The 72,089-nt window shown below is 32.1% G+C and overlaps 5 protein-coding genes across 9 annotated transcripts; 2 read left to right on the top strand and 3 right to left on the bottom strand.

The window, feature by feature from the left end:
* Positions 1-11,472: 11,472 nt before the first annotated feature.
* LOC118062768 (glutathione S-transferase F6) lies at positions 11,473-12,634 on the top strand. The gene is made up of 3 exons (XM_035076614.2): positions 11,473-11,702; positions 11,822-11,870; positions 11,964-12,634. The coding sequence occupies exons 1-3, from the start codon at positions 11,553-11,555 to the stop codon at positions 12,404-12,406; spliced, it is 642 nt and encodes a 213-aa protein (XP_034932505.1). The 5' UTR covers positions 11,473-11,552; the 3' UTR covers positions 12,407-12,634.
* Positions 12,635-17,219: 4,585 nt separating this feature from the next.
* On the top strand, positions 17,220-18,401 carry LOC118062769 (glutathione S-transferase). The gene is made up of 3 exons (XM_035076615.2): positions 17,220-17,501; positions 17,597-17,645; positions 17,747-18,401. The coding sequence occupies exons 1-3, from the start codon at positions 17,349-17,351 to the stop codon at positions 18,184-18,186; spliced, it is 642 nt and encodes a 213-aa protein (XP_034932506.1). The 5' UTR covers positions 17,220-17,348; the 3' UTR covers positions 18,187-18,401.
* Positions 18,402-45,727: 27,326 nt separating this feature from the next.
* Positions 45,728-49,301, bottom strand: LOC118062770 (auxin-binding protein T85). 2 transcript variants are annotated; one of them, XR_012169088.1, is made up of 6 exons: positions 49,100-49,301; positions 48,798-48,904; positions 48,356-48,559; positions 47,060-47,127; positions 46,507-46,763; positions 45,728-46,056 (listed from the first exon to the last, which is right to left on the bottom strand). XR_012169088.1 is itself a non-coding variant. In XM_035076617.2 (5 exons), exons 1-5 carry the CDS (start codon positions 49,197-49,199, stop codon positions 45,951-45,953), a joined length of 585 nt encoding a protein of 194 aa, XP_034932508.1. In that variant the 5' UTR covers positions 49,200-49,301; the 3' UTR covers positions 45,728-45,950. The 2 variants fall into 2 exon arrangements, 1 of the variants encoding a protein (XP_034932508.1); XM_035076617.2 differs by lacking the exon at positions 46,507-46,763.
* A 3,611-nt stretch (positions 49,302-52,912) lies between these two features.
* LOC118062771 (methyl-CpG-binding domain-containing protein 4) lies at positions 52,913-55,091 on the bottom strand. The gene is made up of 2 exons (XM_035076618.2): positions 54,931-55,091; positions 52,913-54,068 (listed from the first exon to the last, which is right to left on the bottom strand). Exons 1-2 carry the CDS (start codon positions 54,976-54,978, stop codon positions 53,568-53,570), a joined length of 549 nt encoding a protein of 182 aa, XP_034932509.1. The 5' UTR covers positions 54,979-55,091; the 3' UTR covers positions 52,913-53,567.
* Positions 55,092-63,258: 8,167 nt separating this feature from the next.
* Positions 63,259-68,233, bottom strand: LOC118062758 (protein TRIGALACTOSYLDIACYLGLYCEROL 3, chloroplastic). Of its 4 annotated transcripts, none has more exons than XM_035076603.2 (10): positions 67,716-68,225; positions 67,313-67,367; positions 66,801-66,896; positions 66,587-66,664; positions 66,429-66,490; positions 66,227-66,302; positions 65,570-65,677; positions 64,381-64,556; positions 64,205-64,289; positions 63,259-63,643 (listed from the first exon to the last, which is right to left on the bottom strand). In XM_035076603.2, exons 1-10 carry the CDS (start codon positions 67,739-67,741, stop codon positions 63,605-63,607), a joined length of 801 nt encoding a protein of 266 aa, XP_034932494.1. In that variant the 5' UTR covers positions 67,742-68,225; the 3' UTR covers positions 63,259-63,604. The 4 variants fall into 4 exon arrangements, with proteins under 4 accessions (XP_034932494.1, XP_034932492.1, XP_034932493.2 ...); XM_035076601.2 differs by having other exon boundaries at positions 67,313-67,441; positions 67,716-68,224; XM_035076602.2 differs by lacking the exon at positions 67,313-67,367 and having other exon boundaries at positions 67,716-68,226.
* Positions 68,234-72,089: the final 3,856 nt, after the last annotated feature.

Here is a 72,089-nt window from a genome sequence, read left to right as displayed (position 1 = left end):
AGGTGCCACTTTTGGGCCCTTAAATTTCTAGCTTCGTCGCAGCTGGAATTTTGATCTTATCTTGTTCAATTTTAAATTAATAAAAACAAATTATAATATAGAAAATTTCATATATTTTGATAAATTAATAATTGTTCAATCTTTATTGTTTCGATGTTTTCTTAAATTTTCATATCTAATTTTTAAAGATTAAATATTTTGTTTCATATTTATTTTATGATATATGCTATACTAATTAACTAATAATTGGTCAATCTATTATTATTTATAAACTAGATTATTTTTTTTGATAACATATATTACATTATATATATATAAACTAAAATTGGTGGACAAAATCTTCAGCGTACACACACTTATTGAACATGATAAACAACTATAACATTTGTTTTTTTTTTTTTTTGCACAAAACCTGAGTAAAGAGAAATGAAGGGAGGGAAAAAAAACTATCAGAGCCACTTCGAGACTTCAACACCAACATGTACCATGCTAAGAGAAAAAACTCGATGCGACAATACTGGCAACACCCAAAAAAGCCATGATCAGAGCTTGAAGGAGGCCATACATGCCTCCTCACACGATTGCTCGTGTCTCTCATGTGCTAGATATTTTTTCCCCTAATTATTTTATACCATTTCAATTTGGTTCTAGATTGCACATAATTGTTTTTGTTTGGACTCCAATTCTTCTAGAACTCTTCAATTTAGTTCTAAATTTCATTTTACTCGAGGTTAAATGAGACCCAACTAGAAAAAAGAATGAGACATATTATCCAACTAGGTTATCTTATTGTGGTTATGTTTATAACTTGGGTCATGAATTTTGCAGGTCAACCTAAGCTGATGGGGGCAATGCAATATGACATTTTTTTTATATAAAAAAGTCTTTCCTAATTTTTTTATAACCCTTCAATTTAGTCTTTTTGATAATTTTTTAATGTAGTACTAAATTTCATCCCACCAGAGGATAATTAAGGCCCTACTAAAGAGAAAATAAAGGATAAGAAAATAAGAACACATATTGCCTAACAGGGTTTTTTCATTGTGATCGTGTCCATGACTCGGGTTGTGACTTTCACAAGTTAACCCAGGTTAACCAAGGTCGATATAATGCGCATTTAAAAAAAAAACAAATTAGACCTTAGTTCTTTTATAACTCTTTAATTTAATCTATTTAATAAGTATTCCATTTAGTCACAAATTTCATCCTACCTAATGCTAATTAAAGCCCAATTATAAAGAAAATAAAGGATGTGAAAAGAAAAGGACATGGTGGCCAATTAGGTTATCTCATTTTGGTCATGTTCATGACCCGTGTGAATTTCGTAGTTAACCCAAGTTAATTAGGGTTGATCCAATATAATATTTTAAAAAACAATTCCTCAGTTCTTTTATAACTCTTTAATTTAGTTTTAGATTTTATCTAATATAAGATCAATCGAGACCCAATTAAGGCTTAACCGAGAAGAAAATAATGGAAGGAAAAAGAAAAAGACATATTCCTCAACTAGGTTAGTTCATTGTAGTTGTGTCAATTACTTAGGTCATAAATTTTAAAGCTTATATCGAGTTAATGCAATATTTGTTGTCTTTTCATTTTACTTCTTGATTTTTATTTTTTTTACATTGGACAGTTCATTATTTCACATTTAAACCTAATGGGTTTAGGCAGAGGCTAAATCAACAGAGATTTGAAGTTTTTTGAGAGACAGATTGTCATTTGAATGAGGCAACAAATTTGCCTCTTGGTTTACTAAATTGAATGAGCCATACTGACTTTTTTTGAACTTATTAATGTGAATGGTAGTTGATTAATTTTATTGAGCTCATGGCTCAAGTTTTCATTTTATATTTTAGATTTTTCATTATTTGTAGAAAAAATTAATGATGCACACATGTTTTTATGCAATAATTTACCTTTTCTCTGCACTCTAGAAAGCATGGGCACTAGGCATAGTTAGATCTATTAGACATGAGTTTGGGGAAAGTGTTACATTAAAGGACATGTTTTAAATTTTTATTTGTTTATGTCTTTAGTTATAAATCATAATTCTGGCTATATCTAGTTTATGACTCGAATTATAAATTTAATAGGTCAATTCAAGTTAATCCAGATTAATTCAAATCATTATCTCTTTAAGATTTTTTTTTAAATAAAATTAAAATAATATTGTTTTGAATTTATTTTAGCCAAATAAGATTTTACTAGGAGTTTGATCAAGTCAACCATGTCATGAGTTGACTTGTTGGGTCAATCAAATTTGACTAAGACAACTCCATTTAATTTGACATGAAATCAAATAATAACAAAACTTTAATATCTCATAATTACAATATTTATATGGGTGCTGTTATTGACACTTCTTTTTTCGATAATGGTATTTACAATATCTTCTTTAATTTATGAGTTGATAAAATTATTCTTCTTTTTGCATCTGCATTTACCCTTACAAATAATCTAATATCTGATATTAGTTATTGATGTTCTTAATCTTAAAAAAATAATAGTATCAAAATACTCACTAAACCACAAACTATTACTTAATCTTATTTTTCTTATTTATGTATTTAATATAATGTGCATGGTATATTTTGCAACAAATGTCTTAGCTCATAGTTAACAAAATATAGATTCTCAAAACAAAATTAAAATACATAAAAAAATGTATTATATATTGAAAAGGTACATATCAAACAACAATTAAAGATATAATTTCTCTCTAAGTATTTACTTTATATTTATAAATGCAGCATTGAGAAAACTATCTTTATGTATATAAATGAAGCATTGAGAAAACTAAATTGTTTTACTTCAAATAAGAAATAAATAAATATATATATTTATAGTAGTAATATAGCAATGCTTTAAATGTATAATCCCGTAAAAAAAAAATGAAAGTTGTAATTATACTAAGAATATAATTAAGTTTTTTTTCTTAATATTAAGTCTAAGATTATTGTTTTAAAATTATTATATTTTATTGTGCATATTTTATCAAATTTAAAGCATGTTATTTACTGTACAGTATACCACTATATCTCCGATAAATAAATGGAGTATCTTATGGGCTATGAATACTACATTAAATAATTAAAATTTTTATTTTTATATTCATAAAGTTAAAAAAAATATATCTTATGGGCTATGATTAATCTTAAATAAAAAAATAATTTTAAATAAAAAAAATTAATATTAAATTAATCTTAAAAAATTAATCTTAACAATATATAGTTTATATTATGTACATAATATTGTCAAAATCACCACACAATAAACATTTATTATTATTAAAAGTATAAATTCGTTTTGATTAATTATATGATGTTTTTCGAATGTTTTTGTGAATTTATCTTATAGACGCTATGATGATATGAATGTGTTTTTATAAATAGTACAATTCATGCATGCCATTTCAGTACTTTGATTTTATTTTTTTTTTACTTATATTCTAGTATTTCAAATAAATTTATGTATCATAGATAATTTTTACAAGATTGTTTATAGGAAATTGAATAGTATTATTAATATAAAAAAAAAAGTAAAATGATCAAGAGATATTTTTTAACAAATAAAAGTTTTACTTTCTACAAAATTAATTTCATAGTGTTAAAATTCAAACCTACTTAGCGAGCTAATTCAAGATTTGAATTAGTACAAATTAAAAAAAAAAAAAAAACTTAATTGACTTGATAAAAAATCCAAGTCATTCCATTAATTTAATCAACGTGGGTTTGATTTGGTCAAAATCCAATTCTTTACCTGCTGATTTTTTTTTTAAAAAAAAACAAATTTAATCAAAACTAGCACAATTCTTTTTTTTTTTTTAGAAAATCTGGATGGAAACCCTCCCTAACCCAAAATTTACCCTATATTAATCTCTTTTTGGTTTTTACTTTTACGAAGGTATTTATAAATATAGCAGTAATTATTTTTCAAAGTATTTTTCACTCAGAAATATATTAAAATAATATTTTTTTATTTTTAAAAAAATTATTTTAATATAACACATTAAAAAAAATTAAATAAAAAATTAAATTTTATACAATCTCGTTTGGAAGGCAATAAAAGAAACGGCTATGATCACTTCGAGTGTGTTTAGTACTGCGGTAGTTTTTATGTAGTTTAAAAATACGGTTGAAATTATTGTTATATAAAAAATATTTGGTGAAAACTATCATTGAAAGTATTGTTAATAATAAAATGACTAAAAAGACATATAATAACTTTGTAATTTTGAATTATATTACTGTAGACTGAATTATTAATAAGTTATTAATAGTATAATGCGACATTAAAATTAATCTTAACAATATATAGTTTATATTATGCACATAATATTGTCAAAATCACCACACAATAAACATTTATTATTATTAAAAGTATAAATTCGTTTTGATTATATGATGTTTTTCGAATGTTTTTGGGAATTTATCTTATAGACGCTATGATGATATGAATGTGTTTTTATAAATAGTACAATTCATGCATGCCATTTCGGTACTTTGAATTATTATTTTTTACTTATATTCTAGTATTTCAAATAAATTTATGTATCATAGATAATTTTTACAAGATTGTTTAAATAGTATTATTAATATAAAAATAAAAATAAAATAATCAAGAGATATTTTTTAACAAATAAAAGTTTAACTCCTATAAAATTAATTTCATAGTTTTAAAATTCAAACTTACTTACTGAGATAATTCAAGATTTGAATTAGTACAAATTAAAAAAAAAAACACTTAATTGACTTGATAAAAAAAAATCCAAGTCAATTCATTAACTTAATTAATGTGGGTTTGATCTGGTCAAAATCCAATTCTCCACCTACTGATTTTTGTTTTTAAAAAAACAAATTTAATCAAAATTAGTATAATTTTTTAAAAGAAAAACATTCTGGACGGGAACCCTCCCTGACCCAAAATTTACCCTATATTAATCTCTTTTTGGTTTTTACTTTTACGAAGGTATTTGTAAATATAGTAATGATTGTTTTTCAAAATATTTTTTACTCGGAAATATATTAAAATAATAATTTTTTATTTTTTAAAAAATTATTTTAATATAACACATTAAAAAAATTAAATAAAAAAATTAAATTTTGTACAATCTCGTTTGGAAGGCAATAAAAGAAACGGCTATGATTAATTTAAGTGTGTTTGGTATTGCGGTAATTTTTATGATTGTAATTTAAAAATACGGTTGAAATTATTGTTATATAAAAAAAAAATTAAAAGGTGTTTTGTTAAAACTGTTGTTGAAAGTATTGTTAATAATAAAATAACTAAAAAAACATATAATAACTTTGTAATTTTGAATTATATTACTGTAGACTGAATTATTAATAAGTTATTAATAGTATAATGCGACATTAAAATTAATTCTATTTTTATTGTTCCATGAATTACATTTAACAATTTTTATTGTTTCATTAATTACCTTTTTGTTAAAGATTTTGCTAAAGTATAGAAAATTGCTTCATAATAACTGAGATAAGACCTACTTATTAAATCATAACTTCGTATAATTAACCAAACATTATATTTTTATGGTTGAGAAAAAAAAAAAACGCAAACTTTCTTCCAAACAGTATGGCTGGATGATTTTTCTTATCAACTAGATAGAGGAACAATCTAGCGTGCCAGGCGCGTGCCCACGCCTGGGCCTAGGAAGTAGGAAGCCAGGCTCGTTTTGCAATTTGCAGGGAATGGGGTTGCTATGGAGCAGCTATCAAATAATGCATTGCCCGGGTCATATCTTCTTTACCAACCAATTAGGCTAGAAATCTGTCACGAAAAGTTAATGTCTACCGCTAAAAGTTGATTTTTTTTAAATAAAAAATCACGCACTGAGAATTTTGTTGAGAAACTAGCACAATAAAAAAAAATCAGAAAATAATTGATGAAAATAACATGTATAATCTTTGATCAAGTCTATTTGGGTCAAATCTTTGATTAATCTAGTTTCAAGTCCAGTCCAAATCAAGTATCAAGGCACCAAGTTTTCAAAATTGTTTGGTTGAAAAAGATGAAATGTCTAAAATTTAGACAACCTAATATCCAATTTTGGACAAACGTATGAACAAATTTTGACAAATCAAATTTTGACAAATGAATGTTGAATATTTTATTTCTACCTCAACCTAATCTTATTAGGTATTCTTAGATAAAAATATATTAAAACAATTTTTTTAATCTAAAAGTACTACTTTAACTTTTCAGCCATCTCTCTAATGGTTGAAAAGTAAATTAATAATTGACATCTCATTTATTTTTTAAATAAAATTATTGGTTCAGGAAAGATATTGAAGGATGAGAATTTAATAGAAAATACATACAAGATATAAATGAATGGGATTTTTATAATTTTGAGAAAAACAGATTATTCCCTTTAACCATTTACAATAAAAAATGAGTTGGAAGAAATTTCTTTCATTTTAGGTAGTTGTGAAAAGTTATTACATGTTCGTTATTTGTTTAACAAATGAAAATAGAGAGAACTAGAGAGAAAGTTGTTACCTAGAGGAAGAAAGTGTCCAATTTCTTTTTTTTTTCTTTCTTTATTAATGTTATAGATTAGCCAACTAGTTATTCAGTAACGTGGTGCAAAATATTTTGTTTAAATTTTTTTTAATTAAAAATATAGTAAAATGATATTTTTTATATTTATATTTTAATTTTTTATATTAGTACATCAAAATTATAAAAAAAATTAATTTAATACTTTTACAAATAAAAAATAGTTTTAAAGATATATGGAACAAAATTACAAACACACCGTTCGTGACATTCCCGCAAGTATTAATTATTAAGAATGTGTACATTTGAGATCTCATTGAAGAAAAAAGGTATTCTAGTGTTGTTTAACTTTTTTCTAAGAGTCTAGAAACTCAAAAATTGTCACATACATTACTTGATGTATATTTTTTATGTATTAATTATGATTATTTTTTAAAATATATTTTTCATAGCAATACCTAACTGCAAGTTACCAATTATTATTAACTTTTCACTCCCTCCGTCAAATTTGTTTAATCATATATTTTTTTAATTTATAGATTATCTAATATTTATCTCTTTTTAAAATGAAATATATGGCATTATTATAATTTTTATTTTTCTCTTTATGGTTTAAAAAATCTTATCCATAATTTTTTTTCAAAAGAATGCATTATAATATTTTTTTTTTGAAATAAAATAGTTTTAGTGTATGTACACAAATAAATAATAATCGATGTTTTCATAGATAATTGAAAGTCTAACAGGAGGAGAAATAAAGTGAGTGGTAAAATAACATCATCAAATACGTCACCACTTGATAAATAATGACGTGACTAATGAGAAGGAAAATGATTTTTAAAAAAAATAGCATTGTTTTGAAATAAAATGGCAAAATAATATAATTATTTTTTGATAAAATAATATAATTTAATATATATGGTGGTTGGGAATAATAAAGGGAATAACAACTTCTAAAAAATAGTAATAATAAGCTGGTATATATTCCAAGAAAGAGAGAGAGATATTGGAGACAAATTAAAACTTCAATTATGATATTATTAGTATTATTAGAAATATCTTGATAAAATAAATCAAAAAACATAAAAAATATCAATAATAATGGTTATAGTGGATCACATATAATGAGTAATTTATTTGTCACTCAACGAAGAGTGTGATTCACTCTGTAATTATTGGTGAATTTTTTTTTGTGCTATAGAATTTGTCTTGTAGAAATTGTTTTAATGATAAGGGTTATAATAGAAGATTTAATATACATTTGATATTTCTTTCTTTTCTTTTCTTTTCTTTTCCCTCATATTTTTTTGAAATTTGTGTTAGCTTATTTTAACAATTCCTTAAAAATCTTGCTATTCCCAAATACGACTTCTTATAAAGTTGTTATTTTTAATAGTGAAATATGTCAAACTGGGCTGTTTCGTTGAAAATTTTTCTGCTTGTGTTATTTGGTTTTTTTTATATATATAAAATAGGCCTGTTTGGATTGTGAAGGAAATAAATGGTCAATTGATTAAGGCGGCCTATTGGTTCATAAATTCCACTCGTCCAGCCATTGGAAATCCATCGTCACCCATTGGAAATTATTATTATATTATTATTATTATTATGTATTAACTAAAACGCGTAGTTTTTTCCCCTGTATAAAACTTTTTTTTTTTTTTTTTTTTTGTTTTTCTTCTGTGGTATTTTTTTTGTTTTTGGTTTTTTTTTTCTGTAGCAGCCTTTTTTTTTTTTTTTCTTTTGCTTTTGTTTTTTTTAAATGTTTTTTCACTGTAGCAGTTTTTTTTTTTACATGTTTTTTTTTTAACGTGTGGGTTTTTTCACTGTAGTAGCTTTGTTTTTTTTTTTCCTTGTTTTTGTTTCTTCTGTTTTTTTACATATAATGTATCATTGTGCACACAATGAAACACTTGACTTTTTTTTGTTTTTTTTTTTTTTTTTTCTTTTCTTTTTCGTTTTGCCCATGGTTTTTTTTTTTTTTTTTGCTTTTTTCTTTGTTTTTATTTTTTTTAATGATTTTTTTTTAATTTAGTTTGTTAATGTGAAAAAAAAAATTTAATTTAGTTATCATACTTTCATTACACGAATCTCGGTTTGTTTTTATATATTAAGTTGGAGTGAGAATTTAGCTTTGTAGCTTTTTTTTTTAAAAAAAAAAAAAACACTATGGATTACTATAGTGTTTCCCTTACATGATTTTTGTTTGGTTGCAGTGTTTCCCCCACATGTTTCTTTTTTAAATTATCTTTGTTAAATTTATTTTTTTAATATTGAGTTAGTTGAGAATTTAGCTTTATCTTTAGCTTTCCTCACGTTTTTTTATTATAATTATTATTATATTGTATTATATTATATGACTGTTTTTTTCTTTTGTTTTTTCTTTTTAATTTTTTTTAATGAATTTTTTTTGTTTGATTTAGTTTGTTAATGTTAATTTTTTTTTATTTAGTTATCATATTTTCATTATACGAATCTCGGGTTTGATAGGTTAACCTGATTCGACGAGTTATTTTTTTCTCATTTAGTTTAGTTTGTTAAAGTTAATTTTCTTTCTATTTAATTATCAGACTTTCATGACACGTATCCTGGGCTTGACGGGTTAACTTGGTTTGATGGGTTAACCCGGTTAATTCTGGGTAAACCCATCATTATTTTTTCTATTTAGTTTTCAAAATTTCATGACACAAATCTCAGATTTTACGGGATAACCTAGTTTAAAGGGTTAACCCAATTAATTTAATTTCTTTTTCTTTTTCTTCATTAGTTTTTTCCTTTATGTTGATTTTTTTTCTTTTTTTTAATTAATCTATTTAATTATCACACTTTTATGACACGACTTTATAGCCAGACCCACATCCAATATTCTTGGGTCTGATGTTACAGTCAGGCTCACTTAAACTTGGATCATGCAAGTTTAATTTTATTATTAATATTATAAATATTACTATTAGGTCAGGCGTTGCAGCCAAACCTAAAATTCTTGAGTATAACTTTGCAGAAAAACCCAAGATTTTTAAATTTTTATTTTTTTAATATTTTTTATACAAAAAAATGACCCGTGGCATCGTGTGAGTATCAAAGCTTAGTAAATAGCTAAAAGGAATCAGTGTTTTACTGTGGACTGCACTATGGAGTCCATACTAAAACACTAATTTCTTAGGTGGTTTTTTTTTTTAGATGTTTTTTTATTTTTTTGAGATTTTTTTTTGCTTCTTTCTCTCTTTTTTTTTAACAAAAATTTTTTGTTTAATTTAGTTTATTAATGTTAAATTTTTTTATTTAGTTGTCAGATTTTCATGACACGTTTATCGGATTTAACGGGTTAACCTTGTTTGACAAGTTAAAATATAATTATTATTTTTTTGCTTTTTATTCTTTTTAATTAATTTTTTTCGTTTAGTTTAGTGTTAATATTAAATTTCTTTCTATTTAGTTATTAGACTTTCATGACATATATCCCGAGTTTTACGGGTTAACCTGGTTTCACGAGTGAACCCAGTTAATTCCGGGTTGACCCATCAATTTTTTTATTATTATTTTCATAAATTTTTTTGTTTAATTTAGTTTGTTAATGTTACATTTTTTTTTTATTTAGTTATCAAACTTTTATGACACAGATCCCGAGTTTAACGAGTTAATATGGTTTGACGAGTTAACCCAGATTTTTTTCTTTTTAATTAATTTTTTTTGTTTAATTCAGTTTATTAATGTTCACTTTTTTTTTATTTAGTTGCCAGACATTCACAACACGGATCCTGAGGTTTAACGGGTTAACTTGGTTTGACGAGTTAACCTGAAATTTTTTTTTTTTTCTTTTTAATTATTTTTTTCGTTTAGTTTAGTTTGTTAATGTTAAATTTCTTTCTATTTAGTCTTTTTTCTTCTTAGAGGTTTTTTTTTTCTTTTATTTTTTCTTTTTAATTAATTTTATTTAATTAAATTAGTTTATTAATATTAAATTTTTTTCTAAGTAGTTCTCGGCTAATGTCTTTAGTTTTTTTTTTTTTTTTGATGTCTTTGATTGTGGACTGCACACTACGGTCCACGGTGAAAAGACTGATGCCTTTTTGTTTTTTTTTTTAATTAATTTTTTTTTTAATTTAAATTGTTAATGTTAAATTTTTTTCTATTTAGTTATCAAACTTTCATTACACGGATTTCAAGTTTGACAGGTTAACCTAGTTTGACGAGTTAACCCAGTTAATTATGGTTAACCCATTAATTTTTTTTTTCTTTTTAATTATCAAACTTTCATGATGCGAATTCAAGGTATGACGAGTTAACCTGATTTGAAGGGTTAATCCAATTAATTCATATTTTTTTTCTTTTTTTTCATTAGTTTTTTTCTTCCTGTTGGTTTTTTTTCTTTTTAACTAATTTATTTAATTATCACATTTTTATGACACGACCTTGCAGCTAGACCCACGTCCAATGCTATTGGGTTTGATATTGTAGTCCAGACACTTTTATGCTAAGGATTAACCCAAGTTTAATGTTATTATTAATATTATAAACATTACTCTTGGGTCAGGCGATGCAACCAAACCTGAGATTTTTAGGTATAACATTACAAAAAAACCTAACACTTTTAGGTCCTGACCATTTTTGAAATGCAAAAAATAATTGACCCGCGGCATCGCGCGGGGCATATAACTAGTACTTCTCTATTTGGTTGAGAGTGACGTGATTAATAAGATACATTTATTTTTATATTTTAAAAGTATTTTAAAAAATTAATTTTTTTTTATTTTTTTAAATTAATATTTTCGAATCATTTTATTAGCTATTATTAAAAATAATTTATTTAAAATAAAAATAAATTATTTTAATATTTTTTAAATAAAAAACATTTTAAAAATAACTTTAATTATACTCTCGAACACTCGATTGTGAAGGAAACAAACGGTCATGTCATTCACGCGGCTTATTGGTCCATAAATTCCACTCGTCCACCCGTGGAAATACACATCGTCACCCAAGCCAACAAGAATCGAATTCTCTCATTCTCTGCTTTATTCACTGAAGAAGTCATGGCCCGTTTGAAACTCCATGGAAGCGTTGTATCAACCAACACACAGCGAGTTCTCGCAACCCTTTACGAGAAAGAGGTAGAATTTGAGCTTGTTAATGTCAATTTGGGAGCTGGGGAACACAAGCAAGAGCCCCATATTTCCCTCAATGTAAGTGCTTTCCTAATATTGAAAGAAAAAAGCATCTATTTATTTCCCATCACAAATGATCGCTACATCCATCGATTTCTTAATCTAATATAATATCATTTCTTCTTCGAATGAAACAGCCATTTGGTCTAGTTCCAGCTGCTGTTGATGGAGATCTTAAGCTCTTTGGTGAGAAAGATTTCAACCCCTAGTTACTGTAGAAGTACTATTTTACACGATTTTCTGGGGGCTATAGTTTATTTACTCTTTCGGTATTTGCAGAATCAAGAGCAATTTCACAGTATGTAGCCCACCAATATGGCAGCAAGGGGACTCAACTGGGCGCTGCAGGCAACGGGTATGCAACAATTTTGGTATGGCAAGAAGTGGAGTCTCACCAGTTCGACCCATCAGCTTCAAAACTGGTGTGGGAGCAAGTTTTTAAACCAATTTTTGGGCTACCAACAGATGCAGCTCTAGTTGCCGCGACGGAGGTCACTCTCGGTAAGGTTCTTGATGTGTACGAGGCAAGACTGTCTCAATCCAAGTACCTCGCCGGTGACTGCTTCACCTTGGCCGATCTGCACCACCTCCCTAACACCCAGGCCTTGTTGGGGACTCCATCCAAGAAATTGTTCGATTCTCGCCCCCATGTTAGCGCATGGGTTGCCAGTATCACTGGAAGGCCAGCTTGGGGCAAGGTCCTCGCTTTGCTTCCCAAGTAAATTAGAAAGAAACTATGCAGGGTCTCTTGTCCTGAATAAATAAATAAAAAAGACGAGTGTGGTGTTTAGTCATCAATATATATTATGTTTACAGAAGCAGCTAGACTGAAAGGTCCCCTGCTTGCTTCTCGAGTACTTATGTATTTTGATCTTGTGTGTGGTGTTTAGTCATCAATCTTCTATGCGAAGGATGGTTAAACTTGGAATAAAGTTTGTCTTTTTTGTGTTGTTCGTGGCATTTCCTGCATCGGTTGTGAAGTGGGGACATTGATGAGCCTTGAAATTTCAGTTCAGATTTTATGGACCAATATCATTTCAACATCCTCGAGTTATGATCATAATTCTCTCTTCTTTTTTTTGTTTTAACGAATGATCATTCTAGCTCTGGAAACACATGAACGACCAGAGCTCCTTTGTGCTCTTTTGGTGTTGGTCCGATGACATTGCCGTCGTTGACTGGATATCAAAAACGCTTCTTTCATTTGGGCATCTGCTCCTCTTCTGGTTTGGTCGAAATAGGGCAGAAGCATTTGGTTCTATGCTAGCCATCCTCCTTGCAAGAGTAGAGCTGGAACAGGTTGTGCACACAAGTAGGCACTGAAGTGATGATTCGTCTTGCACTTGATCAAGGCAGTTTTTATCGTTTTGAAAAAAGAAGTGATCTTCTTCTTCATGTAAGTGGGTGTTTGGATTTGCTGGGCTGCCGATTAAAATTAAAAGTTGTTTTAAAATGTTTGGTTAATGCCAACAGTTTTTTTTTTTTTTTTCACGGGGACTCCACTTCAAAACTAAGGATCAATCTTAGTCTGTGAAAAGCAATTTACCATTACTTTTTGATGCCGTGTTTTCCTCCCTCTTTCTCTCACCAACATTATATAAATTTAATTAACATTAAAAAACTTTCCCAACGCTGTTTTGCCATAGAGCAAAAATATGAGTTTTTAATAAAATAAAGATTATTTATCAAAAGTAACTGAAGTAATATGTTTTTGTTTTACTTTTTTTTTTAAATAATGGTATTACTAAAATAACCTCTTAAAAAAATTATTTTTGTGTGGAGGTTATGTTGTAATTTTCTTTTTACATGAATATTAAAAATACTTGAATATTTTTAAGAATGAATTTCTTATTTTACCCTCAAAGTTGTTTTTTTTTTTTAATATATTTCTAACATTTATTTTCGTTGGACCATGACTTACTTATTTTTTTATTCTAATTTTGATTTTTATTTTAATTAATATTATTTTTTATTATGTTTTTTTTTCAAATAGTTTGATGGGATATTAAAAAACTTTTATTAATGTATAAGGATTATTCCATTCATTATACAATCATAATTATAAAATAATAATGTTTTGCCATTATATATATAAATATATATCATTTTAGGTAATTTTATAATTAAACCTCATATAAAAAGTATATTAACCAAATATAAGAAGCTGTTTTTTTTCAATCACAATTTCAAACATAATTTTAATTAAATATATTAAATTTTAAAACGAGACTTTTTATTAAATAATTTTTTTAAAATTATAATTATAAAAGTAACCATAATATTAGGTTTTTGTTTTTGCTAGCTAATGGTATCAATGTAAATAGAAAAAAAAAGAGAGGATGAATATATTTCTAGGAATTTGTGGGGCTGTTGGCTGCTAGGCTTTTCGTCCATGCCATTCAAATTAATCGACAATTAAATTGTAATTATTGAGTATCGAGTAGAAGCTATCTTACGCGTGGCCTGTTAAGTCCTTTCTCAAATGCATGTACGTGTTTCTACAACTATATGCTAGGAGCTAACACTAGCCTGCTATAAACAATCAAGCCCAAACATTACAGCCTCTCCTCTCCCACATTCTATAATTTTATATTATTATTATTATTGCTGCTGCTATTATTATTATTATAAATCTAAATTGCTCATATGTAGATTGTAGATATAAACTCGATTGGTGGTTCACACTTCGATGCGAACCTGACTAAATTTTTAGTAAGGTAAAAAAAACAATACTCAAACGCTATCAATGCATTTAAAAAAAAAAAAAACTCCACAACTTAACATTATTAAAAGAAAATAAAAAATTACAATTTTCAATCCCAAGAATCAAACATATAGAATGAAAGCACGAAGAAAAATTACTTAACAAAAAAAAGTATAAAAAACCAAAGAACTTGCAAATCTAGGTGAGGTTGTTAAAACTCACAAATAAGATCATTTAAACAAGATAATCTAATAGAAAACAAAATGATGGTTTGATCTTTAATTTGAGTGACTTGGGGCTTAAGGTGGGTACAGTTTTAAACAAAATTTGGTGAGAATCAACCCGATGTGAAATGATTAAAAATACTAGTTGAAATGTGACCTGGTCAATCCGTGGCAAATCTAGTTAAAATCAGGTCAAAACTTGTTAATTTATTTTATTTTATTGTATTTTCAAAATAATGTAATTTTTACCTTTTTATATAAAACACAAAATTTTATTTGACTCGGGCTAACCTAGTTGATATGTGATACATTATGTGTCTTGAATCGACTCTGATATTGACTCATGAAAGAGAAAAGGACAACCTAAAATTTTGAATTAAATGGCAAAATAAGAAAATCAAATTAACATAAGAATCCTAAAAAAACAAATCAAGAGAATGAGGCCAAAACTTGAAAAAATAAAACCAAAATTATGGATCCAATGATAAAATTAAAATTTGATTAAGGGGTTGAGAATCAAAATTTGAATCCAAAACATTGAGGGCCTAATCTTAAATATCATCAAACTTTGAATTAAAGGGTAATATTGAAAAGAAAAATTGAATTAACAAAAGAATTCAAACAAAACATAAAAATAAAGAGAATGAGGACCAAACTTGAGAAAACAAAACCAAGATTATAGACCTAAGGATAAAATTGAAAACAATTTAAAATTTGATAAAAGAGTTAAAAATTAAAAATTAAAATAAAAATATTGAGATCCTAACCTTAAATATCATCAAACTTTGAATCGAAGGGTAAAATTGAAAAGAAAAATTAAATTCACAAAAGAATCCAAATAAAAAATAAAAATCAAGAGAATGAAGACCAAACTTGAAGAAATGATAAATCAAGATATGGATCCAATGATGAAATTGAAAACAAATTAAAATTTGATAAAAGGACTCATAATCAAACTTAGAAATCAAAACATTAAGGGCTAAATATGAAATGTCATAAAATAAGAGGACAAAGTTAATTTTTTTCATGACTAACACAAAATTCAATTGGAGGAGAGAGAGAAAAGGAAAAAAAAGAAAAAGAAAAAAGCAAAGTAAAGCACTATTACAATGAATAGTGCTTTGGGAGGAGGGGTATAGTAAAACCTCCTTATAAAATCAAGATAATCTAATAAAAAGTAAACAAAATAAATTATGAAGTTTAATTCTCGATTAAAATGATATTAAAAGATGAAATAAAAAAAAATTAATTAAAAAAGAAAATCTAAATCAACTAGGTTAATTTGTCAAATTAAGTTAACCTATCAAACGTGAGATCGGTGTCATGAGAATATAATAACTAAATAGGAAAAAAAAATTTAATATTAAAAAACTAAATTAAACAAAAAAAATTAATTAAAAAAACTATAACAAAAAAAAATATTAATTAAAAAAAAACTATAACGAAAAGGATTCCACATTTAATTAGACAGAGAAAAGCTGAACTATTTAGTTATAGGTAATAAAAGGGTTTTATTATCTGATATTATTTCCTGGTCTCATCATATTTTTCATCATTTTACATAAAAAAGTCCATCATCATAACTTGAAAATTGATAGTGATTGTTACATGTCTTATAACATGATTTGTTTAGTTTATATAATTATTGATTGAAGAGACTAAAATTCATAACATGTGAGATGCAGCTAATTTCTTCGTAACTGGTGTTGTCGATTATTTTTCCTACATAACAGATCAAAGATAATGATTAACAAATAAACACGTAATTCAGGGATGGAACTAAAAGTACAGAAATAGTTTAAAGAGCCATCATGTTAAATAAAATAGAAATCAAACCCTAATAATTATAAAAAAAATACAACCTTGTTGTGGGAAAGGGGTGGTCTTTAAATGGTTCCGGCCCTTCCGGGTCCACGATGCCTTTAATTGCTTATTTTTTTATTTATTCGGGCTAGTTTTTGTATTTTTTTTAATTAATTTTATGAATTTTAAAATTAATAATTATATAAATCTTTAATAATTATTATATTAATAGTTATAAAACTCAAAATTAAAAATACAACAAAAATAATTCTCTTAATTCAAAGTTATTATGACTCTCCCACCTACTTTTCTTTCTTTATTATGTGGTGGGAAGACTTAGAGGTCGTGTGACGCAATGGCGTTCGTAGGTAGGGCGGTGGTTGAGAGGTTTGAACTTGAAAGTTTTTACTTTTAATTAAGGTTTTATGGCTACCAAACACCACTTTGTCCTACCTTGGGTGAGTTAATTATAACTTAGTTTTTCATGAAAGAAACTGATCAATTAATGAAGGAGATCGAGTTGTTTTTTTTTTTTTTCCTCCAAAATATCCAAAATTCCCACCTCCCCTGCTGGTTATTATAACTATGGAAAAAAAGTGGCAGACCAACTCAAAAGTTCCAAGTCAACAAAAGCCTGCAGAGGACGGTAGGCTATTATTGTTCATGAGTAATGCCAAGAATATGTAGATATTTTATCATTTTAAAAATATATTTCACGAGGAACATGACTCGCCATTTGTTTGTTTTAATCGCACTCTCTGTCGTCTTTTTTTTTTTTTTTTTTTTTTTTTTTTTTTATGGTGCAGGATTCATGTATACTAGTCGTCACATGGAACCTTCTGGAGAAGGAACCACCTTATATATCATTGCCCTCCTCCCCTTCATCGTCACTTGTGTGCTCAACTGTTCCTCGATCAGACTCCATTCAAAAAGATGGCAGAAATCATTAAAGTCCACGGAAGCGCCCTCTCAACAGCTACGCAACGAGTTTTGGCTTGCCTTCATGAGAAGGAGCTTGAGTTCGAGTTTATTCCTGTCAACATGGCGGTAGGGGAGCACAAGAAAGAGCCATTCCTTGCCCTCAATGTAAGTGTGACATTTCCATGTCTAATAAGTACAAAATGAAGACATTTCCCTAACCTCCATTCAGAATCTAATCCTTCTTGGTGTGGATGTTGCAGCCATTTGGTCAAGTCCCAGCTTTTGAACAGGGAGATCTTAAGCTCTTCGGTATACTTTCTCTGCCTCTTATTACTTAACTGCTTGGTGAACATGTGTTTGATGCGTACTGATCAGTGTTTATATGACAAATTGATCGTTTTGGAGCGCAGAATCAAGGGCAATCACTCAATACATTGCCCACGGGTATGCAGACAAGGGGACTCCTCTTGTTATCCCAGGCAAGCAGATGGCAACATTATCAGTGTGGATGGAGGTTGAGGCTCACCAATTTGACCCAGTAGCTTCAAAGCTGAACTGGGAGCTACTTTTTAAGCCAATGTTTGGAATTCCCACAGATAATGCAGCGGTGGAGGAAAACGAGGCTAAGCTCGGTAAGGTTCTCGATATCTACGAGTCAAGGTTGGCTCAGTCCAAGTACTTGGGAGGCGATGTCTTCACCTTGGCTGATTTGCACCATCTCCCCAACATATCTGGCGCGATGAGGACACAGGTGAAGAAACTATTTGATTCTCGACCCCATGTTAGCGCCTGGGTAGCGGATATCACCTCGAGGACAGCTTGGGCCAAGGTCGTTGCCGTGAACAAGTAAAATTATAGCAGCTGCTATATATCCACTTGAGTCACAATAAATGGTTGGTAGCCATAGTGCCCCTGAATAAGGTCTTTCTGTGTACCTGTTGATCTTTTTATCTTGCTGTTTTGTTGAGAATTGAATCCTCCAGTCGAGGATTTGTATGGCACAATGGCTTTGTATTTTGTCGGTGGGCTTTTCCAATTCAGTACTTTAAGTTTTTGTTTTTTTGAGATGGATTTGGAAGCATGAATTTTAAGTTAGATTATAGTAGTTAAATAGAATAAAACATGATAGTCTTCACCTGGAGACTGTCAGCACTCGTTATTTACAGTGTAGCCGGAAGGCAGCCTGGTTCCAACCCCATCTGACAATATTCTGTCAAGAGGGTGGGGGGCGACAACTCCATCGTTATTTATGGGCCAATTAGCACCTAAAAGGATAATTTTTTTTTTTTGGCATATAACAGTATGAGGATTTTAAAAGATCAAACAACTGATCACAAAAATGATGGAAAACCTCACAACTTTCATTACAATGTTGAGTAAAATATATACACGAGAAGAGCCTGCTTTTGGCAGTGAATACATATGAACATTAATTTGTGATAATTCTGGGACAATAATTTCTGCAGTAAATGGAAAGATTTGCATATGGATATTTGCTATAATTCTGGGAGATTAATGTCAGCAGGAAATGGAAAGATTTGTAACGGTTGGAACGCCAAGCTTTGGTGAGAATCTATCACTTGATTTTGGCAGAGTTGATCTTAATACGCCCTTGCAAGATAGGACTTCCATCAATGGGGCCAATCTTGGATTGGAGAAACGTGGTACGCTGCTGAGATAGTGGTTTAGTTAGCAAATCGGCAAGTTGATCCTAGGTGTGAACATGCTTGACATGAAGAGAACCCTTCGAACTAAGTCACACACAAAGTGCAAATCAATTTGACTATACTTTATTCTGGAGTGATGAATCGGATTAAAACTGAGGTGAGTAGTGACAATCCAAGATTGTCACATAGCAGAGAATGTGGCGCTTTGAGTGGAAAACCAAGTTCACTGAGAAGACTAAGCAGCCACATTGTTTCAGATGCTGCATTGACTAAGGATCGGTATTCAGCCTCTATAGATGAACGTGCAACAACATGTTTTTTTGAACTCCAGGAAATGGGATTGTGTCCTAGAAAGCTGATATGGGTAGAGGTGGAAGTGCGATCATCAATGTTGCCAGCCCAGTCTGCATTAGAGTATATTGTGAGATGCCAGGTGGTAGCTTTTTGAATTTGAATACCATGGAAGATAGTTTGCTTCAGATACCGAAGAAGGTGTTTAACTGCTGTCCAGTGTGTAGTAGTCGGCTTGTGCATGAATTGGGATAACTTGTTGACAACAAATGAAATATCAGGATGGGTGAGGGAGAGATATTAAAGACGCCCAAGGACTCGTCAAAAATCACTGCTATCAACATAGGCAGTGCCATCATCTAGTTTTAACGATATGCCAGTGGATAGAGGGGTGGAGACATCCTTGGCACCAACCATGCTGGTTTTAGACAATAAGTCACGGATATATTGATGTTGGGACAAGAATAAACCTGTATAGGTGGAGACAACTTCCACGCCTAGAAAATAGTTAAGAGGTCCCATATCTTTCAACGAAAATTGATCACCAAGCTACTGAATAAGAGATTGCACAAAGCTGGAATCATTTCCAGTAAGCACAAGATTATCCACATATACCAACATATAACACATGATAGGGCCATGGTGATAAATAAACAAGGAGGAATCAGACTTAGAATTATGAAAGCCAAGTTGAATAAGAGCATGCTTAAGTGTTAAATACCATGACCGAGGGGCTTGTTTAAGCCCATAAATGGCTTTACGCAACTTACATACATGATAAGGGTTCGTCTGATCCTTGAACCTTGGAGGTTGACTCATATAGATAGTTTCAGTAAGCTGACCATGCAGAAAGGCATTGTTAACATCCATTTGCCTCAAAATCCAACCTTGCATGACAACAACAGTAAGCATAGACCGAATGGTTGCAGGTTTTACAACCGGACTAAAGGTTTCTTTATAATCAATCCTAAGGCTTTTGTGAAAGCCTTTGACAACAAGCCGAGCTTTGAAGCAATCGATTGTGCCATTGGTTGTCCGTTTGACACGAAAATCCCACTTACAACTGACAAGCCTGTAACTGGCTAGGGGTGGAACTAAGTCCCAAGCATAGTTATTAAACCCGGCCCGGCCCGGCGGGTCAACCCGGGACCCGGTCGACCCGGTGGCTGGACCGGTTCGGGTTTAATAAAAGACCGGCTGTGGCAACAGCCCGGGCAAACCCGGACGAGACCCGGGTTTTTTTTTTTTTTTTTTAAATATGGGATAAAAAAAATTGGTTTAAATATTTCAACTTAAAATGATAACATAGTATATTTTCAAAGTGGGGTTTAAAGCCCTTTCATATATATACTCTATGTTTACATGAAAAAATCATGTTTTTTCAATGTGGGATTTGAAACCCATTAGTATATATACTCTATGTTCCCAAGAAAAAAATCATGTTTTTTCAACGTGGGATAAAAAACCTTTTGGTTAAAATACTTCAACCTAAAGGGATAACATAGTATCTTTTCAATGTGGGATTTGAAGCCCTTTCATATATATACTCTATGTTCCCATGAAAAAAGTTATGTTTTTTCAATGTGGGATTTGAAACCCATTAGTATATATACTCTATGTTCCCAAGGAAAAAATCATGTTTTTTCAATGTGGGATAAAAAACCTTTTGGTTTAAATACTTCAACTTAAAGGGATAACATAGTATCTTTTCAAAGTGGGGTTTAAAACCCTTTCATATATATACTCTATGTTTACATGAAAAAAATCATGTTTTTTCAATGTGGGATTTGAAACCCATTGGTATATATACTCTATGTTCCCAAGAAAAAAATCATGTTTTTTCAATGTGGGATAAAAAACCTTTTGGTTTAAATACTTCAACTTAAAAGGATAACATAGTATCTTTTCAATGTGGGATTTGAAGCCCTTTCATATATATACTCTATGTTCCCATGAAAAAGTTATGTTTTTTCAATGTGGGATTTGAAACCCATTAGTATATATACTCTATGTTCCCAAGGAAAAAATCATTTTTTTTCAATGTGGGATAAAAAACCTTTTGGTTTAAATACTTCAACTTAAATGGATAACATAGTATCTTTTCAATATGAGATTTGAAGCCCTTTCATATATATACTCTATGTTTTTTATCCCACATTGAAAAAACATAACTTTTTTCTTTGGGAACATAAAGTATATATACTAATGAGTTTGAAATCCCACATTGAAAAAACATAAATTTTTTCATGGAAACATAGAGTATATATACGAAGTGGCTTCAAATCCCATATTGAAAAGATACTATGTTATCCTTTTAAGTTGAAGTATTTAAACCAAAAGGTTTTTTATCCCACATTGAAAAAACATGATTTTTTCCTTGGGAACATAGAGTATATATACTAATGGGTTTCAAATCCCACATTGAAAAAACATAACTTTTTTCATGGGAACATAAAGTATATATATGAAAGGGCTTCAAATCCCACATTGAAAAGATACTATGTTATCCCTTTAAGTTGAAGTATTTAAAATATTATTTTAAACTTCATTATTTATAATATGTATAATCTATATTTACATGGATTTTTTCATATAAAATATATATATATTTTTAATCAACCCGGATAATCCGGGTTGACCTGGGTTAACCCGGGTTGACTCATGAAACCCGAGACCCGGCCCCTTGGCCGGGTCAACCCCCGGGCTGGGTTTAATAACTATGATCCCAAGTGCTCATCAGACATGGCTTCACGCCAATTTGGCATGGATAGAGCCTAGGTAACACATGTTGGTTCGAGACTTTGAGGAAGAGGGTGTCTGGTGACAAAATTGATTTGTTTGGGTTTGAAGATGTTATTAAGGGATCGGGTAGTCATGGGATGTGTTCGGTTTGATGGTGATGGTATTATGGTTATGGGAACTGAGGGAGACATAATATGGGATGCAGGAGACAATGGTAGAGCCGGGTGATTTTGGGCTGAAGTAGGGGAGGGTGAAGGGACAGGCTCACAATTTTGCTTAATGGCACATGGATTTAACAATGATGAAATAGGAAAATTATTTGAAGAGTGTAAAGGAACCAAAGAATGAGAGGATGAGAGGTTACCTGGAGGAGATGATTCCGTGGCGATGACAGATTCTGAAAACACTGGTGAAGCAGAGGATGCGAGTGGGGCAGCATATAATGGGTTGACACAGACGAAGACGAATGAGAGTAGAGGAGGCTAATATTTGGTGCTCATAAAAGATAACATGCCTAGAGAGATAGATTCTATTTGTTGTGGGTTCTAGACAACGATAGGCATTGGGTTAAGGAATACCTGACGAAAACACACAGAGTGGACTTAGGCTAAATTTTATGTGTATTATAAGGTTTGAGTAGGGGATAACAAATACACCCAAAAGATTTTAATTTAAGATAGTTTGGTTTTTGGCCAAAAAAACAATTTCAAATGGTGATTTGTTTTGTAGGAGAGGAGTAGACAATTAATAAGATACGTGGCAATATGAAAAGCATGTGGCCAATACGAGAGAGGGAGATTGGCATCATGTAGTAGAGTGAGACCAGTTTCAACTAGATGGTGATGCCGACATTTAGAAACACCATTTTGTTGGGTGTGTGTGTGAGGGGCAGTGGTATAGTGACTAATCCCATGAAGAGAAAAAAAGGGTTTGAGACTTGTGTAATCGCCACCATTGTCAGAGTAAATATTTTTTATTTGTGATTGAAACCGTTTCTCAACAAGTTGTTTAAATTGAGGAAAGATGCTCTTAACACAAGATTTTGCATTAATAGGATAGAACCACATATACTTTGTGTAATGGTCAATGAAGATTAAATAATAGGGAGAACCATCTAGACCAATATAATGAGCAGGTCCCCACACATCAGTATAAATAATATCGAGGGGAGCATGACTCTGAAAACTGGTAGGCCGAAAAGGAAGTTGATTGGCTTTATTGGTAGAACATGATGAACATAGAGAGTTCATTTTATTGTGCGCTATAGGAAGAGAAAAATGATTGACAAGATTTATGACAATTTTGAAGGATGGATGACTGAGATGTTTGTGCCACCTGTCAAATGAGGTACGTTTGCAACAATTTTAGAATTAGAGCCCACCAGTGAGTTCGGAAAATGATAAATGCCGTTTTCACATTATCCTTTTAGTAATGTCCCCCCCGTAGTCTGATCCTTCACAAGAAAATAAAAGGGATGAAACTTAATAAAATTATTATTTTGAGAGGTAAAGTGATGAACATAAATTAAAATTTTGCAAATATTAGGGACAAAAAAACTGTCATGAAGTATAAATTTCTGTTTTGGTGATTTTAAAGTTAAGGAACCAATATGGGAGACTGTTAAACCTGACTCATCACTAATAACAACTTCATCAGTGCCATCATATTCAGAGTGAATAGATAAATTCTTCAAGTCACTAGCAATGTTATGGGAAGCAGCAGAATCAAGAAGCCATTTCTGATTTGTTGGTTGACAGGCAGAGGTGCAGTTGGCCGTGACTTTTGATTGATGAAGCTGTGGGCAAGACTTAGCTGTATGGTCCATTTGGTCACAAAATTAGCATTGTGTTTGGTAATGCCTTTGAGGATACCTGGGTGTGGAAGGCCTCCAGTTGTCTTTGAATAGGCCTTGAGTAGTTTTACTGTAAGTTTGAGAACGAGTGTGCCCATTTGGTTTATAATGGCCCTTTGAATAAGACCTACCATAAAAGCCATTGTGCTGTCGGTGATGGTGAGAATAATTTGCAGAGGCAATAAGCTGCCGAGTTGAAGATTCCAGATGCCATAAGTAACTGTCATGCCCCACAAGAATGTTATAAAGCTCTTCGAAAGTCAGAGATGTTTCTCGTGCCCTAATCGGGGCAACAATTTCTCTAAAGTCAGCACCCAGTCCATTAAGAATGTACATGGTAATATCATCATCAGATATTGGATGATCGATGAGTGCAATCTCATCGGCAAGGGTTTTCATAGCCTGCAGGTAAGCATGAATGGAGCGATTTTCTCGTTGAATCAAGGTATGTTCTTCCTTGTGTTGCATGACACGAGTTTTGGATTTTCTGGCATACATGTGATGAATTTTTTTCTAAGCCTAATGAGAGGTTTTGGAACTGGTGATGAGAGGGGTAATGGTAGGTGAGGTAGAAGCCAGAATAGCGCTCAAGATTAATTTATCCTGACGAACCCAATGAGTTTTGTTCATCTCAATGAGAAAAGTGCCAGCTAGGGAGGGACATTGGGAAACTCCATGAACATAGTTAAGAAGATTATATCCTATGAGAAAGGCTTTAAATTGCGCTCTCCATTGAGGAAAGGTGGACGACGTCAATTTTTCATTGATTTGTGTTGTGATGGTGAGAGTAGTGAGTGCATTTTCGGTGGAAGAGATGGGGTGAGTGTTTGAGTGGATTTCTGTTATTTGATCTACAGAGGCTGACATATTTAGAGAAGGATCTATTTGCTCGTGAGAGAATGAAGCTTTAATACCATAAAAGATCAAACAACTGATCACAAAATTGATGGAAAACCACACAACTTTCATTACAATGTTGAGTAAAATATATACACGAGAAGAGTCTGATTTTGGCAGTGAATACACATGGACATTTGTGATAATTCTGGGACAATAATTTTGCAATAAATGGAAAGATTTGCATATGGACATTTGCTATAATTATTAGAGAATAATGTCCACAGTAAATGGAAAGATTTGTAACGGTTGGAACGTTAAGCTTTGGTGACAATCTATTGCTTGATTTTGGCAGAGTTGATGTAAGTTTCCTTAATAGATTTTACGGTTGTAAACCATGACTTTAGTTTTTATGATTTTGAAATGCAGCATTTAATTAAATTTCATGTTTGAGCAAAAACAATTTTGCAAAAAACACTCCAATCAACAAATTCTAACTAAAATAAATATATTCTCATATTTCATAATCATAAGTAGTCCAAAAACATACCACACACACACAAATCCAAAATGAACAAAAAATAATTCAATAATACAATATTCTAGTAATCCAAAAATATATCACCATAATTCATCTATCTATTTACATCTATGTGATGATCCGGGTTCATCAATAGTATGATTGGATCCAGCTCCTACTCTTGCTTGAGTAGCCTCGACCTCTGTCATGAAAAATATTTAACTATTGGAACGCTATGGAGTGAACTTCGCTTTCTTCACTAGTGCTACAAAGATAAGATATGGTCTCTCGACCTTTCCGTAATAAGAAGCCAACTTAATATTAATAAAACATTAATTTTAAATTAAAATATAAATCCATAAAACTCAACAGTTAACATATATTAATCATAAAAAGACTTTATTACTTATATGATATTGAATCCATTGAGCATGTTACTTGTACTGTATATATCTAGATGGAGGAACATGCTCGAGATCTAGAGTAATGATTCGTCATGTTATACTCATGAATCAAATCATATACTCCTCGTCAATAATCACATGATGCATTTTTATAAATATCTCATTCCTCTGTGCATCTTACTGTGATACATAAACACTATGCTAACTTAACTAGTCATAATCATAATTTTTACCCCTACAAGTAATGGCATGCAAAGCATCACTTATATTGATATAAACTGGAATGTGTTGTCTGTAGCTGAACTGCTGCATTACTTGATTTGGGAAATGTAGCTCAACCATCTTAAAACATATTAGAGGGATCACTGTTGTCCCTATATTGATCCTGCTGCTGGTGCAGACAGCTAAAGCAACAACCAATCTTCCTTCCGAGTAAGACATCCCCATGACCTACAAATTATTAAGTTACATAAATATCAAACAATAATAATTTAATGCAATTAATTATTTTATTTAACATATAGTTTAAAAAATACTTGGATAACATGTTGTTTGTTGAGCTTGCTTTGATAAAATGCTAGCACATGTGCTGGATTATTTTCAAAAACTCATTCAACCCATCACCTAGCATTAAAAACATGTTAGTTTAATTGCATTTTTTTAAATTTCAAAAGCAGAATATAAATGTATATAATAGCAAAAATAACATTACAATGCCTGTATCTTGGTGGGAGATTAAGTGTAACCCTATAATTTGGATTATCATATCCAGTAATCTCGGTATTTAAGGTCTGCTCATATGAAGAGGCATCTCATTCATTTTGGAAATATATATTTTGTCTCCCTTTTCTATTTGGGTACTTCCTGCGTTGCCTCATCTATATGGCTATATTATGTTGTAAATATGTAATTATTGAAATATAACTAAAACGGATCAGTGTTTACCAGTCTCCCATATGTCAGCACTAGCAGTCAGCACATGCAGTTTCCTGATTCTAGGTGTGGATTATAAGTTATCTAATAGGTATACTTTTCTACATTGCCACTTGAGAATATCTTGGCATTTGTTTGATCCATTAACAGATGTTTACTGATTGCTCTGTGCAGATTATAATTTGTCAACTTCCTTGGTCCTGTAAATACTGTTCAACAACTTCATTTTCCACATTTCTATTAAAAACTCTCGTCAGATTGACTAGATTTTCCATGTTAATGGCACAATATACCCAAACATATCCAATTTAATTGAGGGACGCACACCAGTTAGTCATCGTAGTTGTTTTAAAAGATTGACCTGAAGGTTTACACGTTTCCTGTGAATAAGAAAACACGCAGCAAAACTACCCCGAGCACATGCATTTCAAAGATTAAAAGAAAAACTTTAGCAAACAAGTCACTAGGTAGTAGCTAGAAAGCAGGTAACCAGTATAATAAGCAGTGGAGTTGGGTTTTCTTCATCTACAAAAATATAAATCTTACCGGTCTGTGAAATCTGTTGCTCTGTCTTCATCAATGGTGCTCAAGTTCTATGGAGCACCCATTATTGAAAAGTAAGCTGATTATTTGAGTTAATCCAAGCCTCGGAAGATAATCCTGCAGGCTATTATGAAAAGAATGAAGAAATGAAGAAAACTTTCTGTTAAAGGAAATTACTACAGCTGTCGTTATTTTTATTTTTCTGTTGTAACCGACTCTTGCCTAGGTGTAAGAATCGTAGCCTCCAATTATTGAATGGTAGGAGATGAGTACTTGCATCCTAAATTCTAGGATTTAGTTATTGGCAGCATGTATCACGTATATGAGCTGGTTTTCTTGCTCAGTTTTTACACTGTGAAATACAAACATTCTCATTCTCTCTTGAGTTCTTCTCTACAAACTTTTCTTATTAACAAAAATCAACATGGTATCAGAGCTATAGATCTGATTCCAGAGAGGGGAATAAGCTATGAGAGAGGGTTTCCTGAAAAATTCCAAAATAAAGATAAAGGTTGCTCGTTCCTTCACAGAGTCTCACTTACAAATGATGCAATAAAAGAGGTTGTTATACAACCTCAGCAAGCTCTTGAGGTTTGAAAAGGCTCTGGAGATGAAGAAAGCGAAGTTGAGCAAATTTCGATGGCAGCATCCACTACCTCTAGAGAAAACAAAATAAAAAATGCCAAGGCGTTGAGTCTCATTCAAAGAGCATTAACTAATGAGCTTTTCCCTCGCATCAGAAATGAGAAGACTGCAAAAAAAGCTTGGGATGTCTTGAGGAGAGAGTTCAGAGGAGATAAAAAGATAAGAGTTGTAAGACTTTAAACAATTAGAGCAGATTTTGAGTATATGATAATGTCAAATAGTAAAAGCTTAGATAGATATTTGGCTAAGTTTTTTTTGAAACTGTGAATAATCTAAAATCACTTGGTGAAGATGTGTTTGAAACAAGAATTGTGAAAAAACTTTTAATGAGTCTAAGTAGAAGATATAAATCCATTGTGTCTATCATTGAAGAAACTCGAGACCTTGATGTTCTTAGAGTTGAAGAGGTCATTGCATCTATCAAAGTCTATGATAAGAGGGAGGACTTGCATGATGAAAGAGATAAATTAAGTGGAACTGAGAGAGCTTTTAGTAGCCTCGAGGTTGGTTATAACCAAGTCTATGGTACACATAAAGGCTCATAGGGCAGATCAAATCAAAAGTGACAATCACAAGAAAGGTTCAAAACAGAAACCTTAACAACTATAACAACTCAAGCTGGAATAATAGTGCTGGAGGAAGCAGTCAAGGAGGTATGAAACCGCACTGTCAAGTTTGTCAAAAGTATTATTTTGGGCTATGTATGCACAAAGAAAAACCAAGATGTGAAAAATGCAATAGATTTGGCCATATTGCAAGGTACTGTGACTAACAACTAGCCAACTGTGTGAAGGAAGAAGACTAACCACATGAACTATGTTTTATGCTTGTTATTCTGCAAGTTTGCAAGATAAAAATGTATGGTTTGTGGACAGTGCTTGCTACAATCATATAACATCTCAAGAGTTTAGACTAATCAACATTAACAAGACTGTGACTTGTAAAGTTAAGATGAGTTTTGAAGATCTTGTACAAGTAACATGAAAAGGCATTGTAGTGATGGAAACTCAATATGGGAAGATATATATAAATGGAAACAAACAGGCCCTCAGAAAATTTGATTTTAGGGCAATTTAGTCATTCTAATTAAAAAAAAACATAAAAAACAAAAAACACCCTGTGAAATAATTAAATAAAAATAACTTTCAAAGCTAATTTAGAAATCCTATTATTCAAAAAAAATATATGAGAAAAGTATAATAATCCTAATGAATTTGACAAAGACATTTGAGGTTTTATAAAAGGTTGAAGTATCCTCTCGACAGAGTAAGTCGTTTTCATGGGACAGATAAAATAATAGATAAATAGTTCTAAGCACAATGAAAATCTTATCTCTTTTAGCTTTAGACTAGTTAGGTGTCCATGACATATTGTTTTTTGGCATATATATATATATATAACTAAGATTTAAGAGTGTTGCTCTATCTACAAAGAAACTGATCAATTAATGAAGCAGATCAAGTTGTTTTTTTTTTCCTCCAAAAAATCCAAAATTCCCACCTCCCCTGTTGGTTATTATAACTACGGAAAAAAAATGGCAGACCAACTCAAAAGTTCCAAGTCAATAAAAGCCTGCAGTTGATGGTAGGCTATTATTGTTCATGAGTAATGCCAAGAATATGTAGATATTTTATCATTTTAAAAATATGTTTCACAATGAACATGACTCGCCATTTGTTTCTTTTAATTGCACTCTCTCTTGTCTTTTTTTTTTTTTTTTTTAAGGTGCAGGATTCATATATACTAGTCGTCACATGGAACCTTCTGGAGAAGGAACCATCTTATATATCATTGCCCAACTCCCCTTCATCATCACTTGTGTGCTCAACTATTCCTTGATCAGACTCCAATAAAAAAGATGGCAGAAAATTTGATATATAAATTGTAGTATGAACAACATCAAATTAGAGGTTTGTCCTTTTTCAGTAAAAGAAAAGCTAAAACATGGCTATAAAATCTCAGATCAGGATCTATTTGTATTTGGGATGAAACGCAATAACAATTTTTATAAAAATGTTTTTTTCCTTCTCATCAAGCAAACTCTTTCAAAAGATAAATCACCACGATCACTAAAAAGTCAGGAGAAATGTTTTATCAGTATTTGAATAGGTATCAAGACTTGCTTAATACATGTCCTCACTATCGTTTTGAAACATGGATATTAGTTTCACATTTCTATGAAGGTTTAACATCTAAAGTTAGGTAAATGTTAGAATTGATGTACAATGAAAATTTTAAAGATAAAAACTCGAATGACGTAATGGAGTACATAGACTTGTTAGCTGAAAATGCCTAAAATTAGGACATTATAGGCAATTGTGAGACACCAAGTAAAACTCAGCCTCATACATCAAATGGAGACATGTACAACCTTAGAAAAATCATGACCTCCAAGCTAAATTTGCATCTTTAGTGAGAAAAGTTGAGGCACTAGAATTGAAGAGGAGTGGTCAATTAAAATCTGTTCAAGAAATTATATGTCAAATGTGTGAAACTAATGAACACTCAACCAATGATTGTCAATTTTACCTTCATTAAAGGAATGTCTCTATGAATAAGCCAATGATTTAAATAGTTTTCAAATGCCAAATCCTAAACCATACTTGCAAACATATAACCATGATTAGAGAAATCATCCAAAATTTAGTTGGAAAAGTAATAACAATAATGCACAAACTTCACAGTCACCTTTCAAAGCAAACCATAATTTTCAAAATTCTTAAGGATATACACCTCTTTATGTTCCCCCTTCTAGAAGAAATCTTCAGGAAATATTGCATGTATTCATTGAAAAACAAGAGTCAATCAACACTTAAAATGGTCAAATTATGATATATTTGAAAGACACTCTTGCAAAATTCAAATTTACTCTTAGTTTTTAAGAGAAAGTTAAGTTTCCTTCTCAACTACAACAAAATTCTAAAGGATAATACAACTCAAGTACGAGTAGCTTCAAAAGTCAACATATGGATCAAGTCAAATCAGTCATGACTCTTTATAGTGGTAAGGTTATTGAAAATCCTATTCTTGAACCTTACGAGAAAGATGATGAGTCAATCTTTAAGGGTAAGAAGGAGGTTAAACCTGAAATTTGCAAAGAAAAGACTGATTCCCCATTAGTACTTACATTTCCTCATGCCATGACTGATTAGTACTTAATAGTGCATTTTTATCAAGGTTTTATATCATCATTTTGCACTTGAAGTATCAACAACTCCTTAACTAAAGCATGTTTTATAATAACATATCTAATAATATAAGATACCTTTAATTTATGGTAAATATTCATCTTAAATGCAGGCGTATCACATAAATAAAAGGATTGATTGATGAGTTTAAGTACTAAAATTGAAAGGACAAAGAGAGGGCCAAACTTAGAAAAGAGATGCTGGTTCAGTCTAAACTGGAACATTGTTCAGTAATTAGGTCATTTCTGGAGCTGTAGATCTTGGATTTAGGTTTACTTTATATGGATGAAAAGATAAGATATAGGCCTAAAACTTTCATGTGGATTCTAAGGTTTAAAAAGGTCATTTTCAAGTCCAAATTATAGCAACAACAGAGAAGTCTGAATCTGTCCTGCAGACCAGAAACTGTTTAGTGTTCAACCCATATCTCGAGGTTTAGAAGTCTAAATGACCTCAATTTTTTTTCCTGAAAAGATGAGACAATTTTCTAGAACTTTCATAAGTACAGGTGGTTCAAATTCGGACGTTATCAATGATGTTTTGTTTAGACAAGAAGATAATGATTGTCACCAAGTCAAGATGTGGCCACCCACTTAACAATTAGTCATCAAATCAATAGCTCCAAATTTTGGCCTATAAAAGGAGGCATTTTCCATGCATTTAGGCATCTTGATTGTTCAGATCAAGATCATGCTCTTTATTTCTTTCTTTATATTTTTCTAATGTTTGAGTTTTATTTCATGTTATATTTTCCTTAATCTTTTGCTTATGTTTTTCATTTCCTTTACTATACTTATGTTCTCATGTTGTTTATTTATGTTTCTCTTCTTCATTATGTTTAGCTAAGTTTATTATGTCAAGGTGAAAAGGTTTCACTAACGGTGTTAGAATAGGTATAATATAAACTCAACATGGACTTCAATGTTTATATCCAAGAAAGTTTGTTATTAACATGTCTTATCTTTTTATCTTATTAATTCTTAATACCTTGCTTGTTAAATGGTGAATCTAGATTTGTGTTGTATAACACTTGGTACAATAAATGCTTGACATTTTCATAGAAACCATATGATATAACCTACACATGTGCTATGAAAGGAACTTCATTTGTTGTTAACATAAGTTATCATCATGAATTCCTAACAATATTTAAAATTTTGGTGTTACTTAAATAAGATAATTAATTTGATCATGTTAACAATTTATAATGAACTATTAAGGATAAATCATCCGATTGGAACCTTCTTTGTGTGTGGTTTCCAGTTGATTAATAAAAAGAGTTTATACTATATTTATTTCTCTTCCCTATCGGTGGTAGCTTTCACTGTAACCTGCAACAAGAAAAGACAAACACAAGCAGTTTGTTTTAAGTTTTTTTTGTAGATTGGTTTTCTTCTGCTTTTCATTTTGATCTGCTGATCTGGAGTTGATTTTAGTGCATGCGCTGCCGACAGGCAAGATGTATGGATGGCTAGATCGACAACTTCTCCTTTTCTCCTTCATTTCTAAATCGACGGTGTCGCCCACCATTTCCATGGCTGGGAGATCAACGCCCCTAAAATCTAGGTTTTCTGCCCCTTCGCCCTTTCTTGGCTGTCTTTCGGGTGGATTTTGTGGAAGCTAGTGAGCAGGGAGGCTGAGTTGTGGTGGAAGACCGACCAGGGTTCTATGAGAGAGGGAAGATCTATGGTCGGGAAGGGGAAGGTTTGTGGAAGTGGGGATGTTCAGGTGGCTGGTATGTGGGAGAAGGAAGGAGTTGGTCTTCGGGTGTTGAAAAATGGTGATGGGGAAGGGAGTCCCTCTCTGGTTCTGGGAGTTGGGGAAAAAGAAAGGGAAATGGGGCCGAGAGAGGAGCTGTGAGGAGAAAGGAAAATAATGAGGACCCTCTGGTTTATAGGGAAAGTGCCGAAATGGTAGAGTGGGCAAATGGACGATGAAAAGGCTATGAGGAGATGGTGCGACCAAGCTTTTACTGATTTTGTGACTAACAAAAAAAATCAAAAGCCAGGGGGGGCTGCTGGTGGCTGGCTTAGAGAGGAAAAAATTAGAAAGATAGGGGCGGCGGCTTGGTTTCAGCCGGGAGAAAAAAATAGGTTTAAGGTTTTGTAGTTGCCCTTATTTTTTGTGTTAAAATTGCTCCCTCAATAAAGTTTTCTCCTCCCCTTGTGAATATTTTTCTCCTCCCGGTGCATATGGCTGGAGATTCACTTATATAAAAAAATCTCTACACGTGCTATTTAAGAAAATATTGCAATAATTATTGTAGAGATTGTCTTCTATAACCAGCACTAACAAATCATATACAGATATGGTATTTTATATTACAATGATTATTTTCTATAACCAGCACGAATGAAATCATATATCTATGGTATTTTTATATTGCAGTAATTATATATGATTCAGTAGTTATCTCCTTGACATATTGCTTCCTTAATATTAGCCCTGATTCTCTATGTTATCGCCATATGTAAACCTTTATTTTTTTTTATTATATTTTTTATTTTTGAAAATTTATCAAAATATGGATAAAAAATTAGGTAGCAATAATTAATATCTTTTTTTTTAATCAAATATTAGAATTTTATAGATAAAAAAGATAGACTAGCTGGAAGACCGGCAAGCCAGTAATAAACCTTTACAGAACAAGCTAGTGGGAACAAGCTCTCATCAAGCACAAAGGAAATTAAGACCAAAATAAACAGGCCATCAGTTATTTGAGGAACCCAAAGTTACAGATGCCAAGGATAACCGAGGTAAGCAGATGCCAACAACAAACCCAAAAAAAGAAGTAGACCATAAACATCTAAATGCTAACATCCTGTACACAAAAAGCCTCGAGCCTGAACCACGAACCACCTGTGGACAGAAGTAAGTGGGCCTAGCAGCAAATGAGACATATAAAGCCTGAATGCATGAGCCATGCAGCCTCTAAGCGACGAATCCCAAATAGAAAGCCAAGAGCAACAGATATAGGGAGGGATGTAAGACAAAGTGGCGGGCCTAACAACAATCTTCAGCATGTAGAAATGCATGCATATCAAAAACTTCACCGTGCACTCCCAAAACATCAGCCTACATGTAATAGAGAGTGGTCCCTCTCATGAAAGTGGAAGATGATGTAGAACAAGACTTGAAATCTTCTGAAGATTGTATTAACATCTCTTGAATTGCCATAAAAAATTCATCAATTACACTCCTCCTAGATTAAGGAAACCACTATGCCCAGAGAAACCCTTCTCATACGAGTTGCCATACTCATCTTCTTAAGGTGCAACCCACGAAAAGCACTAAACAGGGAGTTCATGTCCCTATTTAACTACAACCAGGCTGTGATCATCGACCATAATTGACATGGCCATCCACAAAGAAAGAATAAGTGCATGTGAGATTCTTCCTCCTGCCTACAGAAGACACAAGTGGGATCAATAGGGATGAATCTCAATCGATCCCGAGTGCGAAGTTTACCTAAAGCAACCAACCATAAAATGAAACTATACTTAGGTAAAGACCACTACTCCCAAACCACCCTATGCCATGAAATAGTTGCACCCACTAGTCGAAGGAATTGATATGCATGGGCGAGAAACGGGCCTGTATTTGTAGACCAACTAGTCATTTACTGGATAGTTTCCCTTGAATTGCCACAACAAAGGGAAAGAAGGTCTCGAACTGAAATAATGGACTTCCATAGTGGGGAAGAGTGTTGATTGGGTTGAGCAATCCAAATATCTTTATGGCTTAAATAGAAGTGATGCACCCAACGGATCCATACCAAATCCGTTTTAAGATGAAGATTCCAAAGTTGTTTGGCAAGGAAGCTTCTATTGCGAGATTTAAGATAAAAAAAAGTCCTAGACCTCCTTCCATTTTAGGCAGGCAGAGAAATTTCCATACAACTAAGGTTGAGCCATTTCTCTTGGTGTCCCCTGTCCATAAAAAATTCCTGCAGATGCTGATGATTTTGCGAGAACAACCTCTGGCATGGGAAAAATGTTTAGCCAGAAGTGAACTTTCCCAAAAAACATATGAGAGACGACCTCCATATAGAGATGCTTGCCAATCTAGCCTTGAACTATCAAATCGAAAGCATTTAGTAAAGGTGCAAACTAACTAGCTAATAGCCGGTAGGAACTCAAGGGAACCCCTAAATAAGTGAAGGGGAAAAGTCCTTCCCTAAAGCCTGATTTAGTAAGTATGGTTTGCCTGTGAGCATCTATGACTCCACCAAAAAAGATAGAAGATTTCTGTGGATTTATTTCCAGCCCTAAAGTTTGACCAAAAAGGTGAAGTTGCTAAAAAAGGCATCTAACTAAAGAAGCATCACCTCGTGAGAGAAGTAGGATGTCATCTATAAAAGCTAGATGTGCAAGCCTTTGGGACTGGCATTTGGGATAAAACTGAAAGCCAGCTTGTTGAGAGGCTAGCTTTAGCATCCTGGAGAAGTATTCCATACAATAAATTAAGAGGTATAGGGATAAAGGATCCCCTTGTCTAACGCCATTTTTTCCCAGAAAGACCTATGAAGATCACTATTCATAGCAACAGAGTATAAGGTAGTGGAGACATATTGCATGAGAAGAGAAACAAACCGGTTTGGGAACCCAAGCTATAGAAGAAGGTTCTCTAGAAAACCCCATTGAACAGAGTTAAAAGATCTCCTGAAGTCCACTTTCAACAGGCAGCGAGGAGAGGAACGTTTTCTGCCATATTGCCTGAGAAGCTCCTGAACAAGATTAATGTTATCACTCATAAATTGTCCACCCAAGAAGGCATTTTGCAAAGGGCTGATAATATCTGAAAGAGCATGAGCCAGATGACCAGCCAGAATCTTTGCAATGACCTTATAAATGACATTGCAACAGGAAATGGGCCTGAAATCAGATAGAGATGTAACATTAGCTGATTTAAGGACCAAAGCAATAGTGGAGTGATTAACCTGCCAAAGGAGTCGACCAGTAAGGAAGAAATATTGAACAGCAGCACAAAAATCTTCCCCAACTATATGCCAAGCACTCTTGAAAAAAAATGAAGAATAGCCATCTGGTCCAAGAGCTTTGTCATCCTTTATGTTGAAAACTGCCTTGCGAATATCTTCAGGAGTGACCAGGGAGAGCAAAAGAGCATGTGAACTTGAGGATTGACATGGTCCACTATGAATAACCTCACTATCAAGAGGGATGGTGGGGTTAGACGTGCCAAGTTACTACTGAAAGTAATTGACAAAAACGCTGCCAACTTCCTCCAAAGAGGAGCTTTGATGACCATGAGCATTCATAATTGCTGGAATGAAATTACTTCTGTGATTATGATTCAGCAGTGCATGGAAGAACTTGGTGCCTCTATCACTTTCTTTGAGGGAATTGCATTTGATCTTTTTGCTGAAAAATTATTTCTCAACAAACTTTAATTGTAAAAGCTTTGATCTAACAAGCTTTTCTTGGTCCAATAATCGGTGATTGTCTCTGTCCTGGTGCACGGATAATTGATGATTTTCCAACTCATTCTTAAGACGAGAAACATGTTATGAGATGTGGCTGAAGTGGACCCGATTGAGCTCCTTAAGAGGTTTCTTTAAAATCTTCAGCCTACGACACAAAAGATACATAGGGGTGCCATAAAGATCAGAGGACCAATAAGTAGAGACAACGCCAAGGAATTGGTCATGTGAAACCCACATGTTGAAGAATTTGAAGTTCCTTTTGCCTTGGACATGATGATCCAAACTAACTCTGGCAAAAGAGTGGTCTGTAAAAGCTTCAGGGGGAGTAAAGTGAACATGAGTCAAGCGTTGTAAGGAAGACCAATATGGATTTTTCATGACCATATTAAGTTTGCTCCACAAAGTACCGTTGGTCCAATTGTAGTGATAGCTAGTTTAGTTCACATCCTGGAGGCCAAGGTCTAAGCAGCTCTGATGAAAATCAGAAGTTTCATATGAGGAAACTGGCTCACCATTGTGCTTGTCTTCAAAATAAAGAATAGAGTTGAAATCATCAAGAATCATCCAGGGACATGAGGAGTTCCAACATTGTAAATCCACCCATAAAGACCTCCGAGAAGAAATATAGTTGAATCCATACACAAAGGTAACTTGAAAGGTGTATTGAGAGATAAGACTATGAACAGAAAGATGCAAGGCTTGAGCAGTGGAAGAGATCAGATCAACAGAGACTGTGGAAGAATTCCAAAATACAACAATATGAGCAATAGATGTTGTATCTATATTGGAGATATATTTCCAATCCCGAAGTCTCAACCTGTGAAGGCTGGCTACCCTAGAGAGAGTTAATTTAGTTTCAAGCAAACCATAAATATCAATATGAAATTTCCTTATGATGCCAACCACCTCATGCTACTTCAGGGGATTATTGAGACCCCTAACATTCCAGCTGTATATAATCATGGAGATGCGGGAGAAGGGATGACCCTTCTACTACCAAAATTGGTCCTTTTGCTATTATGCTGCACATTGCTCTGACTAAATTCCTCAAAAGAGGAACTTCACGAAGGTCAAGTTCAATAAGCACTCTTGCATAAGACAAGCGAGAGAGAGTAGAGGTCATATGGTCACTTTGGATGGGCTTGCCTATAACACTAGCAATTTTGGACAAACACATAAGGGACAAATAGCAAAGAGGGAGGTTTGGAAATCTTACCCAAACAAGAACCCTCATCATCTCCTCGCTGGAGAAGTTAAAAAACTTTGGCATCTGCTTCAAAATAAGAGGTTAGCCATACAAGGTATGGGCCACCCCGAAGAACGAAAATCTTGTCTTCCTCCTGATTAAATCTATATATCAACCATCCAGAGGCATGGATAGTGAGAGAAGCTTCACATTTCCATATAGAGGAAATGATACCATTCAAGGCCCTTTAACTAGGGCTCTTTCCTAAGACATAACCCACAACACATAAATTCTAGACCTGAAACTAAGGTTGGATATCTTCTGGAGAGATGGCACATGATTTGGTGAGACGATTAAAAGAGAAATTTTATAGCTTTGTATAGTGAGAAGATGGTAGGTCAGAAGAGAAAAGATCCCACCATACACGGCTACCAGAGGCAGGGGGAGATGCTTTTGAAGGTGTATTTTGTGGACTACCCCCTGTAGGGACAAGAGGAAGAGTTGGAGCAGCGGGAGGGGAAGATAGGGGTGAACCATCACCACAATCATCATTAGAAAAGGAAAAATCTTGTTGTTCTTCTTCCAAAAGCATAGCTACCAAAGCTTCATCTTCTGAGCAGTTTTCAATTGTAATCGTATCCACAAGCTTGGAGCCAGAACTAATCTCAATGATGGTGGGAAGAACATCCAGGCAAGAAGGACTGAGCTTTGATGGAGACAAAGGAGAATGGTCAGAAGAAGATGCACAGGGATTAACATCCTAGAATCAGGGAGAAGAGAGGGAGGGGAGAAATCAAATTGGGGAAGAAAGGAAGTCAAGGGGGAATAAAGCTTCAAAAAACACTAGCGCTCCTAAGGGAATCAGCTCCATGAGAGGAGAGCATCTCTTTCTAGATTCTCTCACCAATTGAGAGCTAGCAATAATTAATATCTTGATTGAGAGGTATGTGACAAACATATAAATCTATTAAGAGTTTGTTTATTTGAATAGATTGGTAGAAGTAAAATGAATACCTTGGTTTTGGATTCGGTAAATTATTTTTCTATTTTAACACTTTAATTACTAGGGATCGGTAATAAGTTGGTTCGGGGATGTGATAAGTACTTAAAATTGTATTTATATTAAAGTTTTATATCATCATATTGCATTTAAAGTATCATTAAATTCCCTAACTTAAGTATATTTTATAATAAAGAGTCTAATAATATAAGATATCTTTAATTGATGGTAAATGCTTGTTTTTAAATATAGGTTTGCAAAATAGGCATATCTCATAATTCAAATGATTGATTAATGTGTTTAACTATTAAAATTAGAAAGACAGGGAAAGGGCTAGGCTTGGAGAAGAAATTCAAGTTGAGCTGGTTCAATTCAAATTGCAACACCAATTGGTTTTTAGGTCATAATTAGAGTTGTAAGCCTTGGATTTAGGTTTGGTTTTATCTTGATGGAAAGCTAAGACATAGGGCTAAAACTTTTATGGGAGTCCAAGATTCAAAAAGACCGTTTTCAAGTTCAAATTGTAGCAACAACGGAGAAGTCTGAATCTGTCCTACAGCCCAAACACTATTCAGTGTTCAGTCAATATCTCGAGTTCTAGAAGTCTAAATGCATCGATTCTTTTTTTTTTAAATTAAAAATCTAAGACAATTTCATAGAACTTTCATGATGGAAATTTCTTTAAATTCTGACGTTAGCAATGACGTTTTGTTCAGACAAGAAGATAAAGATTGTCACTAAGTCAAGATGTGGCCACCTACTCAACAATTAGTCATCAAATCAATAGCTTCAAATTTTGGCCTATAAAAGGAGGCATTTGCCATGCATTTATGCATCTTGGTGTTCAGATCAAGATCACTCTCTTTCTTTGTATTTTGTAATCTTTATTTTTATTTTATGTTTATGTTTTTCATTTCCTTTACCATACTTATGTTCTTATGTTGTTTATTTATATTTATTTTCTTCATTATGTTTAGCTATGTTTATTATGTCAAGGTGAAAAGGTTTCACTAACGGCGTTAGAATAGGTATAATATAAACTCAACATGGACTTCAATGTTCTATCCAAGAAAATTTTTTATTAACATGTCTTATCTTTTTATCTTACTAATTCTTAATACATTTCTTGTTAAATGGTTAATGTAGATCTGTATTGTATAACACTTGGTACAACAAATGCTTGGCATTTTCATAACCAACCATATGGAATAACCTAACACCTGTGCTATGAAAGGAACTTGATTTGTTGTTAACATCAATATTTTGATCGTGTTAATGAAAGTGATAATTTTAGGTCGAATTCTTTTAAGGAGAGAGGGGGTGATGCAATCCAACCATCAAAGGATCTATTGGAGGTTCCAATTGGTCCAATTAGTACGCTTAGGGCTAAGAAGTTCAAAAAAGCTTTCAATGGACTTCTTCAAGAGACATGGGCTAAGGTGGACTTTAAGAGGATTTGTAATAATAAAGAGCAAGCCTTGATTAATCTGATTCATGTTCAAGAGGGGTTTGTTGGTGGAACCAAGACCATTACACAAGGATTAGGAGAAGAAGACTAGATTCGGACAGTTTATACTGTTGTTACTCTTTTGGTCATAATTGGATCTACAGAAAACTATACTTCCATACCTTTCCAACGGTATATGGCACACCTTCTAATTCATTAATACGAGAGAGAACCATTCGTTTTAAGTTGGGCTTTTGCTATTGCCAGACAGAATGCAGAAACAATGAACTTGTCTTATTTAATTAGTTAGGCTATCAAACTTTATTTATTTTGAGAGGAGACATTTTATTTGGGTCTTAGACTTGTTTATTTTGTTTATTTTAATTAGTTTGGACTCGTTCTAGCTTGGGTTGATGATTATTTAAATTGGGCTTATGTGAGACCCATTAGGGAAACTAAGGTTTTGGCTTGGAGTTTAAATACTCTTTAGGAATAATTTTAGGGCAGACTTTTGATGATATTTTCAGCATTGTAGTCGACTTTTTGGTTGCTCAATCTTGGTTCTTGATTGAACTTTCAACTCTTCAAGGAATTGACCATTCTTTGCTGTGAGTTTATACTTTCTTTGCTTGTCTCCAGGTGTAGGCATTGTGATCGAGTTGGTTTATAATCTTGTTGCTTTGGAGCAAGTCTTCCATTGAAATAAGCTCATTCAAATCTCAAAAAACTTGGATTAGATTGATCTTGGGGTCGTGAATTCCTTTAGGGTTTGCATCACCGTTGGATCGCTCCCAAATTCTCATATGAGTTTCTGGAGGCCCTTTTTCTTGAGTATCTATGGAATAGCTACTATGAGAAAAGAAGTTATGGTTGAGCAAAACAAGAGTAACGCTTCAAAATGGCCATAATTTTTTATTCCATCGTTGAATGGCGACTAAATATTTGCAGGAGTTCTCGGAGATCATTTTTATCAAGTAGCTATAAAATCGCTTCTCGTTGAAGTGGAGGTCTACCCATGCCAGACTAGAATGATGGCTTAAAAGAATCATAAGTTTTGATCTGACTGTTAGATCGCTCTCAATTTTTTACAAGAGTTTCTAGAGACAGTTTTTCTTGGAGTAGTATGGAATCGCTACTCAGTGAAAAAGAAGTTTAGTCGCGCCGGACCTGAATAACAGCTCGAAATAGCCATGGCTTTTTATCTGACTGTTGGATGGCACTAAAAGTTTTACAGGAGTTCTCAGAGGTCGTGAAGTAGTTATAGAATCGCTCCTCGGTGAAGAGGAGGTCTAGTTGTGCCACACTAGAGTAACGACTCAAAATGATCATAACTTTTAACCTGACAATTGGATTGCTCCAAAATGTTTACTTGAGTTTTAGAAGGCCTTTTTCCTTAGAGTAGCTATGGAATTGCTACTTGGTGAAGAGGAGGTTTGGTTGCTTTGAACCGAAATAACGGCTTGAAGTGCCTATAACTTTTTATCCGACAGTTGGATCGCTCCCAAAGTTTTACAAGAGTTTTGGGAGACCATGTTCCTTGGAGTAGCTATGGAATCGCTACTCAAGTAAAGTGGAGTTCTAGTCACACCGAACCGAAGAACTACTCGAAATGGCCATAATGTTTTATCCGACCGTTAGATGGTGCTAAAATATTTACAGGAGTTCTCGAAGGTCGTTTTTCTTAAAGTATCTATAGAATTGCTCATCGATGAAGAGGAGGTTTAGCCATGCCACACTAGAGTAACAACTAAAAGGGTCATAACTTTTGATCCGACAATTGGATCGCTCCTAAATTTTTACTTGAGTTTTCGAAGGTCATTTTCCTTATAGTAGCTATGGAATTGCTACTTGGTGAAGATGAGGTTTTGTCAGTCCGAACCAAAATAACGGCTTGAAATGGCCATAACTTTTGATCCAATAGTTGGATCGCTCCTAAATGTTTACTAGAGTTTTGGGAGGCCATTTTCCTTGGAGTAATGGAATCATTACTGGTTGAAGAGAAGGTCTAGTCGCGCTGAACCAAAACAACAGCTTGAAATTAACTTTTATCTAACTGTTGGAGTCAAATTTTTATAGGAGTTCTCGACTTCGTTTTCCTTCAAATAGCTATAGAATCGCTCCTCGTTAAAGATGAGGTCTACTTATTAGAGTAATGACTCAAGAGGGTCATAACTTTTGATCCAATCGTTGAATCACACCCAAACTACAGGAGTTTACATTTTCCTTGGAGTAGCTATGGAATCGCTACTCAGCTGGTCGCGCTGGACCGAAATAATTGCTCGAAAGGGTCATAACTTTTAATCCAACTGTTGGATCGCTCCCAAATGTTTTCTTGAGTTTCCGCAAGCCATTTCCTTTAGAGTTGCTATGGAATTGCTACTCATTGAAGAGAGGTTTGGTCGCTACGAACCGGAATAATGACTTGAAAATTACTTGAAAGAAATTTGACAATTTTTAAGTTTTTTTATTTGCTTGAAATTAATATTTTTGTTATGTTTTTGTATTATTTGTTTATAAAAATATATTGAGATTGTGTCTGGCTGCGACGCCAAACCCAAGAAATTTTAAACGTTTTTTCTTTACTTCAAAATAATATTTTATCCATGTTTTTGTATTATTTTTTAAATATTTTTTTTTAAAAAAAAACATATATTGAGATTGTGTCTAGTTGAGAGGCGACACTCAAGAAAATGAAATATTTATATATTTTTTTTTTAATTTCAAATTAATATTCCTTTGATATTTTTTTTTCTATTACTTCAAATTAATTAGATCATGTTTGATTTTGCGTTTCAAAAATTCTTTGAAAAACATTTGACAATTTTGAAAGTTTTTTTTTTCATTACTTCAAATTAAATTTTTTATATGTTTTTGTATATATTTTTTTAATATTGGCATTGTGTTTGGCTGCGATGCCAGACCCAAGAAATTTTCAAATTTTAAGTTTTTTCTTTGTTTCAAAATAATATATTTTTCATGCTTTTATATTTAAAAAAAATATTGAGATTTTGTTTGGCTGATTTTGTGGGGCCTCTATACCAAAGGGCGGTTAGAACAGACCTTGGCGCCCGGGTCTGCACCCAGAGCACGGGTCTAGAGGCCAGGAGCATGGGGTTGCACACCCTGCCTCATAGGTCTACAAACCCGCTCGCCCTAAGGTTACAGCGAAGCACGCGGGTGATTAGTACTTAAAAGTGTATTTTTATCAAGGTTTTATATCATCATTTTGAACTTGAAGTATCAATAACTCCTTGACTAAAACATGTTTTATAATAATATATTTAATAATATAAGATACCTTTAATTTATGGTAAATGTTCATCTTACATACAGGTCTATCACATAAATGAAAGGATTGATTGATGAGTTTAAGTACTGAAATTGAAATGACAAAGAGAGGGTTAAACTTAGAAAAGAAATCTGCTTTATATGGATGGAAAGGTAAGACATGTGGAGGCCTACAACTTTCATGTGGAGTCTAAGATTTAAAAAGGCTGTTTTCAAGTCCAAATTATAACAACAACGAAGAAGTCTGAATCTGTCCTACAGCCCAGACACTGTTCACTGTTCAGCCCATATCTCGAGTTCTAGAAGTTCAAATGACCTCAATTTTTTTTCTTGAAAAGATAAGACAATTTCCTATAACTTTCATGCGTATAGGTGGTTTCAATTCTGATGTTAGCAATGATGTTTTGTTCAGACAAGAAGATAAGGATTTTCACCAAGTCAAGAGTTCGCCACCCACTTAACAATTAGTCATCAAATCAATAGTTCTAAATTTTAGCCTATAAAAGGAGGCTTTTGCCATGCATTTAAAAGCTTAGTTGTTCAGATCAAGAACTTGCTCTTGCTCTCTCTCTTTATATTTTTTTTTTTTTGTAATTTTTAAGTTTTGCTTTCATTAATATCTTGTTTATGCTTTTCATTTCATTTTCTTTATTTAGTTAACTTGTATCTTATTTATGTTCTTATTTTGTTTATTTATGTTTCTCTTCTTCATTATGTTTAGCTAAGTTTATTATGTCAAAGTGAAAAGCTTACACTAATAGTGTAAAAATAAGTATATTGTAAACTCAACATAGAACTTAATGTTTAATATTAACATGTCTTATCTTTTTATCTTGTTAATTCTTAATACCTTGCTTATTAAATGGTTATTCTAGATTTGTGTTGTATAACACTTGGTACAACAAATGCTTGGCACTCTCATAGCCTAACCGTATGGTATTACCTATACTTGTGCTATGAAAGGAACTTGATTTGTTGTTAACATAAGTTAGCATCATGAATTTCTAACAATATTTAAAAGTTTGGTGTTATTTAAATAAGTAATTAATATGATCATGTTAACAATTTATAATGAGTTATTAATGACAATCATCCGATTGGAACCTCCTTTGTGTGTGGCTTCCAGTTGAGTAATAAGAGTTTATATTATACTTGTTTGAAATACTATTAGTAGATCCTCTAACCTTGACACTTGTTTTTATCATTGTTTAATTCTTACATTGATCTTCCATTTAAAAATTCTCATCAACTTCTTCCTCTTCTTCTTTATTATTATTATTATTATCATTACCATTACTACTACTACTACTACTATTAGTATTACCATTAATATTACTACTACTACTACTAGTAGTATTATTATTATTACTACTACTACCACCACCATACTACTACTACTACTATTACTATTACTATTATTGTTATTATTGTTGTAGTTATTATTGTTGTTGTATTATTGTTATTTATAATTTAGATAGTTAACCTCCTTATGGTTCAACCCCGATCTTGCTGGGTTATTTATTATTTCGACGCTTATGCACTTGGAAGAAGATATTAATCTTTTGGTTGTGTTAACGGGTTTTCCCGTAGCGCCCAAGGCATGGCAGACATTATGTCAAGTATCTGCATGCTAGGGCCTCGACCAACTTTAGCGCTAAGTGACAGCAACTTGGGGCGTGGGCAGGCGCACGTGGCCAGCCCAACACCCAGGCCTGGCAACCCAAGTGTTAGGTGTCCGCAGCCCCAAGGGGTGTGCACGTCCAGCTAGGCACTTGGGTGATTAGAATGTATTTAGATAATATTTATCTCATCAAATAAGTAATCCCAACGCAATTCTTAACTAAAAACACAGGCAAGGAACACTTCCAAGTGACTATAGTGTTGTCCACAGTTCATTGTATCTTGGTCCACAATACATATACAATAAAAAATCCCCATACATGTTAAGACATAGCAAAGCAACTGTGCAAATCCATAGTTAATTATCTTTTGGTCTACGATGCATACATATACAATAAATCCACAATAAATTATCTTTATTATCTCTAAGTACACAATGCATAGTAAAAAACCCAGTTGTTTTAGAATTCTGTTAATATTTCTTTTACTTACGAATAAAATCAACTTTCCATTTAGTTTTTAATTAACATTCACGACAATTTTTACTATTCATTGGATGAAGTACAAACATCTTTATATTCCTCAAATAACAAATTTTATAATACCAAAATTTTATAATATCAAAAAACACATCCATAATGCCAGCACACGGTATCTAGCGGGAACAACAGCTAGTGGTTATTTTAATTTAATTGGACAGCACATTTGCAATTACCCCAAGAAATTACTATTTCTCAATCATATGGAAACAAAAGCCTTTGCTGCATGATAACATGGAAACCGTATAGCAGAAAGAAAAACATCAAAATCCACATTCCAGTCAGGACTCAGGAGTACATTTAAAAGTTCCCAAATATATACAACTTCTGAAATTCTCTGCTGTTGTTGCAAAATAGGTAAATCACTTTAACGCTCCTGAATTTCAAGACTAACTTCCATATCAATATTTATCAGTCCACGATAAGAAAGTCCACGTGTGTGTTAGCATATATGCACAAGGAGTAGATATCAAAGTTCATCTTTTAGAGGTTCTAGGAGGCATTGCTCATCCCAGTAATAGGGAAACTTCAACTTTGCTGCAGTATGGGGCATGAACCAGTCCTCATAAATGAACCTGGAAACAAGAAATTGTTGATCAAGAGAAAAACCAAAACGGGGACAAAAGAAGGACCAGTGTAAACTTTATTTACTTATTTTGGAATACTGCAAATGAGAATTGATTCCAAAGCCAGTCACATTATAAGCTGAGGAAATAGCACATACCACCTGATTGGTATCATGGATAGAAGGGAAAAAAAAAGTGGAAAAGAAAATTTTGAGATTCATCTAGATGAAACTTTTAGGGCAAACATATTGTATGGTACAATAAGCTTGACAAGATTGAAAACACCACAGTTTTTTTAGATTTGGATTCTGAGAAGTTTGTGTGTGTGTGTATAAAAAAAACAACCGAGGTAAGAAAGTAAACCAGGAACTTAATGCAAAAATAATACAGGACATCTATCTTTCACCTCTATGTTGACATTTATGATACAAATAGCTGCATTAGAACAATGTTTCTTACCACAGAGACAAGGGGAAGTAGATTGCAATTGCACTTTATATTATCATGCCCATCTTGGTGTGCTCGGTATTGTAAGAAAAGGATGTTTCTTTCAGAATAATAAACCAAAAGGACTGCCACATCAGGCTGGAATGACACCTCTTCCATGAACGTGGAAATAACTTTCAGAAGGTGTGACATTTTAGGACCAAGGATCAAATATCAAAGCCAAATGTAGAAGGGCGCAGTAATATCATGCATAGTAGGATGACCTGGGTCTTTTTTTCAAATGACAACAATCAGAAGAACTGACATCAGAAATACAAAAGCAACTACAACTATTCTGGATCATCAAACTCAATAGCTGAGGATGGAGATTCTGGGGCATCATAAAAGTTAAAGGTGTCTATAATGATACTATAATGCAAATGGTTGAACAAACAAATATTTGTGAAGATCACTTCGAAGCTTGTCGCCTGGTATTTGAACAAGCAGTCCAAAAAAGATATAAATTGCAGCACATTGTTTGTAAACATTTAAATTTTAAGGAAATGGAAGAAAAGCATTTGCATACACTTTAACTGGTGGGCGAGATATTATGACAAGCATTTGCAAATCCTCATGTTCATTGGTATTCCAGACCTGCAGCAAAAAAAGAAAACAATCATGTCACAGATAATTGCAAAACAGCAGAAGATAAAATAATTTCAATATATTGACAAGCAGACTTAAGCACGAGATCAGATAAGATTCACATTATGTAAGCTAGGATCAAGTGCATTTGACCTATATTGGTGTTTGGAACAGCAGAGACAAATTGCAACCAAATACTTATGCCAAGGAATTTGCAAACATTTAGGAGCAGCTGAATTATATTTGTTTCCTTTCAGCACCACTCCACTGAATATTTTCGAACTATCAAATGTCCTGAGCATATTGTACTTCACTAGTCTACATGTAGACATGCAATAAGAGAAATAGTCACAATTGAAAGAGGAAGACATGGAAAACAAAATGAAAACTTCCAGAAAAAGCTAATTGCATACAAATATAGTAACGAACAAGTATTAGCCTATAATAATATTACATAGCTTTTATTTTTTATGTTGGTGGCCATTTGAGTTCTTTCTAGGATTCAGATATCTGTTTCCAAGTGTCTTGATAATAATTTGCCAGTAAACTCAAAGTGCAAGTGATGGCTTCTGCGGAAATATGTTTCTTTAAATGTCAGAACTCAAAAGGAAGCCAAAACAATTCAGCATTTGTATTCTTCAGTTTGATCTGACCAGCATTTTACTTGGTTTTATTGCATGATTTTACCTCCAGTCAAAACCAAAATTACTTTTATGGAATTATTACCAATCTCCCTGTTTAACATTGCCTACGCAATACTTGAGCAATGCATCACACTTGTCAATTGAATTTCATTTAACCATTACAATTTGATATGAAAGGCAGCATTCAATCCCTAGGTTCGCAAGATAGAGTCGGTTATCCGAATATTTAAAGATAATCCTCTAATCAGTCATTTTTTGGTTGCTTACACAACCTCAAAAGTTTGAGGTTCTCATTTCCGAACTGGAAATGGATTAGAATTGGAACCAGTTTTTTTCTCATTTTTTTTTCATATTTCAAAGTGCATCTTGCAGCATTTCCAGGTGAGATTTTGTAATCCATTACAACATTACTTGTAACTAAATGTATTGAACCAATTGAAAAAAAAAAAAATAGTAATGGGCATTGCTGTGTTTCTTTTTCCAGATTAACAAGTTTCTTCCTCCTAATTCATCTAAAGTGCAGATTCTTAGAACACCAAATACCCTAAGAAGTTCATATCCTATCAGAAAACAATTTATGTAGAAAGGTTCACCTGGTGAACATCATTGACAGGAATATGAAATGTACTATTGGCAAACACAAAATATTCTTGAGGCTTTCCGGGATACTTCTCGTGTGAACTTGATGCAAGATAGAGAGTTCCACTTCCCTTGAGAACAACAAATATTTCTTCACAAGAATGCCTGTGGATTGGAGTGCGCGAGCCTGGAGAAAATGTTTGAAGCCATACCTCTACCTACAAAGCCCAGAAAATGTGTTGAATGAGTGTTAATAACCCAAAATTATATTCTATAGCTTCTGTACAAGAGACACAAAAATCCTTTTCCTTTTGACCAGTTCCCATTTGAAAAGAGAGTATAGTTTTTCTTCTCACACAGATGGCCAATTTCCAATTATCCAAATAGTAACAGTAAATATCAAAACACCAGAAACATTAAAAGTCTACGAAATGCAAGCAGCGCAGCGCAGCATACCTCTTTCAATCCATGCATGGCAGAACCAGCAAGAGTTATATGAGACAAACCTCCCCTTCCATAGTTATCCTGTGGAAGCTCACTGATATTCCTCACAAGTGGCAACCCTGTATTAAAAAAACCACAGCTTCATTCATTAATAATTTTATTTTATTTTAAAAACCATTCCAAATTGCTTTTGATTTGATAAAAACAACTTTTTGAAACCCTAATAAGAAGAAAATTAGTTAATTATTATAGCAATCTATAAATAGTAATATCCGTGAGGTGAAGCAGGGAAAAAAAAGGAAGAAAGAAAAGACCTTTGATAGAACACCAGGAAGAAGCTGTAGTGATTGGGAGAGGAAGAAGCAAACTTAAAATGTAAAAAATGAGCACAAGCTCACCGCTCATCCTCCTCATCTTCTTCTTCTTCTATTTCTGCTGCTACTGCTGACAGATACAATTGGCTGGTGGTGGTAGTGGATCTGGAAGTTTCTTTTCTTTTTCTTACGTTGCGGAATAGATTAGAACAGCTTTATGTTGTGTCTGTGGGTATTTATAGGACGGTTGTTTTTATATTTTAAATTAATATTTTTGATAATTTTAAATATTAAAATTAATTTTTTAAAAATAAAAAAAATTATTTTAATATATTTTTAAATAAAAAATATTTTAAAAAACAACCGCTATAACATTCTCGAATACTATTTATTTCTGCAAGTTTTATCGAGTATCAGAGCATTTTCTGGAATAGAGTATTTTTATTTTAAAATATATTTTTTTATTTAAATATATATTAAAATATTTTTTTAAAAAAATTATTTTTAATCTTAGTCCATCAAAACAATTTAAAATTATTTAAAAATTAATTTTAAATAAAAAAATCAAAATTTAAACTCTAGTGCCAAACACCATCTAAACTTGTTGCTATTAATTGCTAATGTTTAATGACATTTCTGTTCTGCTCAATCAATGAGGTGAAAAGGGGAAAACAAGATTTATTTGGTATTATCAAATTGATCCAGATAAATAAATCTTTTTAATTTTAAGTATAATAAAATAATTTAATTATTCTTAAAAATAAAAAGATTTAAAGTGGTATCTAGAGACTTTTTAGTCATTTTATTTTTTTCAAATTAATATGATGACTGAAGTGTAAGGGTGAGCAAAAAAACTGAAAAACTAATTAAACTGAGAAATCCAAAAAAAATAACTGAAAAAACTGAATCGTGAAAAAAACCGATTAGAAAAATTAAAAAACAAGCCGGTTTTTTGTTTTAAAAGGCTGAAACCGAATGAACCGAACCGAACCGAACCGGTTCAAATAAAAAAATCAATAATACTATAAATACATATTTTTCAGTTTTCCCTTTCTCCTTTTTAAACCCTAGCCGCCGCCGCCCATGTTTCACAATCTTCATCTCTCAACACAACCTCCACCCCTATCTTCACTCTCAACCTTTCTCACCAATGTTTTTCAATCTTCATTTTTCAACACAACCCCCCCTCCCATCTTCATCTCTCATCTCTCAACCTTTCTCACATCTCTCAATTGTTCTCACAGCCCTCCATCTTCATCTCTCAACCTTTTTCACAGCCTCTAATCACAGCCCTCCATCTTCATCTCTCATCTCTTAACTTTTTTCACAGCCCCCCCTCAACATCTTTATTTCTCATCTCTCTCAAAATTTCTTTAAAGTTTTAAGCACAACCCCCCCTCCTCCCCAAAGTAGATATTGTGAATGAACCATCATTATCTCTCATCTCTCAATCTTTTTTTCCTTTTCTTTAAGTATAGTCGATTAAGCTCATGGATTAACAACCAAACAGCAGCTCTAGAGCCTCTCTCTCTTCAATCTTTATTTCTTAAATTTTGTCCCTGTTTAATTTTTTCTGATTTCTGTAGATATATTATGTATTCATTTTCTATATTTATTTACAAGGTTGTTGATTTGCCATAGCATGCTCATGTTGCGATTACTGTAATGGATGTTGTGAGAATTATTTTTTTAAAAACTTTTCGTTTGACTTTTGTTCTTTCTAGCTTCCTAATTTTCAATTTCATAAAACATGCTCGATATGCTTGGCCAAGATGAAATCGATTTTTTTTTATTTTTTCTTTCAATTAACCGAACCGAATAGAACTGAAATTGGTCGGTTTGAACTGATTTTGGTTTTGATTTAAAAATGAATAAATAAATCGGTTTGGTTAGTTTTTTGGGTGAAAACCGGACTGAACCGGAAATGTTCACCCCTACTGAAGTGTAAAAGCAAAACTTACTATAGTATCTGTTAGAGATATTTTTGTATTTGCATTATGTTTTTTTTTTAATTATAATCAAGTACATTAAAGAGCAATATAATATTTTGATATATTATTAAAAAAAAACAAGTGGTTATTAAGTGTATTGTCTTATCAGCATGTGAATGGTGCTCAAGCATTTTGAGCGATGCATGTGTTCAAACACTAGCTTTCAAGATCATGTTGGAATCTCCTTGACGACTCCTTCATGCATGGGTGGGTGTGGGAAATGAACCTTCAATTGACCCTGGTTGCCTTTTCTTTTCTTTTTTCTTTTTGTTTCTCTCTCTAGTCTTTGAAACCCTCTAATTTTTCAAAATAACCCTTGAATTTGGTTTTCCTTTTAATTTCGTTTATATTCTTTTGATTACTATTTTTTTATTTGAAATAATTTATAAAATTAGAATTTTTTTTTCTTTTAATTTCTCATCTATTATATTTGATCCTTATTCTTTTTATTATTATTTTTTTATCATTTTCTTATTTTATTTTATTTTTCAATTTCATCCCTTGTTGTTTTATTTCATTTATTTTTTATCAAATTTGATCCTCATTATTTTGATTGCTATTTATTATGTTTTTTAGTTTTTGGTGATTGTGAATTTTGATTCCTGATTTTTTTTAAGTTTGCCCTCTATATATAACTTGGTCTTATGAATCAGGTCTTGAATTTCAAAAATTAGCCCGATTTGATTTTGATTTTTTTTAGGTTCTGCAAGTTTTTTAAGAAAAGAAAAATTCAATTTCATCCTTCGATATTAGATTATTGGGCCTTCAACTTTGTGATTTTTGCCCTTTTTTTTTTTTTTGGGTTATCTCAATCTCATATCCTAGGTCGTGAGTTAGTTGAGTTAACCACGGTTTGCTCAAGTTTTTGTAATTGATTTTATTTTCATTTTCACTTTTCATTTTTTTATTTTGCTTGAGAGTTGACCTCCATTGTTATTCTTTTTTTTTTTTCTATAGAATTATCTCAACTTCACAAGTGACCTGCGAGTTTAGCATGTTAACTAAAGTTAGATTTTAAAAAAAAAAATTGATTTTTTTTTCAATTCATCCTATTTGATTTGTTGGTATTTAAGCTGTGAATTTTTTTTTTATTTTTCTCTTTACGAAGTTATTCTCATTTAATTTTTGTTTTGTTATCAAATAAGATTGTTAAGACTTTTAAGAATATTTAAAAGGATATCTTTTCATAATACTATTGGCAAACATTTATTTATTTTTATTAGTCATTATCATTTTTTCCTTTTCTTTTTTATTTTTATTAGATTTTTTTTATAATTATATTATTAAATTAACTGAATTTATTAAATCTAATCTATTCAAGTCAATGACCTGGATCCTAGTTTTTCTTTGCTTCTTTAAAAACACTACTATTATTTAAGTATCTTTTTTTTACATTATATTTTTTTTGTCCCGGCCTCTAGAATAGTGCAGAACACCAATTTAGATGTTTCCAATTCTCACTCCCTCCCGTTAAAATGATCCTTCTTTTTTAAGTTGTTTTTATTTTTAATATCTATAATTCATAACTCTTAACATTGCAAGTCAATTATGAATTTTTAGTGAACATTTATTTTCATTAAAATTACTACTAAATCAACAACATGCTATTTACAGAAATGTATTTTATGAAGAGAGAAACATGAAAAAAAAAAAAAAATCTACCCAAACATGATAAAAAATTCCTCTCGCATGTTTCTCTCCTCTCTATACTGATAATTACAACTTAAACAATGAAATTTCTCTATGGTACGCCAATTTCCACAATAAACAAATATGTTAAACTTCAAAAAGACAGCACCACTAAAATGTTTTTTTTTATATATATACAAATAACTCCACACTCTCTTGAGAGGAGAAAGGATCTAATACCGACTCAAATCAATGGCATCTATTGTCAGGAAGCTTGACGCAGTTTATCGTGTCAGCCGACCAAACCTCGTGAAGTTGGTCCATAGACCAAATAAGTTGCAGATGCCAACCGCATCGCTGCCTTGACACTGGCAAGTAGTATGGTCCACAATCCACGATCCATACTTAAGCCAAAGGAAAACTAATTCTCTGCTGCAATCACCAGAAAAGGAAAAAAAAATACAGTAACAATGCCTCTGCTCTCACCCCTGGAATCCTAGTAAACACCGATCCCTACAGACTACGGGTTTCCATTAAAGGACTAGATTTTGCACCCAGAGAAGATTGCAACTGATTGTGAAATATCTGATGCAATTAAATAAAGTAAACAGTAAGCTAACAACTAGTTTAACTATTAAAAAACACTGTTCTAACATCTTCTCAAAGCATCAGTTCTTTCTAGTTGCCTTACAATATCAATAGGGAACTGGAATGGGAGGAGGAGGACAGGGACGGAAACCAACAAGATCACATAAGGTAAAAAGCTGCAGGAAATGCTCACCAGACCAATCTCACAAGTTACAAGACCCCAACAAAATTTACTGCAGATCAGCAGACAAAGTTCCACTTCAAGCTGAATCCTTTAATGCCTTCTTTTTGTTGCCATTTGCACTGGAGGGAACCTTTCTCACAGCATCTTCAGGGATGGTGTCTTCCATTACCTTTGGAGAAGTAAAATTGAAGGCAGAGAGGTTTACATCTTTGTATTTTGGATTTGCTTCTATAAATGCTGCTATCTCATTGCGTGTTCTCAGCTTCTTTCCTGTGGGAGTGATATAGTAAGCATCCATTTTTGAGAAATCACGTCTAAGCACCAAGCTCCTTTTAAAACCTTCCGGAGTCTTGGGAACACCAGGCCTATCAATGACCCAGGTTCGAGTGGCATTGTACTCAATGTCAGCAGGATCATCACAAGATACGCCAGGTTTTCTGTCACAAACATATGGATTCTCTTCCATTTTACTTCTTATCTCCTCGTACTCTTCTTCAGTCGGAATCACCCTCCATTTTAAGCACTTGTCACATTGTGCAGCATATGTATCAATTGATCGCACGGCAACTCGTGGATTCTGTCATCACAACTTAAAAAGCACTTAACATCTCTTTCCTATTTATTTTCCTCAAATGCCAAAAGAAAAAAGTAAACAAATTTGTAACTAATTAAGCAGCTTAGGTTCATGTTAAGAAAAAAAAGATTCTGAAATTTTGAATTAAAGAATCAAAAGGGAATTAGAATATAATGAATCTACATGATGGAGATGGTTTTAGGCAAGCACGTATATCTTTCTTTCTATAGTGCATCCTAAAAACTTGGATTGCCACTAGGAAAGGCAATCATCAGCCTTGGAAAAGAAATGGGTAATTCAATGTGCTGCTAAAATCTACAAGAAAAACAATGGAAAATATATTTTTTGCATCTTTTTTATAATCTATTGTACCCATTTGACACACAGAGGTCAAGTTACCCCTAATACAAAGATACAAAATCAACGCAAGAGCAGTAAAAACAACCAAACAACCATTGAAAGTTGAGGAACTTAAGGCACCAAACAACCAGACTAACGTGGAACCACCAATAAAGTACCATATCATCAATTTGAACTAGTATTCCCACCCGATAGCAACAACTACTAATTAATCCGCATATGATAATAAATCTTGAGACAATTTTATTTTTATTTTTTTGTTCACGAAGATTAAACATCTTTACAGCGCTAATCGAAGAAAAATACAGACAATCTCATGTTAGGGTTGAATGTACAGACATAAAGATAGATCAAAACATCTCTCACTTGCTTGCAACATCACTACCCTTATCTTTTCTTCAAAAATAAATAAACAAATCTCAGCAACTAAATTACTTAACTCTATAGAGATCGGATCGGAAACATGAGCCCTAGATTAGTTTAGGTGATTGAACCGGAGTAGTACCTTGGGGGATGTTTTGGGGGTTTCAGGACTACGCTCTTTCAGTGCCATGCCTATCTTGGCTTCTCTTCTCTTCTCGACTCTTCAGCTCACCAATTTTGAGTATTTGACTCTCGACGGACTAGCCCCTTCTTCGGGGCACAATACCGCTTTATTTAAGCAAAACAGAAAATCTGTTTGGGTTTTCTTAAACTTACCTTCTTCCTTCCCTCTCAAAGTCACTGCCTGTCTTATCTTTTGCCACGTATACGTTCCTTGCTAGCTAGAAGTTAAGTATAGGACCTATAGGTTGGTCCTTCTAATTTATTGAAACTAATTGATTAGTCCATAGTTTCTTTCCGGCATTGATTACTAGCAGGATAAGGGAGTTGTATTATCATATGATGTAATGAATTGACTTACTATGATTTTCACCTATAAAGTGACTTCTTTTAAATTCTTTAAATTTCAGACCACTTCACAAGTGCAAAGAGATCACCATTATTTTTTATTTGAAATTTTTATTTTTTACATATCAATTTATTTTAACATTAATAATCTATTTTTTATATTTTTCATTATATATATATATATATATATATATATTATATATATATATAGTGATAGGTTCCATTTAAATGTACATAAAATATCCTTTGCAGGTGAGGATGTACCATATATTAATTGGAATAATTTTTCTATCCCTCATTGATAATCCATGACTGTTTAAATAGCAAACCATATGCATGAAACTGAAAAACAGGATAAGCTGAAAACATAGAAACATCCTAAGGCCATTACCAATAACCAACACCTAATAAATGAAATGATAGAAATGGACTCCACGTATTACTGAAATAAAATGCAACAAAAAGATAACATCTAGCATAAATTTCTCCAATTGCTAAGAACTAGACCATGCACGTTACTAAGACCCAACCCATATATGTACACATGTCATTCCCATGCATTACATCGTTACATCTTGTTTGTGTCTCCCGTCAACCTTCCCTCAAATATTTGTGATTTGGTTTGAAAACTTTATCTAAATGTCGTGGCTAATCAATACTTTCCCCACTAGGTGGACTCTTGTCTGCAAGGTCCACATCTGGAAATTACTCAAGCAATGACTAGTCTGTCTCTCATGTGGCCCCTTTAGCTGGCAAATGTTTCAATTGAACCAAGTGTTCTTTTTCAAACTTCTTGCCTTTTTTTATCCAGTGAGTATCAAAAATGTGATGGGGCTCAAGCACGATCGCTCCTTCATCAGTTATGGGCGATAACTTAGTAGAGGATAGTGTACGCTTGCCAATAAATTTCTTTAAGAGAGAAATGTGAAAAACTAGGTGAATGCGGGCTCTCGTTGGCAACTAAAGTTTGTAAGCAACCGCTCTAATTTTTTGTGTAATAGGATATGACCTAAAAAATTGACTAGCAAGTTTCTGTGGGCACGTTTAAAAACTTATTGTTGCCGATAGGTATTCAACTTGAGAAACTCCATTTCACCTACTTTGAACAAGACATCCCTCCTTTTTTAATTAGTTTTTTGTTTCATGTGATTGATGGAAGCTTCCAAATTGGCTTTAAGCTGCCGTAGTATAACATATCTAGTTATTAGTTGCCTATCCACTTCATTGACAAAAGAAAAACTATTATGATAAAGTGGGAATAAAGAGGGGCGGACACCCATATAACGCCTGAAATGGAGTCATTCCCATTGAGGTATGGTACATTGTATTATACCATAACTAAGCCTGAGGAAGACTGGAACACCACTTGCGCAGCCATTGATGCATAAAGCACCAAAGATACTGCTTCACATAGCGGTTGACCACTTCCTTTTAGTTGTTGGTTTGTGGATGATAGGTGGAGCTAAGTTGTAATTTGGTGCCTGACATTTGAAAAAATTCTTTCCAAAAACCTGCTAATAAAGACTGGATTGCGATCACCAATGATGGATTTTGGCAATCCATACAACTTGATAATCCCTTCCATAAATTATTCAGCCACACCTTGAGCAATAACTTAAACTTTCTCATAATATTTTGAAATTTTATAAAGGTCCATTTAGCTATGCATAAAAAATAAAGGCATAATAGAAACCAAGGGACAAAGGCTTAGGACATGTTTGACAAACACACCCTTAACTTGAGGTCAAAGGCATTAAAAGTGTCTTAAAGGTGTGTTTGGAAAACACGCCTTAGACAACCAAACACGACTTTATATCTTAAAGAAAAAGGTGGCGTGCCAAACACGCCCTTAAATATGGGTTTTGGGCTTAGTCCAACCACATGGGTTGGGCCTATCGAGTCTAAGGCCTAAGCCCACATATACAGGCTGGGCTCAGGCCCAACTTAACTTGCTTTGTAGGGCTAACAGACGACCCAACACGTTTATTTCCTTTTTTATAAGTGGGTTGGACTCAGTCCATTCATATGGGCTTGACTTAAGTCCAGCCCATAAAAACTTGGTCATTGACCTAACTTGGTAACCAAGTCAGTAGCCTCTACAGAATATGAATTATTTCATGTTCTACAAGCTAAATAATACAATAATACAAGAAAAAGGAGGAGGATTGCCTAGCCTAGGGGTGCTTACTGGTCTATCTTGAAGATGGTGGTCCAGGATCGAGACTCTGGTAGGTAGTATGGAGTTGTTTTCATTGCTAGCCTAGGAGAGCCACTTGCTACTTGTTCATAGTTGAACCAAAGCTACTAAATCTGATCACGTTGCAAAGAGCTACTGGAACTTATTATTGGTTCTTGCAGAGTCAATGCTATTGATACTAGTTGTGGGTTTGCTATGAGAAGACGATGTTGGTTAAAGATGTAAAGGTTATTAATGCTTGCAGTGTATACTACCTACATTGGGGGCAGTGTTACCATGGAAAGAAAAGAAAAGGGAAGAATAATGGTGAGGATTCTAAGAAGGAGAGGGGTTTGTTTTCTAAGTTAAAAAGATGAAAAAGTCTAGTATAAAGGTGTTTTTTTAATTGGTGTATGTAGAAGGTCAGAGAGAATTGGTGGGGGGTGTATTTTTGCTTTGGTTTTTCTTTTGAAAACATATTCTCCTTTTCATCTATATTTCCTCCTTTTTGATATTTTTAAGGCCAATGATAAATCGTTATGAAATATTTGATAACTATATGAGTCAATGCACATTGACTGATTTAAAACTAAGAGTAGATTGTACACATGTCAAGTACAAATATCTTAATGTGGTATTATTGTGGAATTATGACTATTGTTCGTGAAATCTTCTATATGATTGGATAAAAAAGATGAGTACTCTCAGCATTATACATACTTATAAGACAAATTATTTTTGAAAAATGAATTTATGCTTAATAAATCTTTATTGTAGGACCTTTGCGTATTGGTGGGCCAAGTAATTGGGTTATAATCGAACTTTGAAATTCAAAACTTTTGTTGTATATGTAAATAATATTGTAAACTTGACTACTGAATGGATTAAGTATGTTTGTCCATAATTGTAAAAACCAAAATAAATAAATAGTATAGGCCAACCTATTCTAGGTAAGAATTATGAGAAACAAACCATCCCTAAGTTATACCAAACAGGGGAACAAGAATAAGAACAACCCATACCAAAAAACTCTTATCACATTTAAGAGGGAGTATAAATGCAAGAGGAGGAAAAAGAGATGACTTTTCCTCTCCCCCAAAACCGACAGCAACCATAGCTGCAACAACCTTCTCTCTTGCAAATAAACTCATCCAAAACAACTTGCATGCCAACTTTTTTGAATGCTTGAATAAAAGGAGAGTTAGAAAAAGGAAGGAGAATCGAAAACACGAAAGGAGAAAGAACTTAAAGAGTTAGCAAGGACAACAGAAGAAGAAGAGAAAAACCAAGAGGAAGAGAAGAAGAAAATCACTAAAACCTTTCCTAAAGCTTGTTTAAAATCGTGTGGTAAGAGTAAAATCATTTCCTTATTTGTTGCTTTAAGATTTCAGGAAAAAGGAGAGGGAGAAACCTTAAAGTGAAAGCCTTAAGGTTCTTACACTTGTAAATTTAGAAAAAACTAAATAAGAAGATTAAAGAAGAATAGGGAATGAAATGGACACAATTTCAAAATCTTTATTAAGGAAAAATTGATGAATATGGATGAACAAACCCAAATTAAAGGTTGGCCAAATTGAAAGAATGGAAAGAAAATGAAATGAAGTGATTGAATGTGTAGATTGTGATCTTCTCCTTTAGATATGACCGATTTCTCAATACTTAAAATTAGGCCCGATTACGACCACATAGCATGATAGGTCACAAAAATCACCCAAGCATCCAAGATCTAAATATTGGAGATAGAAAATATAGCTCTCATCTATGATTCATGTTTTATATCTTAAAATAACTTAACTGATTTTTTACTTAAATGGTGCTATGGAAATACAAATTATAAAAATAAGCTAAATAAAGTAGGGTTAACATAATTTCAAGCAAAAAACTAGAAAGAGAACATTTGATTGAGTTATTAGAGCTAAGAAGTGCAAATTCTAATTGCATTAGGAATCCAACTTGAACAAAGAATTTTGATGGGATTAGGATTGATTAAAGCAAACCTACTATATTGGACCATTGTGTACTCTTTAGACCATATCTGAAGCTATAAGTGGAATTTTGTTGTAATTCAAGTTAGGATGAAAACTAGACATCTCAAGATTTCTATCAACATATGGTAGGCCCAATAACTTGTCCAAATAAGAGAGAATAATAGCTTTGAAATCGAGTCTAAAATCTTCCAACAAACCAGCACAAGTCCAGCTCATCTTTTTATGATAGGATGATGACATGGTAACTCATTATTGATATAGCAACGGTCCTAGATGATTAGGAAACCTCTATAGAATATCAAAGTCAATACATTAGTCATTAAGTCAAATTAGTATAAAGAAACCTTAACAAGTATTTCAGAACCAAATCATATATGAATTTGAATTCAATTGGTAACATATTACAATTCTTATGTTTGGAATAAAATATTAAACTACATAATTGAATTCAAATAAAAGAAAATGAATTGAATTTGCAATCTTAACTATTTTGCCCTTTAGTTAAAAATCATTTCTTATTGTCCGGCATTGTAACTGTAAACATCATTGTAAGAAAAATTAAGGACATGAAATAATGTAAAGAAAGCATATTCATCACTCAACTATGCTATGTAAAGATTAGAAAGCTAAAAAAAATTGTTGACAAAATACTCAGAATCAATTTTTATATAATAGGGTATCAAGAATAATATCTATAAAAGTCAAAATGGAAAAAGTATATTGAAACTAGAAGAAGAGAAAAGGAAAGAACCTCAGCCAGATGATGAAAATGGAAAGCTTTAGCAAATGAAGAAGTAGAGAGTAATAAAAAGCTCATCATCTCCCTCTTATTCCCTCATTTCATTTGCTTTTTTGTCAATAAAGTCTCAAGCTTTCCTCCTCAATTTGGCATTTTTTTTTCCTTTTGCAAGGATTATGCTTTATATTGGTTGGCTTGCTAGCTAATGAAGAAAAAGAAAGAAACCACAGGGTTTTTGCGTTTTATAGAGAACCACAGAGGATAAGGTCCAGGGTTTTTGAAGAAAAAAAATTTCCAAGTATTCTTGGCTAAAAGCTTTTTGTTGAAATTGTGTTTTTTTTAAAGAGAGAGTAGGGGTTTTTTTTTATAGAGAATAAAAAGTTATTTTTGATGCAACCATATTATTCAATAGTTTTACTCATATTTAACTAGTGTTTTGCCTATGTTTTATATATATAATACCTTGATATTCTTTACTTTATGTTTTGAATGCACTTTTAGATGAAAGATGAAAAAAGGAGTAAATTGGAGGTAATTGATAGATTTGACTTTCAGTCGATGTTTTGTGCAGAGTGTAAGCTCTAAAGGTCAAAATGAAGTGATTCCATGATATTAAAAAGCTAACATCCATACCTTTTTGTACATCAAAGGCAAGAAAATAAAATAAGGAAGAGCATGGAAATCGCAGCCTTCAAAGTCAAATCTCGCAATCTGTCAGTATTGACCTTCAACCATTCCGAGTTGAATATCTAGAGCTACAGAAGTCCAATTGATGCAAACTCAATTTTGTTGGATTCCTGACTCAAAGACCTATCAATGCTCCACATTTCAGCCAAAAATGATGTCATATGAGGGATATATGATTTTTCAAAGATGACAACAGAATTCCACCAAAAAATAGGTTTCGTGAAGAAATGAGTCCAAATTACGTTCCGAAGCATCTAAACTGACATCCAAGTTTTTATTCAGCATTTTAGCTCATCTAAGTCAAAGCTTGAAGATTTCATGCAAGGCTATTTCTCATTTTTTAGGATAATAGTTATTGAATTACTTAAATGTAAACTGTCTACTTAAAGGAGGACTATTTTGTAAAATAGAGACTAGGGTTTCTTAGGATATAAAAAGAATGAGAGAAGAGAAGGGAGCAGCTAGACAAGAAGAAAAAAAACACCCCTTTCCTCTAAGAAACCCAAAATCATGAATTCCTCCTCCTTTTTTATTAGTTATTCAACAAACATGCATGACTAAACTCTTTTTCTTTGCTGCAAGGATATAAAAAGTTTTGGATTTCAAGAACTGTGAGATTTATTTTGCCTTATCTTTTCAGTTTATATGATGAATATGTTTGTTTTCTTATGTTTATTTTTCCTATGATTGTTTATTTTAATTGCTAGAGCGGACTTTAAGTTATTATTGTAGACAATTTATTGCTAAGTTTGATATCAAAACTGGAGTTGTGGTATATGAACTTGTAAAGCAACTGAGTTTAATAATTATAGCGGATCTACATTATTAATCTTAGAGAGAACATTCAATCAAATCAGACATAGAATGCGAACAATTATGTTTTCTTGATTAATCAACTTATCTAGTTCTTAAGGCTGCCATTGAATTAAATTATTAATGCGAACATTGTGGTTGTTTGATGGTTAGGATTAATTATACGACAGATTCGTTAACTAATCAATGTTAAGAAGAGATAAATATTCAAAAGATAAATTAATTTTTAGAAGGAAAGAAAAACAAAAAATAGGTATTCTTGGAAAATAATTTTCAATGGTAACTAGAATTCAATTCTTGTAGCAAATCAAAAGGTCTGCTCTCTCTGATTTGCTTAATTTTGATATTTTTTTATGAATTGAATTCTATTTGGAATTCAAATCAATACCCTAGAAGAAATTTTAAACCTTGGAATTGAATTCAATTTCAAGTGAAGTAATCTGATTAGGAATTAGTTATTAACTAGAAAACTTATTCACCTCCTCAACCTATGTATAATCAATCCTAACCTCTAAACTAAGGAATTGATTTAAACTTTGGAATTGAATTTAATTTCAAGAATTTCAAGTGAAATAATCTGATTAGAAATTTGTTATTAACTAGAAAACTTCTTCATCTCCTCAATTTCATATATAATCAATCTTAACCTCTAAAAAAAATAAGGATCACGTTCAAAATATAGAATAAGAGAAGAATGGGGTTCTATTTTTTTCATAATTATTGTTTTTTATCTTTTTTTCCATTTTTGATTTTATTACAAGTTTAGTTTTTTTATTTTCAAAGGTTAGTACTTTTAGATTTTAAATGTCATGAAAATTTATACTTAAAATTATTTTATATTAGATTATAATATATGAATATCTTATGTTTTTCTATAATTAAACTTAATAGTTGATGATTGAAATTTTATATGATGAGCAACATATGTTTTTGGTTGTAAATATATTACTAGTGATTAGTTTATAGCAAATTCATGCCTAATTAACTTCAAGTAATAGAAGTATATAATTTTTTCAAACTCATGTTTGATTATTTGATACTTCAAAAATATAAATCTTGATTAAATTTACTTTTTATGCATGTTTAAATATTATGAATCAATTGCATCTATCTTGATGTTGAAGTTGTCATGTGATTGAATAGTGCATGTTTAATGAAGGTTATTATGTGATTAGAGTTAATTGATGGATAAATACTAGATTAACTAAAAGTTAGGACATATAGAAAAAACTTGTTTTTCATGGTTGATTTATTAAAAAAACATATCTAAATTCAATTAATAATATTTAATTAGCCTCAAGAAACACTTCTTATAAACAATATTTTTCTTTTTATATTTTTTTGACGATTTTCTACTTATTTTTTAGAATTGATTTCTTTTGTTTTTTTTTTCTAAGTTGTTTTTAGTAGTTTAGATCATAAACAAAATAATCATTTTACTTATTGTTTAAAGTATATTTAGTGCATCTTTACTTGGTTTGCTTTAACTTAAACCCAAATAGCATGTCTTGAGTGAGTAATTAAGGTCTAATACCTATATTTATGTGGGATAATATCTTTATTTTCCTATACTATAAATAATTAATTTTATGGGTTTAAATTTTTACTGCTTCGTGAGCACCTCATCACATACACATACAAAACTAACTACTATATGATGGTATGCAACTAATCATATATTGAGAAGCAGGCTCTTTCAAAGCAAGATGGTGCCCAAAGTTGAACTAGTTTATTCTTTCGAGATCATTTTGTATCAGTCAGTTACAAGTCTGCAAAAGTGGAGACCTGGTGGGAAGCGGCAGAATTTGCATGCACCTGTTGACGAGATATCTAGTCTTCAAACTCCAGAGAAGCTTGTCTGAAACGAAAACCGATGGTTCATGTCCTAGTATTTAATAGGCCCATCAAGGCTGCCAGATGCAAACTGAAACAAGAAAAGGCAAGGCATTAAGTTAGAACTGAAATATAACGCAGGCCTGACGTCACACACATATGTATTCAAACGAATGTTTGCGCTCACAAACAAGAGATGTTCGTGACAGCAAAGCTATCACAATATAGGCGACATAGTAAGGCTGTCTCAACAAAGAAAGCCCGACTACTTGTTTCCACCACTACAAGAAATGGGAAGGACAAAAAAGGTGGGGAATGAAGAGAATATAAGACTAAAGCCCGGTTAGCCATGTAGCTAATGCAGGAAACAGCAATTGAAATGACATTTCCTCACATTGCAGTGACAATGAATCAAAGATCCCACTGATGAGAAACTTTAGACACTGAAAGTCACATTTTCCTTTTCACTAGTACTATAGCACTCACAATTTAACCAAACATTTAAAACTTACCACCAAGCATCACCTTTATTATATTCAATATCTTTAGTATATAGTTAATAGTTTGGCAGCACATGTAAACAAAACTCACTGTTAGAAGTTTGGTGCAAACTCAATTACGAAGGTTTCAAAACTACCATTACAATTCTTACCTGTTGAACAATTGGACTGGCTGATGTCATGAATTCATCAGTCATTCCTTGCCAAACAACCTTTCCTTCATGTAGAAACAACAACCTACACACAGAGCAGTGCTTAGGAAATGCCACCTTACAGGTCCGTGCCTACAAATAGTGCAAGACTACAAATACTTTTTGACACAGCTAACCTGTCAACAGCCCTTCTAATGGTACTATGTTGATGAGTGACCACCACATAAGACGCAATCTTCTCAGGTTTCCCAAGTGCATCCTCACCTTTCATGTGAACAGAGCGGATGAGATCTTCAACTACAGTAGATGCTATTGGATCGAGTCCGGCTGTTGGTTCATCATATAAGAGTACCTGTTCAGCAATGTGAAAAACTGAGTAACAGGTAAAAAAATCAAAGCAGGATAAAATCACATCAAAGTAACTCTTCAGCAGTTGTGCAACAAAACACCATGAGACAAAGCATAAACAGAGCAATGTTTGATATAAAAGTTAAATAATCAAATCTATAAGATAACAGGTAAAAAAAATCAAAGCAGGATAAGATCACATCAAGGAAACCATTATCACTGCACCAGGCAATGTCTCACTAACATTACTTTGACGTTGTTTGATTTCTGTTTCCTACGGGAAACAAGTAAAAAATTTTAAAAGAAGTTACAAGATCAGAATTAAAAAAAAGCACCATGGAGTACTACTTGGTTAACCACATCCCATCAGCCACCCCTTCGTTGAAGGCAGCATCCACTGACCATTGTCTGCCAGCATATTTAGTGTAACTGAGGAAATATAAAATCATACGATTTCCCATCACCATAAGGACTGAAGCAAAATTTTGGGAAACAGCAATCACTTTTTTTCCCAGAACAAACTTAAACCTTACACCACAGGTAACCAATCTCATGATTATATAATTATCACCTACAGGCCAATCATTCATCACAGGAAACTACCACTGACCATCAAATCAGCACATACTTGCTTTACAGTCAGCCAACAAACTGTCACCAACCACCAAAACCATTGTTGCTTGCCACCATGCATTACCACATATCTCCATTGATCACTAGAACAATATTAACAGTCACCAGGCAGCAGCTAAAATCACAATAATCAAAACACCAATCACCAGAATTATCTTTGACAGCACCTTTCAGTCATCCTATTGGTATAGATTTCCTTACACATGCCAGCCACAAGAGGATGAAACAAGAAAAATCATTTCCTTAACCATATTTTTCATCAAAGAATGTTTAACAGAAAAATGGTCTCAGTGCAGCCATATATTAAGACAACAACAGATGCTATTGGTGGCAGTTAAAACCAAAAAGATTAGAGAACAAAATTAATTCAGTTGCTTGACATACCTCTGGCTCAATTGTTTCATTTGTGGTATCAAAAATTATAGACCGAGCTAAAGCAACTCTTTTCTTCATTCCACCAGATAACTCAGAAGGTAACCTGTCCTCTACTCCCTGAACATAATATTACGTTTCATCAACCTAAAAGTAAAGGGTTTCCTTATCTAAAATAGAGGCTTCAATAAGAGAGCAGGGAAAAGGAGACAGTTTCTAAGCTTTCTGCAATGATGGAAACTAGCCCAAGGAAATAAAGGCAGTTTCTAAACTTCAGCAGGAAATTGAACTTTACATTGCTGGAAATTGACAGCATTAGATTAGGGGGGTGTTTAAGAGTGTGTAACAGTTACTTTTCAAAGTGTTTTTTGCTCGAAAATGCATCAAAATAATTTTTTTTTCATTTTTTTAAAATCATTTTTGATATCAACACATCAAAACGACTTGAAAAACATAAAAATACAATTTTAAGCAAAAAAAATATATATATATTTCAAATTTTGATGAAAAGCAAGTTGAACCACCCAGCCAAACACACGTGGCAAAGTGTGTCCATATATGTAGCTTAAATATATTAAATTGTGGGCACCGCAACCCATCACGAGATGATTGCTTAGCCAGGAAAGAACCATATGATGCAGTACAAGTGAAATTTTAGATCAAACATACCTTTAAACCAACTTGGGCCAAAGTTTCCGTCACAAGTTCAGCAATTTGTTCCTCCGACATGCTAGAATTTTCATATCTAAGCAAGTCAAAAGCATTAAGAAATGAGATTTCTTTTTTTTTTCTCTCTCTAGAAAAGGTATTGAAATTAAAGTCATGCTATCAGTTCCAACTGCTGAGAAGAAAAAAGTAATTTCTATCTTACAAAAGGAAACCAACATTTTCACGAACAGTCAAAGAATCAAAAAGTGCTGCACTTTGAAACACCTATCACAAAGAATGTGGAAAAAAGATGAGTGTAATTACTGATAAAATAGCACAAGAGAAATAACCCTTCGATTTATAACTAAAATAAAGATTTACCAATCCAATTCGAAGCCCAGAAATCCCCTCATCGCTGATCAAACCATCTCTCTTTTTACCACGAATATAAACCTCACCCTGACATTAGATATGGTCTATGTAAAACCACCTAAGGTAAAATACTGAGGCACAGCCTAGTCACTTTAGTATGAATCAGCATAGAAATTCAGTTACATAAAGATAAAAGCAACAAAAAATTTAGTTTGATTATTACCCTGTCCGGAGCAAGAAGTCCAGCAATAATCTTCAAAATTGTAGATTTACCAGTACCAGAAGGCCCAATTATTCCAACTGCTTCACCATGTCTAATCTGCATAAGTGAAAACTTATCACCATGCCGATAAATTGATAAAGAATAAATGACGCAATAGGTAGATGAAACAATACACAGATCCACAAAAACACCCTGCCCTCCCTCTCTGAAAAAGAAAATTGGTTTAAAGCATGGCTCGCAATGGCAATATATTAAAGATACTGACTTGTTAGGAAAATATCAAGCTTTCTGCTGATCATTGGTTTCCTAGAAGCTTGTGAACAAATAGCAATTCAACCAGCAAAAATTTGGGGCTTGAGCCTTGCTCATGATTCAACTAAGTCAGCTTAATCCTATCAAAATAGGTTTAGGTAAATCTATTTTTGGTATTAATAAGCACAACAATCAAATAGTAGCAAATAAGCAATAAAAAAATTGTTAAACAGTAAACACAACATTGAAAAGAATTTCACCTTGAAGCTCACACCTCTTAATATATGCTTCTCTCCAAATGACTTGTAAACATTTCTGCATTCGATGAGAACATCAGAACCATCCTCCAGATCACCTATGGTGCTTAATTTCTCTGCTTTATATGAATCCTAGTTACGTAATCCATTCAAACCAATGCAAAAGACCATATCAATGAAATTTAAAAGATAGAGAAGAATCCATACAATTCACAACTACATCATCTAACACAAAGAAGGCAAAACATAAGGTGGGCTGCAGTAAAAAATTCCTAAAATACCGAGCATGAAAATAAGCCACAGAAAAACACGATGAAGATGAAGCATAAACAGCAGCATTCTACAAGAGTATATAAATAATGCAAAAAAAATACAGAACATAAGAAGGAAGGAGGAGAAACTTTACAATGAATTTGGTTGCAGCAAATCCATCGCGTCCTATGCTGTTGGGTGGAGGAGGTGCCACACAAGCACAAACAAAATTTCTCAGATTCTTTCTAAAACAAGGTGAAGTGTTGAATGGCAACCCAGTCCCAGTGGAGGGAGCATACCCATTTGGAATGCAAAGCGTAGATAATAGCATTGAACCGGATGAAATCAAGCTTTCTGTAAGCATTTTAAACAAGACCCAGATGGTGTTTTGGGCCAAAAATAACGAAAAAGTGAAGGGAAATTGTGTTTTTTTTTTATATATATATATATAGATAGAATTGATTGATTCTATTATTTTGACAAAGCAGCAGGAACGAACACGAAAGTGAAATTTTTGATAGATGGAGCTTTCCTTTCCTTTCCTTTCCTTTCTAAATTCTACAAGAGATTGTGAAATTTGACACAAGCAATCAAAATTGAGGAACGAACACGAAAGTGTGATTTGGTAGAGGAGAGAGAAACAAAAATAAATTACACTCATTGACTTGTGTTTATTAAAAAAAAAACAGAAAAACAAAAAAAAAAAAACAAAACAAACACGTTTATGTTGTGTGTCTTCTTCTCACTGATTTGGCGATTGTTTAATGAGATCGCATTTGGTACGGGGCAAAAGTTCCTTGTTAAAAATTTAAAATTTCTTTTTTATTTAAAATTAATTATTTAATGTTTTTGAATTATTTTAATGTTTTAATATTAAAATAAATTTAAAAAATAAAAATAAAATATTATTTTTATATATTTTCAAGTAAAAAGTTATTTTAAAAATTAATAATTATTACAATGTCAAACACTTGGTAAAAATTTAGAATTGTTTTTGCATAAAATTAATTTTTTTAGTGTTTTTATTATTTTTGATAAGTTGATGTCAAGAATAAATTTTAAAAAATAAAAAATATTATTTTCATGTATTTCTAAGCGAAAACATATTTTTTAAAAACAATCAATATCACAATACTAAACACATTCATTGAATAATATTGTGGTTGCGTTCTATCACGGCTTTGATTTAATTTTTTTTTAATATAATAAATTAGGGTTTAAGAATTGAAACTTTATGAATTTCAATTTAGTTAATTTATTTTGATTATAACACATATATTTTAAATTAACTCTGAAACTTCTTAATTTTCACAATCTGAGAACTTTGATTTGACTTTTTTTTTAAATTAATTCTTTGGTTTTCCTAATTTGTTTAATTTGACCCCTATCAACCATCAAATTTGACCCCTGAATCTGATTGATTTTAGTCCCTCAATTTGAACACCTATTGTACTTTGGTTCTTGATTATGAATTTATTCAATTTAGCTTTTAATTGACCCCTAATCTTTGATTTTTTTATAATTTCACCCCTTATTTAATTCAATTAAGCTTCTAAAAATTAAATTTGGTTCTTTAAAATTTCAATCTTCTCAATTAAAATAAAATCATGCTTGCAAACTTAATATCATCAATAAAGTTCTTAATAAAATTAATTTGACCAATTAAAAGTCTAATTAAGTCCTTGCACTTAATTAATTCTTTTAGTTTTGGTCTAACTTAATTTATAAATTTAATTAAACTCATGATTAAATTAAACCAGACTATTAAAAATCTAACTAAGTTCTCAGACTTAATTTTTATGCAAATTCATCCAATATCCATTAAAGTTAACCTTAAATTTGCATTACCTTTCATGTTTAGGTCCTTTGAGAATGCAATTAAGTTTCTTCAGATATCAAAAATCTAGTTTGGTCCTTTCATCTCTTATTTTAGCACATAGATGCCTTTTTAGTTTGTTCTTACTAACCAATTCACTTGTCTTCCTGTATTTTATTTTATTTTTCAACCTTTTTTCCCTTTTTTTTTTTTGTATAAAATAAAATGATAATTAAGGGGAACCTAAAATTGGGTTGTGACAAGAGCCAAATTGGATACCAAATTTAAATGAAATAAAATTTTGATGGATGAAATCAGGAAAAAAAATCAAGAAAATGTTAAAAAAAAAAATCAAAAGAATGGGGACCAAATTAGATACAAAAATTAAATGAAATAAAATGATAAGGAATATAATTGAAAAAATAATAATTTCAAAAGGTATTAAAGTAAAACAAATAACAATCAAAAGAATAAGGGCTAAAATTGATTCAAATACAAACTAGCAGAACACATTTAATTTTTAAAAGGGCTATTATGAAATCTGAGATGAAAATGGAGGAAAGAGGGAGGAAAAGAAAAAAATTCATTGGAATCTAACCACTACTCCTTCATAAACACAAGTTGGACCATCATGAATAGGATGATAAAGTGCATCTAACTCTATCACAAAAGGTAACGTTTCACAACCAGAAGGCACCACACACACCATCTAACTCTATAACAAAAGGCAATATTTCACAATTAAAAGGTGTCACACGTGCATCCTAAAGTGTGTAGGTGTTTCCTACTCGTTAAGACCTGCATATCACTTAGTAGCTACTATTATTTTTTAATTATATTTATATTTAAAAAAATATTGAATTCCCATGATTTAAATTGATTAAAGGTAAAAAAAAAAAAAAAAACAAAGATGAAAATATAACATTGTCATTGAATGTCAAATTTATTTTATTTTGTTTTTAAGAGGCAAGTTAGTTATGACAATGTGCAACCAAATCATTAAATGACTAAAAAGCCCCTAGACTTTTAGTTTTGACTTTTTTTATTTTAAAGATATTTAATTCATTTTACTTTGTATTCAAGATATAAAAAGATTAATTTATCCTCGATCAATATGACAATGATAATGTACACCCATGGAAAAGACTAATTTAATTGATTTTATTTATGAAGGGGAAAATAGGTATTTCAATATTTCAATCCATAGTGAACTTGTCTTGTGGACAATGAAAGGTTGATGGAATTTTTTTTTATATGAAAAATAGGATTATAGAAATAAATGGGCAAATAGTAACAAGGATTTAGCAATTAACAAACAAAATTTAAACCATATACTTTTTACTGTTCAAAAATGCATTATTCTCCTCCCTCCTCAGAACAAGTGTGCATTATGCCAATTTTTTATATTTTGGCACCTGTATTTTGTAAGCTTTACAAATCACTCATTAAATTTTAGTTTATTTTCAATTTAATCCTTGGAATTTATGTTTTCATGGTTTTATACACTTAAATATGTTTTGATATGTTTTCCCTTACATATCTAATGTGTTGTCAAATGTTATGACATTAAATTAATGACTAGTTTTGCAAAATAGAGTTTTATCTTCTTTCTTTTTTTGTTTTTAAATAAATTGAGAGATAAAGGACCAAAATTAATATGAAGGAAGAAATAGAGAAATTTTCCACAAAAGATAGGTAAAAGTTCCATTGGATCTCTTAAGCTTCAATTTCTTCATCTTATGTCCTTGTTCTTTTAGTTCAAAGAAAAATATACTAATATCTTATACTTTTTGTTATTTTTTTTATTTTTCCTCTATTCTTTAAATAATTAGTGTTTATATTCTGGAGTTTATAAGTTCATAACACTTTACATCTTTAATTAGACACATAAAAAAAATCAACAAAGAAATTGAATTATTTATATTGTTTTTATTATATTTATTTAATAACTAAAGAGCTCATGTTATGTAAAAATAATGAAAATGCCAATGAAATTGTTGCTACTGCTTATTTTAAAAAAAGAGTCGTTGTTTATTTAAATTATAATTACAAAAATTTCATTATTAACATGTTTTTAACCACATTTCTTCCTTTTTCCTTGTCATTTACAGCCACAAACACATATCAAATTCTTCATTTTTTGACACACTATTCTCTCAACTAAGCGTCCATTTCCAACAAATGTCACTTTATTAGCAAAAAAAAAAGAAAAAAACCATTTGAGCACACTAACTGACCACCATATTCATCTCATTCTTCCCCTTAAGCACTGCTAAAAAATTCAATAAACACATAGTTAAAATTTCATCACAAACCTTACCTAAAAAATCTAGCACACACATTACCAGAATTTGGAGGCACACATACAACCAAAAATTTCAGCACAACAAAAACAAACATTATCAACTTGTTATCATATATATCAAATGCTAATAGCATACAAGCCTCCAATAACTTTGATGGACTAAAGTACAAAAATAGAAAGTACATGAAATATGAAGAAGAAGAAGAAGAAGAAGAAGAAGTTGTTAGGTTATAAATAACAAAAAGCTAGTAAACACAATCTATTTTATAAATATTATGGCAAGTCATCCAATAATACATTCATTAATTGGTGCAAGCCTATAAATAAAACTGAATTAACTGCTGGAAAGGGAGGAAGTGTTAATGATGTCGAGCAAATACTAGATGAAGTAAAGAAAATGAAAGAGA

The sequence above is a fragment of the Populus alba genome, chromosome 2 (genome assembly GCF_005239225.2).
Source record: "Populus alba chromosome 2, ASM523922v2, whole genome shotgun sequence".
In the NCBI taxonomy this organism is placed as follows: Eukaryota; Viridiplantae; Streptophyta; class Magnoliopsida; order Malpighiales; family Salicaceae; genus Populus; species Populus alba.
The sequence above is the reverse complement of the archived record's forward strand: the minus strand, read 5'-3'. Positions and strand labels throughout refer to the sequence as shown.

Excerpts from the sequence above, each read along its gene's own strand:
- LOC118062770 (XM_035076617.2), bottom strand. The coding sequence starts at position 49,199 with ATGAGGAGGATGAGCGGTGAGCTTGTGCTCATTTTTTACATTTTAAGT. Across the intron at positions 48,905-49,099 it reads TTCCTGGTGTTCTATCAAAG|GGTTGCCACTTGTGAGGAAT; the intron begins GTCTTTTCTTTC and ends TTTTTAATACAG. Across the intron at positions 48,560-48,797 it reads CCATGCATGGATTGAAAGAG|GTAGAGGTATGGCTTCAAAC; the intron begins GTATGCTGCGCT and ends TGGGCTTTGTAG.
- LOC118062758 (XM_035076601.2), bottom strand. The coding sequence starts at position 68,222 with ATGAGTGTAATTTATTTTTGTTTCTCTCTCCTCTACCAAATCACACTT. Across the intron at positions 66,303-66,428 it reads GAAAATGTTGGTTTCCTTTT|ATATGAAAATTCTAGCATGT; the intron begins GTAAGATAGAAA and ends TGACTTGCTTAG. Across the intron at positions 63,644-64,204 it reads CCAGTCCAATTGTTCAACAG|TTTGCATCTGGCAGCCTTGA; the intron begins GTAAGAATTGTA and ends TTCTTGTTTCAG.
- LOC118062771 (XM_035076618.2), bottom strand. The coding sequence starts at position 54,978 with ATGGCACTGAAAGAGCGTAGTCCTGAAACCCCCAAAACATCCCCCAAG. Across the intron at positions 54,069-54,930 it reads CCCCCAAAACATCCCCCAAG|AATCCACGAGTTGCCGTGCG; the intron begins GTACTACTCCGG and ends TTGTGATGACAG.
- LOC118062768 (XM_035076614.2), top strand. The coding sequence starts at position 11,553 with ATGGCCCGTTTGAAACTCCATGGAAGCGTTGTATCAACCAACACACAG. Across the intron at positions 11,703-11,821 it reads AGCCCCATATTTCCCTCAAT|CCATTTGGTCTAGTTCCAGC; the intron begins GTAAGTGCTTTC and ends CGAATGAAACAG. Across the intron at positions 11,871-11,963 it reads TGGAGATCTTAAGCTCTTTG|AATCAAGAGCAATTTCACAG; the intron begins GTGAGAAAGATT and ends CGGTATTTGCAG.
- LOC118062769 (XM_035076615.2), top strand. The coding sequence starts at position 17,349 with ATGGCAGAAATCATTAAAGTCCACGGAAGCGCCCTCTCAACAGCTACG. Across the intron at positions 17,502-17,596 it reads AGCCATTCCTTGCCCTCAAT|CCATTTGGTCAAGTCCCAGC; the intron begins GTAAGTGTGACA and ends TGGATGTTGCAG. Across the intron at positions 17,646-17,746 it reads GGGAGATCTTAAGCTCTTCG|AATCAAGGGCAATCACTCAA; the intron begins GTATACTTTCTC and ends TTTGGAGCGCAG.